Source organism: Thalia democratica, chromosome 8 (assembly GCF_965202585.1).
Source record: "Thalia democratica chromosome 8, ktThaDemo2.hap1.1, whole genome shotgun sequence".
NCBI lineage: Eukaryota > Metazoa > Chordata > Thaliacea > Salpida > Salpidae > Thalia > Thalia democratica.
Genome location: NC_139172.1, coordinates 14,906,286 through 14,978,374, shown reverse-complemented (window position 1 = coordinate 14,978,374; position 72,089 = coordinate 14,906,286). Strand labels below are relative to the sequence as shown.

General features: G+C 24.9%; 3 protein-coding genes across 3 annotated transcripts; 2 read left to right on the top strand and 1 right to left on the bottom strand.

The window, feature by feature from the left end:
• Positions 1-16,796: 16,796 nt before the first annotated feature.
• On the bottom strand, positions 16,797-40,716 carry LOC145842055 (HEAT repeat-containing protein 1-like). Its single transcript, XM_082949417.1, has 41 exons — positions 40,619-40,716; positions 39,581-39,800; positions 38,994-39,150; positions 38,187-38,288; positions 37,433-37,573; positions 35,944-36,140; positions 34,727-34,866; positions 34,522-34,606; positions 33,925-34,108; positions 33,620-33,817; positions 33,263-33,351; positions 32,766-32,986; positions 31,862-32,439; positions 31,170-31,294; positions 30,570-30,703; positions 30,231-30,343; positions 29,622-29,850; positions 28,724-28,854; positions 28,338-28,395; positions 28,105-28,172; positions 27,777-27,944; positions 27,542-27,637; positions 26,910-27,044; positions 26,534-26,610; positions 25,950-26,085; positions 25,301-25,440; positions 24,910-25,023; positions 24,415-24,526; positions 23,667-23,807; positions 23,033-23,091; positions 22,892-22,927; positions 21,912-22,074; positions 21,365-21,441; positions 20,743-20,893; positions 20,148-20,504; positions 19,235-19,339; positions 18,683-18,867; positions 18,096-18,225; positions 17,730-17,885; positions 17,265-17,373; positions 16,797-16,923 (listed from the first exon to the last, which is right to left on the bottom strand). Exons 2-41 carry the CDS (start codon positions 39,640-39,642, stop codon positions 16,838-16,840), a joined length of 5,745 nt encoding a protein of 1,914 aa, XP_082805543.1. The 5' UTR covers positions 39,643-39,800; positions 40,619-40,716; the 3' UTR covers positions 16,797-16,837.
• A 14,277-nt stretch (positions 40,717-54,993) lies between these two features.
• On the top strand, positions 54,994-56,175 carry LOC145842800 (V-type proton ATPase 16 kDa proteolipid subunit c-like). The gene has a single exon (XM_082950282.1). The coding sequence runs from the start codon at positions 55,015-55,017 to the stop codon at positions 55,480-55,482; it is 468 nt and encodes a 155-aa protein (XP_082806408.1). The 5' UTR covers positions 54,994-55,014; the 3' UTR covers positions 55,483-56,175.
• A 3,329-nt stretch (positions 56,176-59,504) lies between these two features.
• LOC145842799 (tumor protein p73-like) lies at positions 59,505-64,499 on the top strand. The gene is made up of 2 exons (XM_082950281.1): positions 59,505-59,560; positions 62,654-64,499. Exon 2 carries the CDS (start codon positions 62,685-62,687, stop codon positions 64,086-64,088), a length of 1,404 nt encoding a protein of 467 aa, XP_082806407.1. The 5' UTR covers positions 59,505-59,560; positions 62,654-62,684; the 3' UTR covers positions 64,089-64,499.
• Positions 64,500-72,089: the final 7,590 nt, after the last annotated feature.

Genomic DNA, 72,089 nt, shown 5'->3' with positions numbered 1-72,089 from the left:
ATTACACTGTATTCGTAGTGTATGACTTGATAACCGAAAGGTTTTTGCGTACAACAGGTCCTTGGATCTAACTTTTTGAGCGCTTATTTTTTTGTATTCAATAAACTTGTTATTTCTTAATTATAACACTTTTTACATCTAGCCAAATTGTATATGCACAAAAATGTAGTTGTCTATAGGTTTGCCTAAAAAAGCAAAAATTATTCGTTATTTCAGCGTTATAAAAGTAAAGACTAAAAAAATATATATGATAAGTTTAATTCAACTTTGATCTCTTTGAAAAGTAGTAAATTAAAATTTTTACTTCAAGACAATGTTATTGTATGGACATTTCTAAACGTATGTAGTCTATTTTGAAACAGGTTAAAATTTATTAAGTTTTTATAACCTCTAAACTAAAGTGATCAACAGTTTTGGATTTTTATAAGAACTTATATAGTATTATTTCGTTAAAATGATTGCAAACAACTACTTGAGATTTATATACAAAGTACTTTCTAATTTTCTCACTGATGCTTACAATTAATTATGATTTATGTACTGTAGCAATCATCTGGTACAATCAAGTTAGGTTAGCTCCATTATTCTGTTAACTCAAGCCATAAATTTTACGAATTTTGAAACTATATAAAATAAATAATAAGTTGTTGATAAAACTTCAAACAACTATTTTTTAAGTGTTAAGGAATATTTCTATAAATCGAGTATTTATTAATACTGATATTACATCTAAAAAAGCAAAATTTATGCTACTCAACACTTTAAACTTTTTCTACTTATCAATAGTTCTCAAAATCGAGAAAACTTGTACGATTTTGATCAGTTAATAATTACTATATGCACACTTCATTGAAAAAAATGCTTTACCAATCTTTATTTTTGTTTTAGATGTCTTGAGTGTTTGATATATTTTAAGCTTATTGGCAACTATAAAAAAATCATTTTTAATATATCACAAACCAAAATAAAACATTTTGTCAAGTATGATTTTTTATTCATTACTATTTTCTACATCCAGTAGATTAAGTTTTTGTAATTTGAAGAAATTAATATTAATTTTTTTCTAAGGGGTTTGTTTGAACACTAAAGAAAATTGAAGAAATTAATTTTTAGACAATTTAAACTGTTCATATAGTTTTATATATTTTTGTTGTAAAATTTCAAAGCAAAACATTTTCACATTTAATACTAAGTTTGAACTAAACTATTGTTATAAAGTTTCGACGTACACTAATGATAAAAAAACATTTTTTTATCTTTAGTCTCAGAATAAAACTTATTTAATTATACAAGTATTTTGTTCACAAAACTTCTATTAAAAGCATTACCAACAAACATGTCCAAATACTTTTAAAATTCTTGCATGGATTATAAATACCTTTTTATTAGAATCACACTTTACTTTGAAGTTCAACTGAGTTTGACTCTTTCAGGCTCATAACTTTACATGTAAACATGTCCTTAAAGTTTTTTAAAGATTCGAGTTATTTAACGGTCTAAACCAGTTTTAACAAGTTCCAACCAGTTTCGCTGTCACGGTTCGATGACTTCTCAAACAACGACACCTCTGAGGGTTTCTTAGCAGCTTGCTCCTCTAGCCCAAAGCAAAAATGCGGTAATTGCCCGGTATTGGCGTCTCGAAGTCTGAGAAAGTTTACTTTGATACGCCAATCTACTTCTCATTGCTTTAGCAGCGAGCATGAATCAGCCTCCAGTTTTTCTCTGTTGCTTATCTTTTAATGAAAGCTTTTCTTCGTTTAAGCGAGGTTTCAATTCCCGTTGTTAATGAAGCAAAACGATTTTGTGTGATGCTTCAGAGCAGCAAACTAACTTTTTAAGCTTATTTCGTGTTTAGTAGTTTAAAAATATGATGTTTTTAAACGCAAAACAGAAACTCATAGATATCTATATGAATTTTTTAACTCAGCAAAAGTTAAAGGAAATGATATACAGTTTTAATGAACAAAATATAAAAAGTAATTGCTATTATTTGCTATAAAACAACTGATATCAAAAAAATTACAAGTTTTGTAAAAAAAATACTTTAACTACATTGATACATAAGTTTGACTAATATACAAAGTATCAAAAATCTTTCTTACCCTAATATATTTTTAAATATAAATAGGCTTTAAATCTAACTTATTTAATTAAGTAGAAACACAGTAGTTTTTAAATTAAATTTAAGTTAAAAATAAAATAAATTAAAATTACATAATGAGAATTTTCAAGTTAACAATAATAATAAAGACTGCAAGTTTTATATCATTTAACTATTTAAAAATAATTAATTGTTTAATAAATTTATACTTAAAAAAAAATTCTTAATACCGTTGCCAAAAAAACATATATGCTGAATTTCTTAATTAAGTGTAACTGATTTGTGTATTATCTGAAAAGCTTAGATTAAATAAAAACAAAACATTTAAGCTTAATTTAAACAAAACATATAAAAAGCTTAATTTAAATAAAAACAAAGCATTTAAGCTGCATTAATTCAAACAAAAACATATACTCAGGCCAATTAGGTAATATAACTTTATTGTATTGAAAGTGAAAAACACCTTAAGTTATTATATCAACTGTACTTCTTAGTGTACTTTTTATATTTTACTTTTCTGTATTCACGATTTTGAACTTAAGTTTTGTGTAAAATTCTAGTGTTTCTATGATTACAGCTTTAAAGTAATTTCTACGCCATCAATTTCAATTGTTTTTAATATAAACTTTTGCCTTTATGACAACTTAGGATCTAAGTACAATAGTTTATTACGGTGTAAATATTATTCTGACTAACTGTCACACTTTTCAAACATTCTACAATTAGAAATAACGAAAATAGATAGCTGTAGTTCTATTTTTAAAACTAATTAAAAAAGTAACAGTTCAACTAGTTTGTTTGATTTTTTATTAATACAATTTAAACTTGAACTATTATTAGAGCTATTTACTTTAGTTATTTGTCTTAACTAAAAAATATTGCTCAATTTACTGAAATGTAAAGAGTTTATTTAAATAAAGACGTGCAAATTAAATATTTTATTTACAACCAGGTTTCGATGGCAAAAAAAAGATTGTTTCAACAGTTTACTATTTTATTATACTTGAAAAGACCGTAACTTTTTTTTGTCACTGAAACCTGGTAGTAAATAAAATATGTAATTTGCACATCATTATTTAGAATTATTTACTACAAAATTAAGTTTGATTACCATTTAAGTTTAAGATGCGCGTTTTTGTTTAAAAAAATAACAAGCTGTTATAAGTAGTAAATGAAAAAAACATTGATAATATAACTTTAACAGAAAAAAAATTAAGTGATTATTTTTGTTTCGTGTATCCTTTTTATCTTTTTGATAGTAAAATATTGATCTTTCTGGAAATTTATTTATTTATGTATTTTTATATTTCATTGTAGTTTAGCTCGATGACCGAAAGGTATTTCTATATATTAGGTCCTTTGACCAAAGTTTTTAAGCATCGAATTCTTTATCGTGTTCGATAAACTTTATTAAACATCTTACAAATCGTAGGCAAATTTAATACTTGCAAAAGTAAGTTTTGTATAAGAATTTTGCATTTAAAATTTTTTTTATATCTAAAAAGTTTGAGTTTTTTAGTTGAATAAAGTTTTTCTTAAACATACTTTTAAATATAAATTACAACCTTTAAAGTGTTTTATTATTTTTACAGCAAACTTAAGTGTTTTTCATAAAGGTATACATTTAAATTAATGTATATACAATGTACAAAGAAAAGTCTTATTATAATTGTTACTAATAGTTAACAACTGATTCCTAAACAAAGTTCAATATCATAAAAATATTATATAAATATGCATTTTATATTTTTGTAAATATTTTTTTAGTTCGATACTTAATTGTAGGTTGTAGACTTAGGACCTAAATTATACTTTAAGAAAACAGTAAAAATCACAAAAGTGGTTACTAAATAATTCAAGGAACAGAGTTCGATGGACAGCTGCGTAAATATTAGTCATTATAACGGCATAAGGCACGCTGCTTCTTACAACATGCTCGGTAAGGATTCGTAATGTTTTAAAAAACACTTCTAAATACAATAGTAACAAGCATAAGTGTTTATTAAACGATTTGAGTAAGTATTTCAAAAGAGGTAAAAAACTATTTTTTTAAAAAACAGCAACTTTAAACTTAGTAATTGTCCAAAAATATCTTCAGCATGTTTTTTAGCATTTTGATACAAAACAACAGAAAATTTGCATAACAATTGCCACCTATGAATTAAATATTTTAATGTGGTTTTTAGTATATCTAAGCATGTGTATTATACTTTTCAACATCTTAGTAAGTTGTAAGCATTGTGGTGCGTAAATACAGTGAATATAACTACGTTTTATAACTACAACAAATAAAGATATGCGTAGTTTTTATTCGTTTTTAAATTTCAGCTGTAAAACAAATTTTAACTATTCCCAAAAGTATACAACGAGCGGTTTAGTACATCTAGATAAATTTTTTACATAAACAATTCGTATATATTAAAATTGAAATAAATTAAGTTAAAATGAAAGTTATAGTTTCAGGGATGACCTAAAATAGACTAGCTTTTATTTAACTTATAAGGTAAATGAAACAGTTTAAAATAACTACAGGATTATTACGTTTTGTCTAGAAGTTCGACAAAGCAGCTTTGTGTGCGAATTGACTACAAAAGTTTTTGAAACATCTGCTACATCACGTGACTATTTACGCTACACTGCTGCCACGAAAGACTTTTGATTCTGTTCTCGTGCTTTGTTTGCTTAAATTTTACGAGCGGAATACACAAAACTGTAGATGTTGATGCTGCTCGAAGCTTTTATAGATGCCTTTTGTATGTGTTTCGCTTTAATTTTTACGTCAAATTTGAGAAAAATGACAACAAATGTTAAGATATAATTTTAAGTATGGTTATAATTTTTACTTATTAGCTGGAACATATTAGTATACTAATAAACTTTTAATAAAAACAATTCAAAAATGATAAAGTATTTACTTGGTGTTTAACAAGTAAACTATTGGATTCTTAGCATCAAACAGATGCTCCCTTATAAAATTATTTTTTTCCAAATCAGGCTTATAAAAAAAATATGAATAACCTTTATAGTGAAAACTTAATTTCCACTCAAAATAATGTTTTTAACTTTGATTGGTTTTTTTATTTAGTAAGAGCGATAAAACAGGTAAAAGTAATCTTGTGAAAGCTGATTGCAACTTAACATTAATTTAATTTTAAGTTCAAATAACTCTGTAAGGATTTTTTAAACTTGAAATAAAGTAAAAATGCCCTTGTTATAGACTGAGGCATTATAAACTCTTCAATAAAAAGTTTTTACATATCATATGTAAAAGCTTTATGTTTTATGGTTTAAATTTCATGTCCTGGACATGACGTTAAAAGGTATCAAAGTGGTGAACGACTCGATAACCGAAAGGTTTTTTCGTGCACCAGGTCCTAGAACTAAATATTTTGAGCGCTCTTTTTTGACGCTCAATAAACTATAAATAATCTTGTCTATTTATTGCATATTTTCTTATATTTTTTAGTTTTTAAAATGTTTCAAAAAATAGTTGATGAGTTTTAATGATCACTGAAATATAATAATGATGTTTTATTACTTGACTAGTTAGCGCGCCTTGTAAATGCGTGCGGTTTAGTACTGCGCTGCGCTGACTATAAACTAATTTTACTGCAGTGCCATTAATTAATGCCTGACTGCTCATGGGACGTAACTAAAAGATATATTTTGTTTGAAACTTTTTACAAGATGGATGAAACTTTGATTGGTAAATTTTTTAACTAAATTACAAGCTTTAGACTTGATCTGTCGACAAAAGACTAATAAAAAATAGATGCAGTTATTCTACATTTGATTTTATACATAAAAAATTTATTAACATACATAGTTTATTTCTTTAAATTCTTGGAGTTTAAAACTGGTATAAAATTAAGTTAAGTTTTAGTGTAAAAAATTTATTTAAATTTGTACTTAATTTAAAGCTAAATGCTTACTTTTTCTTAAAATTTGAGTTTTTTTCTTTTTTGTCATTATTATTATAAAGTTTGGGTAGGGTATTTAGAAATTCCAGTTTTCATTTTCAGCTAATTTTGTTTAAACCTTTAACTAACCTTTTATATATCAAAATAGTTTTAATTAGCGTTTGTTAAGGTAAAGGTATTATTTCATTATTAATAGTTCATTAGTTAGTTTTATCGATATATTTTAATGTCTAAAAATGTGGTACTAAAGTTGCTTATAAATAAATATTATTTTTTGACGAAAAGGTAAAATATTTTAGATAATTAAAATAAAACATAGTTTGTATTTCCAGACATTTTGGAAACTAATAACCATAAAAAATATACTGGAATCCTATTTTAAGTGGGTAGTTGTGTATTTTAGATGTGTACTTAAGAGCACCTAGAACAAAAATCCTAGACGAATATACATTATTTTAAAACTCAGACCAAAAAATCTAGTATAAACCGGTTAAAACTTGTTCAACGGTCGGCAGCTACTTTTTTATTATTTCTAGACTCTTAGATTTCTCTAAAGAGAAACTAAAACGGAGCGAATACATGTTGAACACAAAAGTTATCTCAATATACTGAGAAAATAGTGAGTTGGTCGTGTGTGTGTGCGGCTCATATTAGCGAGAGATGCGAGGAGAGAGAAGAAAAAACAGTTGACTCCGGATAAATACACCAGTGCCTCACCACAAATTTCATATTCAAAAGTAACTTTGATTGAGTTACATCTACATGTTGTAAAAGTTTTGGAAAAATAATATGTGTTACAAAAAAGAAAAATATATAGTTTTAGCTGAAATTTGTCTTAGTATGTTTGACTTTGAGTTTTTATCTAGTAAGAAAAGTTTCTATGCTAAGGTGTAATTTCACTAATTAGTAAGCTTTTATAACTAGCAAAATTTATACCTTTGTTACTGGTTGGTTAAAAACAAATGATGTTTAACTACAATATGAGGTTATTCGGGGTTTCGCCAGTAAAAAATAAGCGAAACATCTAATAACCTCACTATTTTAGTTCAAACTTTGTCTACTACAACTTAAAACTCTTAATAAGAATCTACAAAAACATTATATGAATTTAATGAAATTGGTATTTTTCTCGTGTTACACTTTATTTAGTATATAGTTTTAAACTTCCATTTTGAGGCTTTTTTAAAGGTTTATTTACAATGAATTTGTTAAATTGAAAGTTTGGAGTTAGAACATGTACAAAGCTTTGCTTAAATAAGGTTTCAAACAACAATAAAAAGTAAAACAGCTTAAATCTTAAAATTAAAAATTCTAATCAGCTAACTTTCAATGGGTTACCTTAGATTATATGAATTAAACAACTTATTTCTTTTTTTTTGTTAATTTAAAGCCGTTTTTTTAATAAAAAGTTTTATTTATTGTATGAATACAGAATAAAATAAAGGTATTATAGCAGCTGCGGTAACATTATTTTATAATTAATAAGATAATTAAGTCTTATTATAAACCTTAAATGTTTTTATATGTTTATAGTCACATATTTGTCTTTATTTTTTTAAACACCTAGTCATGAAGTCACTTAAAATCGAAGGTTTTTTTTATAGTCATTTGACTCCCAATTAAAGGTTTGAGCTTTTTTAGTTGCACAACTAAGATAGCTTTATAAAAAGGCTTGTTAACAAGTTGATATATTTGATTAATTAAATAAAACAGTAGCTACGCACAAAACAGAACAAGTAGCTGGAGGATATAGTTGAATTAGCACAATATACTGTTGCGCAACTTGAAAAGTTTGCTCCTGCTGTGAAAAAAAAAGAGAATGGCTGTGTCATGATATTGGTACATCAACTTTTTAAAATCAATTTTTAGACAACATTTTTGCTTGAAATTATTTTACTATAAGTACCATTCGCTTTTTAAATTTTAAGGTTTAGTACTTTGTTGCATTGCTGTTTTTTTTTTTTTTGTGTAATACTAAAAAAAAATTATACACTTCACTCGTTTTATAAGCTTCATAACACCAATTTCTATAAATACATTTTAAAATATTTTTTAAATTATTGTTTTGTATATGAACTGTGGTACAGGTAACTATTTTTTGCTACAGTAAATAAAGCTTATCTTTTTAATGTAGTACTAAAGTTTCTAATTAGGTATGTTAAGCAAATGGTTTACTTAGAACTAAATTTGTTTTATGAAGTAGCACGTTGTCTATTTGTCATAAAGTTTTATCTTAAAGCATCTTTTTTAACTCGAATGCTTACAAAAACGAAATGAAAAGTAATGAGTCATTTAAATAGCGTTTGAAAAACGAAACAGAGCCGGGAGGCACATGTTGAATTGTTTTAGTTTTTAGGTATCTTAAGCACAATGTTAGTTTTTTAAAACAAACTATCTTTATGTGTTTATTGTTTCACTTCTATAAGCTAGTTTCTTATCATTACTTTGTACAGAATTATTGGTTTTATGAAGTCTAAGTTGTATTTCAAACATGTTTAATGTTATTGCAACTCTTAGTTCTTTTCAAGTTTATGATTTTACATAAATTTATTGTTGCATTTTACTCAAAATTAAAAGTTTAAAAGATTTTTAAAAATTACAAATATTAAACAAATTTCTATATTTTAAAATTTTTATCAGAAAGTCTTACCATTAAATTATACTTCAAAAGATTAAAAACATGTATAAGTTTCTAATAATTAAAAACAGATTTTTCCTACTGTAAAATTTATTACCATTCAAAAACTTCAAACTAAACGTTTTGTAAATAAAAATTAAATACGCTCGAGGTTTTATCAAACCTAGCTGGTTTGTTTTTTATTTTATTACAAGGAAACTAAAGTGACTAAACTATTTTTAAAGTTTAATTTATTTTCCAAACTGATACAAAAAGTTGAGCTTATTTATTTTATTTTAGAATTTAACAGTAAAGAAGTGTATTTGAAACCCAGCATTGTCCTAAAGTTTTACTTAAAAAATAATACTTAGCTGAGTATAATGCGTATTGTAACAAATTTTGAAAACACATTAAAACTTGGGCCGTAACTTGCATACGTGTATTGAGAAGCGAGAAAAATGCTTTCGGCTCTATTTTCTCTTGCATCAGCAAACAACGCGTATTCATTTTCGCGCTCAATTGCCGGCTCTTAAGTCAAACGAGTTTGTCGTTTTCCTTTCGGCATGACTAGTGTTGCGAAACCAAACATAGTTTGAATGATTCTTTTTCGAGTCAGTATGAAGGGAGCCTGTAAAAACAGTACTAAACAAGTATTAACGACTAGACGAGACTGCAAAGAATTAGATATATACTTCTTGTAACTATTGGTCAGAGTTAAAATATTTCATTTTTCTCAAAACAAAGTTTTGTTTTATTTTCAAAAGTTATCACATTTATAACTATCACATATAATAATTGAAATGTGCATACTAAATACATATGTATATATGTATTGAAACAATTCAGTTTCTTTATTTCTTGCTATGTTGTTTATTGTCAAAACTTCGACCCAATCATCAAAATTTTGTTAACTTAAGCTAATGAAATCAGTTTTAAATAATATAAAAAAGAAAATTAAGCTTTATTCAAGAAAAAACTAAAGTAGATTACAAAAATATAACAATTATAGATAACAATATAAGATAAAGTGCATAAACATAAAAGTAGTATTCATTATAAAAAATAAAAACAAAATACAAATAATGTGTTATGTATATAAATAAAAGAAAAGCAGTTTTTCAAATGAATTATATTCTATTACTTTATTAAAATAAAAATACTACTGGAACGTTTTTAAAATTCTACCTTTGAATAGTTATTTATATAATAAGACAATTAAAAAATGATAAACATAAGGTTTTAAATTTTAATAAGAATACTATTGTGACTAGTTGACTGTTTAAATCAACATTAATGCAGATATGTTACAACTAAAAAAAATTTATTGTAATTTGTCTTATAAAATAAAGAAAGTTTTAAATAGAATAAAACTGAATAATTTGTTTACACTTTTTTATTATTGAACGACAAAAATAAGTCCCCAAAATATTTGGTCCTAGAACCTGGTGCACGAAAAAACCTTTCAATTATCAAGTCGTACACAACTTGGATACTTTCTCAAATATTGCCAAGGAGAAGTAAATTAAAGATTTTACTAATTTTACTTCAAGTGTAAAGGTTTAAGTTTAAACACTAGAATAATTTTTGGATATTTTACCAAATAAGTACTGAAATATATTACAATTTCAATAAATATTAGTATATTATTAGTAAATATAATTACATTAAATACTCGTTTTAAAAATAAAGATAATAACCTACTAAAAAAGCCTACTAAATAATAACCTACTTGTTTTTATAAAAAAATCTGAATGCTTAGCTAAATAACCATATACATCAGGAGTCGGCAGCCTTTTGTAACTCGCGGGCCAATTTTCTCGGAAAAAGTTGCTCGCGGGCCGCACTTTTTAGAAAAAAGTCGTCGAGGGCCGCAGTTATTTAAAAACAAATACAGTAGTTAGTATAAATTACTACTTTAAACCAAAAGTATAACAAATAAAGCATTAAAATATTACCTTTAACGAGTATTTATTAAATTAAGAGCCTAATAGTAAGTTTTTATTGCAAAACCATTTATTTTTATGTTTTTTAAAAAGTATTTCTTGGCTTAAAAGTAGCTCGCAGGCCGCAGATTTTGGCTTTGAGGGCCGCAGTTTGCCGACCCCTGATATACATGTATGAAAATGCTAAGTATTTTACTAGTATTGTTTATAAAGAATAACAAAATGATTTAAGGATATTAAAACAGTTATTTAGCTTGAAAATGATCTACGAACTTTGAATACGTAACAAAGTGTACTTTTCTACACTTATAGATATATAAGACGATACAAGTTAGCACAAAATTGATTAAAGTTCTAACTATTTTGATTTAGTTTTCAGTTCAGTAAAAATTCATTAAAACATATTATTGTTTAAAAGAATTCAGAAGCCTTTTTATGAGGGACAAGTCAGAATTAAGAAAAAAATGTTGCAGACCACATGATAAGTAAGAAGGTTCTCGCGGGTCATACAGTTGTTTAAGTATTATATTTTAAAATATAAAATGTAAAAGAGTAATTTTGTTGTTAGTGTGTAGCTCGATGACCGAAAAGTCTTTCGAAACAACATGTCATTTACCTAAAACTTTTGAGCTTTAGTTTTTAATCATATTTAATAAGCTTTAGTTAAATAAATAAACATAAAATAGTTAGTACAGTCTACGCTTAACCAAAACAAAAAAAAAGAGCAAATTTGTAAATTATTATTCTGTATTAATTGTATTTAGCTTAAAATTAGCACATTAAAGGCTAGAAAGTTTTACTTGCAAGCGACATTTGGCCTGCAAGTTGCAGTTTTCCCATCCCTGAATTGAAATTTTATTTTTATCAGAAACTAAATTTATTATGAGAATAAAAATTTAAACTGTTGTCTAATTTAATTATATAATTTTAAGTTTTTTACTGACTCTTAAACATGCGTTAAATAGATAAACTTAAACGTCATTTGTAAAATCAGTTTTTAAAGTTCTTTAATTTAATTTACTTAAGTAAAAAATTGCAAAACGTTTTGCATTTATGTAGCATTAATAAACTTTAAGTTTTGTTTTAACTGTTACAACTATTTTTTAGACGGAAAAAAAAAGTTTTTTGTTTGTTAAATTTAGCTAAGTGACATTTTTTGATGTAAATAAGAGCAAATGTTTAAGCATCTTACCAGTTATACAAAAGCTGTAAATTATGTTTTTCATTAATATTGCTAATTATGGAAGTTATATACTTAACTAATTAATTAAATAAAATAACGTCTAGTCTAGATGTATTAAAGGTTTTTTGCGATTCGAAATGCTTTGTATATATTTTTTTTGACGAAGCTGTGAATATTTTTTACTGCTTCTTATGTAAGAACTTCAGATTAAGTAGCTGCAACAATATCACAAATTATACTCAATTTTTTAAAATATTTTTTATCATTAGAATAATGTTTTGATGAAATGTTAATTTTACTAAGTCATAGCATAGATTATTATTTAAAGTAATAAATTTAAAGTCTTATAAAGAGGTTAAACTAAATTTAGAATTATTTTAGTCGTAAGTTGCAGTGTTTCTTTAAATTATATTTGTTTAAAACGTACCTAAACTTTACTAAGACTAATTAAAAAGAATGTATACTTTCGTACTTGAGTCAACCTCATTTAATTTAAACTAAAATTTGTACTATAAGAATTTTGTTGGTGAAATTTTTGACTTATATATAATAAATTTATTAATATGTACAACTTTAATCTTTTTAATTATTCTTTCACACTTTAGCAAATCCCTTAAAACTACATAACTTAAATAGTGCTGCAGCTAAAAAAATCTTAACTTTTCCTATCATATAAATAAAACATAAGAATAATATTTTTTTAAAGTTGTTCCTAGTTCTTTAATTATCCAAAGAATAACACTTAAAGCATAACGAATTTATTCCTTAACAAAGTGTAGAAAAAAACTTAAAAACTTTCAGCATTATTGTTAAGGTACAAAATATAAGTAAATAAAAAACTGAGCAAAAGTTGTTTTTTTTCGAAAAAAAATTGTTAACATAATTCTCAAGAAGCTTTAGATATATGTTTTGAAAATACAGTAGTATGCTGAATGAGTTATATTGAACTTTAATCAAGCTGAAGTAGGGATAGAATTCATTTATGAAACATTTTGTAAAATAACTATTTATTAATTAAATTCAAATGTAGCCTTAGTTTACATCAAAAAAGAGTTCTTTTAGTAAAGTGGTAGAACTTACTTGGTAACACGTCATTTTGCAAACGGCCACAAGCTTAAAATTTCATCATTAAAAACTAAAAAGTGTCAAAATAACATGAAACTCAAATTTTCCGCAAGCATATGCCGACGCTACGGCCCAATCAGTTGCAAATTTAAACAAACAATATCTAAGTGAAAGCTGTTCTTACAAAACTAAACTATTAAAAAGAAAAGTTTATCTAAAAATTGCCAGTAAAAACTTAAAATAAGAATTTATAGTTTTAAATCGTTACTTTTAACTTGTAAATAAGATAACAAAATTTCTAGAAATCAGTTTATTTTTGTGATAGTATGTCCACGTTTTAACAATATATATTTTAGAAAATATCTAAATATTTCAAAAAAATATAATACTTATAGTAATAAGTACACTTTATTTCGATAATATATAACAATTGTTCTATTAACCAAACAATCGCATGATAAGAGAGACCTAACAGAAACTGATGTACACAAAATCTTTTAAAATTCAGTACACATAAAATGCAATCGGAAATACTTTATATGTACTCCCTGGAGTAATTATATCAAAGAAAACATCGGCAAAAGTATGCACAGCTTTTTCCTGGACATTCGTATGCCGTTAGACAAGCTCAATTTAACGTAAAGGTTTGTTTACACCATTTTGATCGAATTGGTATAAGACCTTGACATAAAATTATAAACATTTAGTGAATAAAATATCGCTGTTTTGACTTTTTGATTAATTCTTTATAAGCCTCTATGACACTCGACTAAAAATGTTAATCTAAATCCCTAAATAAATTTTAGCTCGGTACTAATGCTATTTGTTGAAAAGAACTAATTATAATCTTTAAGATATTAAATTATTACAGTTTTGTACTATAGTCTTTTGCTAACACATTTATGTCATCTGATGCTACATTATAATGCTCTGGTATCGCATCATGGTTTTGTGACAACACATTGTGCTGGTCAGATATGGTGTTTAGCTCGGGGCCACTTTTAGAAGCATGTTTATTAATTGGAGTCTTTTCAGACGTTTTCGTTTGCTTAGCATGGTTCTTAAACACCTTATAGACGCTACTTGCTGATAAATACTTAGGGATCTTGTTGTTAGAACTCAAGATTTATATCTGTATATATGAGCTAGTTCTGTAGGTAGTGGTTAAACTGCTTTAACTTAGTCTATAGTATTCTAGATATAAAATATTATACGGAGTACTAGAACTAAAAGTATAATTGTTTACTTATTTAAGATAAACTTCCAAATAGTAATTATTTAACAATAATCAGCTCTTATTTTTTACATTGAAAATTGTTAAATGTAGTGATTAGAAAAACTCACGCTTTGCAAATGCAAGGCTTTTTTGTCGCTTGAATGGACACTTATTAATTAGATGATTTTACACTGTTTTCTTTTCTTGGTAACTCGACCTGATTTCAGTTCAAACGATTCAAATAACTTAAGGCCGTGTTAGTTAAATAACTTTAGATTTTCAATACCTTAGAAGGCGTTGTTTTGGTACTTAAAATAGACTGAGCTATATCGGTAGTTGCTCAAAACCTGACACTAAATTGTTTTGTTATTTAAAACAAACAGAAAGTTATCTCGATAACTCGTTTCAAATCCAGTGCTTAGATTTGAGAAAACAGCAACTTTACGCTTAATAACGTAAGACTGGATGGGTTAAACGACAGAAGTTGTTCAACAATCGAGGATAGTTTGTTTTGGTATATCAAACGGGTCTAATATGCACGTAGGGACACTATTGCACGAAGAGTCAAATATGCACAAAGACGCTTTTGCATGGCGTCAATTTCGTACGAAGGGTAACTTTAGCACGGGTTGAATTTTTTTTGTTTAAATTATTTTTTTTACTATCACGATTACCCCTAACCCTTTGTCGGTTTTTTTTTATTATGAATTGAATTTTTATTTACTTTTCGATTGATAGTTTTTATTACGTTTATATATATTTTTTCTATTACTGTTAACCCTAACCCTCGGTCGGTAACTTTTTTATTTATTTTTACTCTCGTGCAAAAGTGTCCCACCGTGCATACTTGACACTTCGTGCAAAAATGTCTTTGTGCATATTTGACCCGTACCCATATCAAACTGACGGAAAATAGAAATTTTTAAGATTGTTTTATACTTCAACCTATGGAACACAAGTTGCTAAATACTATCCATATAAAGTACGAAACAAGTTTAAAACCATGTACTTAAAAACTAGTTCGTTTTTTTTTTGCTGTAAAATAAATAATGCTTTGACTATGGATAAGTGAAGCTTCTTTCACAAAATAAATCTCAAAGTGCACGCAAATCGTACTTACCTAAAAATTCAAAAATGACCCTTCAAGTCGAAATCGGCTTTAAATATTTTTTATAAGTCTCTCAGACGATAAAACAGCAATACTCACATGAGTCTTATGTTGTCACGTTTGCATTTTAATGCCAAAAGAGAGTTACTCCTGCTGTTTACCCGAGCTTGGCTGATTTTTAGTACTAATTAATTCGTTTTTTTTATTTTAATTTAGTACATTAAAAATTCTATATCGTGATACGCTTATCAAACATGAAGTTTACACTTTTCAACTATTCTGGGCTACAAAATTTAACTTTTCTGAGCATCCTTTTTTCAAACTAATATCGTTTTATACAAACAAAATAGACACTATAAAACAAACCATGAAGTTTTTTAAAATAAAAACTTATGTACAATTTACATCTTATAAAAAGTTTTAAAGAAATTTAGTAACAATAAAACTGAGAAATATTAGTACAACACAGTTCTAACGAAGTTTGCTAACCAAAACTAAATCCTAAAATGTTTTTGTTTGTACTGAGGACAACTTTGCAAAGATTAGTCAGTTCCTTTACAACTAATGCATCTCAGTCTATCTAAATCGTGAATGACACTATAGTTTATTTTATCCTATAGTCTGTAAAGACATTCCTTAAAATTTCAATCATGAGGGGTTTTTATGGAACAATTCAATCCGCAGAAACTTAGCTACATGATGTTGATCTTCTTACACTAGATGTAGTTTTTGAATTCATGATGTTGGTTTTCCTGAGTCAGTTGAGAGATGATGTATATAGTGATTTCATTTAGCTAGCTGAATAAAGATAATTAGCAAAGCAATTTGTTTCTGTTGGAACTAACGATACCTAAGACCATTCAAAAAAAAAACTATTTTATTTATATTTTCTCTAGATTCATTACTGAACGTATTTTTGGTCAGCAAGTTTTTATCGTCGTTGTTAAGTAAGGTCTTCGGCACATCTCCTGTTGTATAACTTTATATATAGCCTATTGGAACGATTATTTTAAGAATGACATTGATTTTATCTTTGTCAGTCCTACAAAAAGTATTTTCAAGTTTTTCTATTTTGAATGAACATTGTCTATAAAAAAAACTGATAGATATTTTTTATATGAGGTAAATATAAAAAACTATGACAAACAAAGTATTTTTTTTATTAAATTAAATTCTGTAATTAGGTTATAATTGTTTCTTTTGATATGCCTATAGAAACTGTACATTATGTATATAGTACAAATTTTCTCAACAACAAAAATTTACTTTAGTTTTGTAAGTGTTTGTGATGTTTTTATGCTTTTCGTTATGCAATTTTTTTTTGTTACATTATGTTTTTAGTCTATTCGACTTAGAAAAAACTCATTGAGAAAATTCACATTTTTTGAATGGATAACTTGGTTTCTGAAAGTGTTGGCAATTCCTTTACTCCATTTAAATATTATATCTGCAACGTGATATGGAAAAATACCTGCACATTATATTTTATGCTGTAATATAAGGGTCTTTAAAATCTGATTTATTTTAAAGTAACCTGTGAATAGATGTTAAGTTTAATAGCTTTTGACAAAAAATAAGGGAAAAAAAACGACAATAGTTTTTTTTAAAAAGAATATATTTATTAAATTTAGCTAAAAAATGCACTAATAAAACATATCTATAAATATGGCCTAATAAAAATTGTCTATTCATCATCCATCTCATCTTTGTACTTTTCTTCCATAATCTTCATTACTTTAGCGGCTTGTTTTTCAACTACCTCGTTTCCATCTGAAAAGTTATCAAGTAAGAAAATGTATCACGATATATTTAAATACAATAAGGAAAAAAAAAATTGTGATAAAAACAATAAATATCAAATATAAAACATAAATCAAAAAGTTATTATATTGTAGTATACTTATGCAAACAGTAAAAAAGTGTAACAAATAAAAAGAATTTAAAAAATGCAATTTCAAAAAAGATTGACATATTAATAGATCTTCTTTAAAAAAAGAAAAGTTTTAAGTTTTTTATTTACTCTAAAATGCATTACAATAAATTATCATTCAATGTAAGCTAGCTTGCAGAGACTGCAAACAACTAAATTAACTTTAGAACTAAAAACAAACCTTCAACGAGTTCTTGGAGTTTGGGGAAAACATCTTGCACTGCGGCGTTGTAATCATCTCCAAGTACTTCTGCCACTTTCAGTATTGCTAATGGCGCTCTTATTCTCACCTGAACAGTTTTGAATGTGAATAGTCAACATGAAAACATAACAATTTTTTTAATGTTTGATAAATTAGGACTTATAATAGTAGTTTAGACACTTGAGTAAAACTTGTGACGGCTCATCTCTAATTACAGTAGATATCTAACATATTAGCTAAATTTAAACTTATTGTATATTAAACACAATGTAAACAATATAAGTATTTGACTATAAAAAGCTAAACAATATGGGAGATTTAGCTTTTTCCATAGAACTCAGTTGAGACTTATTAAAGTCAATATTTATTTATCAATAAAGACGTTGTTAAAATTAATTTGTGTCTTTTTATTTGTTACAAAAAATTTCTACTTTTATTATTTACCATATCGTTATTATGGGAGAATTTTTGCACGATCAGGTCGTTGAGGTTCATCCAGTTGACGTCATCACCGCAGTTGGTCGTCATCTCTGCGATGCAATCGATTACGTCATCGTTGAAGTTGTTACTCAGTTCAGAGTTTGATGACATAACTTCTAGCTGTAAAAAAATCAATATTTAAAAGTATTGTAAAAATACAACAAACTCTATATAATATGTTGATAATGCCTATTTATAATTCAAGTAGTTTACACTTGTATAGTTTTGAATAAAAATTAATGTTATTTTATTTAGGGTTAGTTATTAATTTTCTTTAATAATTTTTAAACCAATTAATGTTTAGCATGATAATATGAAATTACTTAAAACCTGGTTGACGAGTGGTTGAGTAATTTTGTCAGCGTTTGCACGATTAATAAACTTTTTGCCACAGTGGATAAATATCAGTTTAAGAGAGCGAACCAAATAGCTTAAAGCTTGCATTTTAGTAGACTCCTTCCTGTAAATGTAATTAGTGCATGTAAATTTCTGCATTTAAGCTGTTTTAAACTACTCCTGCTAGTTAATACTTTATACAATACACTCTTATAGTGTGCACATAGTAGTATGTAAAAATTTATTTTTAAATGCGAAAAAAGTTTGTGGTATATATTACTTAAATCCTACTTTAAAAGGTTGCTATTAAAAAACTAATAGTAAACAAACATGGAGGTTAAAAACTACACATAAGTTATGTTAAGTTTAACAAAAGAGTTGATCAGACCAATTCGATCATCAGACCACAAGCCTTCGGTATACTGAGACCGGTCGAATTGGTATGATCAACCTTGTGTTAAACTTGAGCTTGTCTCACGGCATAAGAAAGTCCAGGCTTCTACCTTGCAGACTTTCACCAATGTATTAGTTGATCGTAAGTTATATTACAGTAAAAATTATGTTATTGTTTAAACACAAACTTTGGATCAGTTTCACTGCTGTCTTCGAGTGCCACGTTCATCGTTCGCGCCATATGATCCAATAGGGCGGGTTTGCAGTGAGGTTGGTAGAGATGTTCTATTCTGCTCAACAGCAGATGCAGCATCCTGTAGAAGGTGAGAGCGCGGGAAAATACAATGCCGTCGTTGCATGCCCAGTCGTGTAACTGTCGTAAACATAAAACTATGATAATCAAGAACTATTGTTTTAATTTTTCTTATAAGTTTTGAAAGCTTTAGAATAATAAGTAAAAAATTTTAATAAAATATGATCATTAAAAGTATTTAAAACTCGTGTACCATAACGAGGTTGTTAAGTAATAATAATAAATATAAATAAATTTAAGGTAGCTCACTTAAAAATCAAAAATTCACAAACTATTCTGGTAATGATGATATAAACATATCTAGTACTTTTATAAAGTTCTACAAAATATCAAATTTATGTATTTTATTTAATCAAGTACATATTTTAGTAACATTTGTTATCAATCTTTTACCATTATTTATTTAAAAAAGGTAACAAAAAAAAACCTGTTTTATAGCTTGAATGGCATGCACTTCTTTTCTCTTCAGAATAAACTTCAAAAATGAATTCATTATTTCACCTTCAATAACATCTACTTTTTCCAACGACAACTGTTGAAAAAAAAAATTATTGTTATGCTTATGCCTATAAATAAATGTCAAATTTAGAGAAAAATCTATAATTAATTGAAAAAATGTTTCAAACCTAATTTACAAATTTATTAGAAAAAACATTTCTAGTACTTTAGTAAAAATCAATAGGAAAAGTTGAAAGAGAGGGTAAACTGAAGCTTAACACAAAAAAAAATTCTTTTTTAATTACACCAAATACTTTTAATGTGATTATTTGTTAAATACAGCACTTAAATTATTAATAATCAACAAACTCTAAAATTAAACGGTAATTTTTGTATGATTAATGATTGATACAAGTATAACTACAGATCTTCTACTCCTTTTATTAATCTTTTTTTTACAATGTAAAAATCAAAACTTAAACTTATGTGGTAAGTTGAAATACCAAACGGCTTTTATTTAAATTTTGGTATCAAAACAAAGTTTCTTTTTTTATAAAATTTGATGTACTCAAATTTTTACTAAGTTTAACTTGAATAAATGTTTGCTCATATTTTTAGTTATTTTCCCATAAAAAGGGATAACTTTAAATTAATTTTAAGTATAAATTATTTTTAATAATTAAATTACAATTAAAGCTTAAACTTACAATATGAGATATCAAAAAAATCTTAATAGTCTAAACATTGAAATAGTTGATGAAGTAAAAAATTTAAAATTATTTCAAAATAGGTTTATTGAAAAGCATGAATTTTAATTAATGAAATGTTTAAAATTTGTACAATATTTTCAAAAGGTAAAAATTTTAAAATATCATGTTTAATTCAAATAAACAAAAACTAACATTTTTGTTAGTTGACCTCAAGTTAAAGGCGCTTTTATAAAAGGCCAACAGCTTGTCGAAGCTTCTGGCGTCGTCTTGAGCAACTTTGTCCAGCAACATCGAGGACACTTGCACGAGGTAGGTGATGCCCAGCTGCGTGGCGACGTCGTCATGGCAACTCTGCAACGTGGTGAAGCAGTGGGGAAAGTTGTCGACGACGGTGGTCAGCTTGAACTTCATGGCGATGTGGGTGAGGAGCATTTTGATCTTCTTCGTAACCTGCTCGTTTGCTTCTTGCTCCTGCTTCGTTCCTGATGACTGCTTCTCGTTTTCTCTGTCAAACATGGATACTTCCCTCATTGCAGCCAACTTGCATATCTGGAGTTTAATAAAAATTTAAAAAGATTAAATAAAAGTAGAAATTGTTTATATATCTCTTGCTATTTAAATAGTCTGCAAATATGTTTAAAACGATATATAGTACAAGTTACGCTTTTAATATTCATTATACCAATTAACAATAAAAAAACATTTAATTTGCCTTAAACAATCTATCATCTTTTTTACAGGTTTTTTAAATCAATGATTTAATTGTTTTCACTACATTGAAACTAACCCTGGGTAAAAATTCGGTGATCTTACTGCCAACGAAGTGTGGTAGCGTGGTGAACAACTTGTAGGTGGTTTGCAGCAGAATATTGAGGGAGTAAGGGGTGGCTTCCTCTTTCATGTGGTAGTCCATGTAATTGCACAAACTCGGTACAATGCTGTGCACGCATATAAATTAGCATCATATTCAAAAATACCATACACTAACATTGAAACAGTCTTATACTTGATTATTTTAATAAATATTTTTCAAATTTACTTTACTTCATATATATTTAGCCTTATTTTTAGCATTAGCTTAATAAATTTAGACCGCTTAAAAAAGTAAAAATTTAACCATCTAAATAGCTAATTCTTATATTTTAAACACTTTCTATAATTTCAAAGAATATAAATACATATTGCAGCTTTTTAATAAAAATGGTTAACATTAACTTGTATAAAAAATTCAAATAGGTTTTATAGCAATTTTTTACCTTGTAAAATATAAAAAAGTTAAGTATTAAGGTAATAAAAATAGGTGAACAAAATATCATACTTTGATTGAAAATATCCGAATAAAAAAATCGTTGGAATAAAAATAATAAACAATACAAAGGTCTGCATAAATTTAATTGAATCAAACTAACTGTTTAAGATACTTGAGACACCTAGCCATCAGTTTGGTAATAATCTCTCCAATTATAATGAAACAAGACATCATTACCTGTTTGAAACATATTTAATGGAAATAAACGAATCAAACGATGTGTTTTTAAACTGCAAAAACATTTACTTAATTTTATAGATAAACTATTAGGTCAACTTTTTCTCAAGCTTTTTAAAGTATTAACATTTAAAATAACATCTACAAAACTCTATGGATACAAGTAATACTTCATTAGTAAAGTTACATCAAAATCATTAAATATAATCCATAACTTAGTTGATTTTTTTTCAAAATAGTAAAACTCTTTAACTTTTTTAAAATAAAATACCTATAACTGACCATCTTTTTTAGAGTTTTTTATCTCTAAACTTATCAATATTTTAAATTACTGGTTGTTTAAAGTTCTAGATAGTTTTATTTATGTGATCAATTCAAACAGTTACTTAACGTATAAGCTTAACTGTTTCGCAAAACTGCCGTAACTTTTTGGTATGGAAAACTGAAAAATAATATAACACATTTTTAACCTTATCCCTTGATTGGCAACCAGTAGCAATTTGACAAAGTGTAGGAAGCTTTTCTGCAAAACAATCCAACTTTTTCTTGTCATCTACGCATCTAAACACATGTTTAATGGATATTGCGCAATTCAAAATTACCCTTTCAGTTGCTTCTGACTCGACTGGATCCCTATGTTTCAAAAACAACTATATTTAAAAAACAACTAACTTTAATTGACTAAGTTTTAATATACTATATCTGTTGTATATAAAAATTTAAAAGTGTTATAGCTTATTAGTATTTTAAAATAACTTTGATTATAAATTTATTTTATGTTGTATTTTTATTTTTGCATTACTTGAGTTAAAAAAGCTCTAAATATTTTTCTTTAGAATTGGTTAATAAAACAAAAACAATTTTTTTATTATCTACCTACTACCAGCATGTAACCATACCAATAATCTGTAATTTAAACATTTTAAAAATTATTGTAGTAATGATATTTACATATACTTATGTTTATCAGACCAGTATTTTCAAAATTGAAATTAAAAATATTTTAATGCACAATATAAGTCATTAAATATTACTATAACTTCTGTTTTTATTATTTATTTCTATAAATAGTCTTTAATTATAGTACTTACATAGTGGTCTAGTGTATATAATTTAGCCTAAGTTATTAAATCAAGCTTATAAAATATTTATCTAGAAGTTTTGATACTCATATGGTAAAAATTTAATTTTATCTTCATTACAGTAAAATAAACAAAAACTAAAAACTAGAATATAAAATGTCAAATTATATTTTACAACTTCAATCACACTTTAAATAGTGTTTAAAATATAAACTAGCCTGAGTTATAAGTATAATCTAACCTAGCTAGTTAGAATTTTTATAATTTTAAACTCGAGTGAGTGACAAACCAGAAAGCTTAAAGTTTTATAAGAAATTTAATTTATTTTTTAAAAATCAAACTTATTCGAATCATAAATAAAAACTTACTGTTTGCTTACTCCAGAAACGCACATGAATCTTTTTCTGTTAAAAAAAATAATTTATAACTTTTAATTTCAATTTAGGCTAATTGATAAAAAACTAATTGAAAGGTTCTATACATGCAAAATGTACAAACTAAAAACTTACTTAGATTTCATCATGTAGATTTCTACAAACTTTTTGCCTAACTCAACAAGAGCATCTTCCTGTTAAACAAAATAGTTTATCACTTAAAGTTAAAACTTTAAATCCTTATCAGTGAAATTTTAAACTTTATATATTTATCTTATAAAAATTTCTTATTTTAAATTAAACCATTAATTTTGTACAGAAAAAAATTGGATAAAACAACAAAATAATTGTTTTTATGTCACAATAAATGAAATTCAAAACTTGTATAAACTTATTATACTGTTATAGTCAATTTTTTAAAGCTTTTTTTTCTTCTAGGTTCTAATCATACTATTAAACAATGTTTCTCAAAAGCTAATGTGCACATGTACATATTAAACACTGCTTTATGTATAAGCAAAATCTTAACGTCAAATAATTTTATTCTTTTAAAATATATTTTTTTACTATCTAACAAAAAAAATTATTTATAATATAAAAGACAAACCTGCAAATAGACAATGAACATAACTATATTTTATTTTTGTAAATTTATTACACAAGTTACTATTTTATATGGTTCAACTGTAAGTTACTCCGTTATATACTTAGTCGTTTTTTAAATTAATAAATAAAATTATAAGCTAAGTGTACAAAAGAAACAACCTACCTCTGTATCAGAAATTGTTGATTCCTTCATTCTTTTGTTAAATAATGTTACTGAATTGTTCAGGTAACACAAGTTGCTTTGTTCTTCTAAAAGATTCGAAACCAGGTCCAAAAATTTCCTTGTTGACAAGAAACTAACCATCTGTTTTTGTCAATTAATTTTAAATCAATTTTTACATGTTTAAAGTAGTAAAATATTAATCTAAATGTTTTTTTCATACGACGATTTAATGTATTTAACTTATACTAAGTATCATGTTTTATCTGCAAATTTGTTTACTTAGTTTTGTCACCTATAATTAGTTCTATAATAATAATTTAAAGAAAAAAGTTGGTACTTAAAGTTGTTCTAATAATTAAACGTATACGGAAAATATTATATAAGACTAAAAAGAAGGAATAAACAGCCAGACTAAACGCAGATATGATCTAAATATGTTGATAATTTTCATTACTTTTGTTTATCCTGATTTTCAAAGACATTAAATTACTTTAATCATTATGTTATTAGTTTAACGTACATGAAGCACTTAGACAAGTAAATGATTAAACTTGTGCCTTTTTTAAACTTTTTTAAAAATATTTATAAAAATTAAACTGATGTAAATATACTACACAAAGTTGTAGATTTTATTACTTAAGTGAAGAAATACTTTTTAGATTTATGGTTTTACAATATGGTTTTACAATCCTTTGGTTTTAAAAACTTTTAGTGAAAAAAAATAATTAAATATTTTATAACAAATCACCTGAGCTAGCAAATCAGTAATTCTTTGGGTCATATGTTTGTGATACTTATCACTTTTCACGTTATCATCGTTGGACAGAACACTCATATAAGTCATACAGGATTTCATCATTCTGTTTGATATTCAATGTTTAAACTTTCAAAGTAGTTTTTAAATAAGTATATAAGACATGATAAAAGCATACTAGGCTTGTTTTTGAAAATATATGATAGAAAATAACATTAAACTAGATATAACATCTACTTTTAGTTTTTTTTTTTTTCATTTCCCAAATACATGCATCTTTTTAGTTGCATAATAACAAAAAAAAAATAATACATCGAGAAAACAAAAAATTGACTTAAAATTATAGAACAATTGTTTTGTTTATTAATATAATTATATATTTTGTATTTCTATCCTATGAAGATACTATAAAATTATATTTTAATCTTTTAATTGATTTAAAAATACAAACTATTTTTTGTTTAAAAATATTTAAGCAGACAATCTTACTGGTTAAAAACTGCTGAGAAACCACTATCTTCCTTTTCTTCTATTTTATTCTGAACTAATTTTCTATCGGCGAACAGTAACTTTGAGACAAAGGTCAGCGTTTGTATAACAAACCTAAGTTCAAAATTATGCAAAGATTGGCTAATAAAATCAAGTCAAGTTTTGTTTCGATATAAATGTTATTACAAATGTGCTAAAAATTTTCTTATTTTTAAGAACTTATAAAAAAATTAAATGTATCGATATACTATGATATTTAGAGTATAAAATTAAAATTTATAATTATATAAAATCTAAATTCATATTGACACAACTTTTATAAACTGTAATAAAACTGAATTACTATTTTAAGCCTCACAAGGAAACAAAAAAGACATTGTATCTTACAAACCTGCGTTTGTGTTCATCGGAATCAGAAGACAATTTAAATTTTAGTTTATTTTCATTTATTGGTGTGGATAAACTCATCACATACTTTACCAATTTATTAGCTGTATTCAACTGTGTTTCTATTTCAAATAAACTGCAAACCTAAATTTAATGTTGAGAAATTAATTTATACTCGTAATTAAAAGGTATTTTTAAGAAATTAAAGTATATAATCTGAAAAGTAATCCAATTAAACTTTTGTATAATAAAGTCTAATTATAAATATATCAGTAAAACATTTAGTTTTAAAATACCAGTAAAACATTTAGTTTTTAATTCATGCTAATATCTCTTTTAACTTGTAAATAGTAAGATTTTCTATATACTATTATTTTTCACATTTTAAGAAAATACAGTATAACAAAAAGCTTTGATTGTACCATCGAATTAGAAAAACTTGAATAAATAAAAGTTGTTAAAAAAAATTCATTAACGAAGAGTAAAACTTGCTTAAAGTCACTGGTATAGATAACCTAACCTTTATTCATAAGTAAATTGTAATATCCTTGTTTTAAATTTTCGATGAATAAGCGTTTGTTCAAACTTAAAATGCTTATTAGAGTATAAGTAATTCCTTAACTTGTCCGCGCAACAAACTTCAACAAACAAACCTGACACCAGTCGGATTCAGTCGACTTGTTCTTTTCATTGTTACTCAGTAACGAATGATCAATGAAAATAAGCATGATGTGAGCCAGATACTTCTCCTCTCCAACGGTCTTCAGCAGTTCTTTGAATACCAACGACCTGCAAACCAAGCTTGGTTTTAATAACTTTACAAACATGCAGATACTTCGCTTAGTTTACAACCAAATAATAAAGACTGTTTTTTGACATTCAAATCTTAAATAAATTATTATTTAAAACATTTGTTATTTATTTTTAACTCACTGTTATTTTGCTAAATAAAACTAGATGAACCATATTTATGTTGACTATTGTAAATTAAAATAACGAAATTTCTATAAGAAAAATAATATTTATTACTAACATTACTACAAAAAAAAACATTATTGAAATGATACTTTTTAGCAAAAAAGGCACTCAAACTTAATGAAAATCCATTAATACAAATCAAACTTTAAACTTTTTAATAAACATCTAACAGCAAGATATGTGTTAGTCGGTTAGCAATCACATTTTTAAATTGACAGTTAAGAACTAATGTAAAAATATTAAAAATAAATTAACATACCTTCTGTGAGCATAAATGTCCATGTAACTATCAACAAAAGTGCGAAGAATGCTAATTTCTTGTGAAATATTTTGACCCTGAAAATTTCAAATAAATAAAGTAATATAAAGTATTCTTTCACACGACAGTTGTTAAAACCAACGAGAGTATGTGGTTGGTTATTAAATTGTAACAAATTAAACAACCAAAACTCCTTAAAAAGATAATCTAAGTATCTTAATAAAACTCATTAAGATACTAAAAAAAAGCCTTTTTCTTAGTTTAAATTTTTTCTTACTAGGGTTTTAAAAACAAATTATAAGAAAAAATTAATTTCTCGTTGAAAAACATTATATTAGTCAGATAACAACAAAAAATCTAAGAATTTTAAACTAACACTTCTGCTAAACAAAGTTGGCAATATTGTTTGTATAGTTTTCGTAATAAGCTCGTAAGTGTAGCAGTCGTCTTTCTGGAACATGGAATCTTTCATGAAAGTGAAAATTTCCATAACAGTGTCTACTACCATTTTCTGTTATTTAAAAACAATGGTTGTGTCATAAATTTAGATTAAAACATGAAATTTCAATTAAAATTAAAGTACTATGACATGGTCGTCTCATTTTAAAGAAAAAAATCTGAATCTATAAAGAAAAAAAAGTTTAGTTAATTATCAACTATAGATTTACTTAATTTACAAGAGGGTAGATATATGCTTGCTACAATGCATTAAAATAAAATGTATACACTTATAATCTACTTAAAACTTGTGTACTGACAGTATCAACTTTTATACAGTATATTTTAATCTAAGATTTTTTTTCTTCTCTAAAATTTTGGTAGAAGCAACCATCAGTTATAGTTTTAATAATAATAAATAACTATATGATTAATAAAGTAAATTTGTAATAGTTTGTTTGTTTGTGTTTTCAAAAAAATGTATAAAGCATTTACATTTAAAATAGTGCAGATATTACGATAGAACAAAAAAAAAAATTAAAACTGCTGTAAATAATTTTCAAAAATTACTGGGTACATAGGAGCAATACAAGCGAGAACTGATAGTGATTGCTGGCAGATTTGGACAACATGGCTTGAGCGTGTCATCCTAACTAACAGTTGCACCTGTTTAAGTAGTTATTTAGTAAATATAAAAGTAAAATATTTCATCTTGAAAATTTATCATTTAAAAACTTAAGTTAAAGTTAGACTGTATCAGCAACTAAATGCTTTAAAAGCAAAAATTTCCAACAAAACCACTTACGTTGACATAAGTTTTTATTTTTTCCTTTATTTCGTCCTTGTTGGCATTTTTCTCCAACCTTTTAAACAGGTTAAGAAGCGTGGTAACTGAGTACTGCGTTACAAAATGCCAATCGTCGTTTTTCTTCTCTACTTGCTCCAGCAACTTGAACAGAGGTCCAATCAATTTCTGTTTGTTTTGCAAAATTCGAGACCAATACACAAAGTTTGTTATGAAAAAACATATGTTTACTATCATGTAATCATAACTTTATAAGAAATTCTTTAATATATATATTTTTATAGATATTGAAAAAAAATTACAAATATAAGAATAAAACATAACATACATAAGATTCATCTATTTTCTTTTTGTTCTTAAGAATATCTAACAAGTCTGCGAGTCTCTTTATTTCACCTAAAAAATGTTAATGTTTTTTGTACTTAAAAGATAACTAGTTTTAGTTCGTATCAAGTTTTACTAGTTGTATTGTTCGGAACTAAACTTTTTAAAACAAATTATTCTCAAACGTTTTAGAATAATTTGATAGTTTTTCTTAACATAATCATTTATAGTTCTAACCTTTTTTCATGAGCAACTCAATTTCTTTCACCAAATAGTCTGCCTCGATTGTAATGTCCTTTGTGGTTATATAAAGATAATTAGTTGACGCATAAAATAAAAAAAATAAAAAACTATTTACTAAATTAAAGTTAAACTTTTCGACAAAATTTTAGATATGTAAAATTAACCAATTGTAAAATCAATAAACAACAATGGTATAATAATATATTTATACGGAAATATTTAAGTACAATTTTAAAAATTAACTAAGGTACACTTAAGAAAAGCATGAGACTTCTTGTAAACTCTAGAATTTCATTGTTTTATTCTATTATGTATATTTGTTGCTACTATATAGAAAAATTAAAAACAAAAATTTGAATAATATGTTATAAACTTCATACCTTCAACGCTTTCCTAGCAGCTTGGAGAACGTCCAAGTTTTTGCTTTGTGACGCAACGACTATGACTTTTTTCACAATAGCATACTGAAGCTCACCAGGCAATGGGGCAAAAAACTTACTATTTAATTTGTCTGCAATAAAAAAAAAGTTATACCTGAATTCGTAGGAAGAGATAAGTAAGGAAGACGAGTGTTAATAAAATATTTAAATATAATAGAGTAAAATACACAAACGGTAATTTTTTGTCAGGAGTGTACATGAGTCATCACTCTAGTTACCAATATATAAAACTATTAGCACAGAGTATTTGTAACTAAAAAGATTAACTACTTTGCAAACTCTTTTTCAATTACACATATATATATAAATAAAACTAAAAGACTAAACACTAAAGTGATAATACTATATGAGCTTTTCAAATTGTTAAAAGTAAAAAGTCATGAGTTATAAACTATGTTATGCTTAATCTTATAGAACACCATTTTAAAGCAAAATTAAAATAAAACAAATTATATATTTAAATTAAAGAGTATATTAGTATATAATCATACATAAGTAATGATCTTTGAAAATCTGACCTACTAAGTTTTGTTAATGGCAAGTACAACAAGTTAAATCATTTTAAAAACATAACAATCATTGCATTTAATTTTGTAATGTTAGTTATAAAATAGATTAAAATTATTTAGTACTTTACTTCTTTAAAATTTAGACAACAGTAATTATTTGTAACATTTCAACAGTTTTGGGCTAAGAAAATACAATTAGAAATGTGTTTAACAGTTTAGCTGTTTTTGAATAATTTAGAAAACAAAAATTATTATTTGCAAAGACCTAAAATGTTGTTGATGATATTATGACTAGTTCTATAAAGTATATTGCAAAATATTTTTTTTACCTAAAGCGGCTATTTGAATATTTTCCCTCTCTTCATCATTTTCATCGACCTGACAATAACTCAGACACTGCAGGTAGAAATCAAATGTTTTCTGTTTGGAAAGCGAACGCGGATCGATCTGACGACAACAGAGTATGACATAGTCAACCTGGTGTTGGGACAGCGTTGGTGATTTAATAAATTCACAGCTGTGAGGCAGAAGACTCTCTAGTATTAAGCTGTGGTGAGTCTGTAAATTAAAAAATATATAAGTACGTTACTAAAAAAAATTACCAACTACATTTTAAAAACTTCTAATAACGTCTTTCTTTTGATTACGCACTTTCAACAGGAAATGCGTACATTGAAAATACTGTACTAAAATAAAGTTTTTTTTTTCAAAATAAGAAACAAACTGTTTAAAAAACTTATTTATATCATTATAAAAAATTAATTAATTAGTTTACGCTATTCATCTAAACTACTCTATTTTATTTGTTAGTTACTTTATTGTTATTCATGAATACATTTCTGAAATTAGCTAATATAAAACTATAAATCCTATGCATAAATCCTACTATTTTTGGACTCGGTAGATCACAACTATAAATACTATGCATAACCACTAACACTTTGGTAAACTTTTGTGAGGTATATTGAAGTAAATTCATCAAAATTTTTATGTTCAATCAGCTTTTGCAAAATAAAAGTTTCATCTTGATGTTTTGCTGTTCTTCGCTTTTCTGATAAAATACAAAAACTATTGATTAAAGCCACTTGTGATTAAGTTAAGTAACTATCAACATTATAAAAGTTATTATCAAACGCTAAAAATACCTTACACATGTTATTTTTAAATACAGTACTAAATATCTTAATATATACAGTTTTACTCTATTTTTATAACTCAAAACTGATTCCAAAGACCTACAGTTTTATTATCCTTTTACATATAGTTGTAAAACTAACTTCGTTTAGCGTTTTCATCAGAATTTTTCAAATTAAAATAGTTATTAATCAATAAAGAACATTGATGTTCGTTTTGTACAATTTCTTCGGTTTTCTGAAGAATGAATTTTACGAAATCTGAAGTCTTCTCACAGCTAAAACATAAAGTATTTATAGGATTTAGAAAAAAAAAGTACAAGCTAAAAATATAATTTTCATATTTCAAAGATACTTCAATAATTTTGTCTTATTCCTTTATTTTTACTTACTATTTTACTCGTACAAACTAAAATATAAAAAATGTAAACTTTTACTGATATGTAAGCACTTAAATAGAGTCCAAAAATTTATAGAGGAAGTAAATCATAAGAGTTAAATAAAAAAAATTACATTGTACAATGTTTAACGGCGGTATTTAATTTTAATTAGTTTAAATATTTAAACTCTATTAGATTTTTCCTTTTTCAAGTTATTTTAAAAGTTTTTGATGTTTTTAAAGTAAAAAAAGTATTTTAAAGTTATAATTTATTATTTTCTATAACCATGCATCAATAGCTGATTGTTTATTAAACAAGTTCAATTATCAACGAACTACAATAAACAAAAAGCTATAAAACTTACTTTTCAGCTAAACTGTAATAAACTTGGAGGCAGTCTACAGCTGCTTGTCTAGTTTGTCCAAAACTTGATGTCATAGCAACCAAGATGAAACGCAGGAGGCAAATCTTAGTACTTTCATCGAAACCCTTCAAAAGTTTTGTAGAAATTGTAATAATTAAAATATGATTTAAAAAATGTTTATATATTTTTTTTTATTATGTCTGAAAATCTAAGACTAGAAAATATAAACTTCATATTACTAACTTTTTTTTTTGAAACACACCTTTATTTTATATAAATTAAAAATTTATATTTATTTGAAATAAATTACTATAGTTGTTCAGCTATATGCAATAAAAATTCTGCAAAAAATTTAAGAGTCTCTAATTAAAATATATTGAATTGAATCATAAAACAATGCCAATAATACTAATTAAATAACTATTTTAGAAAATATGGTTATATACAAAAATACAATTAAGCTAAAAGTTATATTGAGTTTATTACTTAACAATTGTTTCACGCTAAAGCGATGATCACAAGTAAACTAAACTAGTTTGTTTACTTCTTTACTTGTAATTATCGCTTTCGCGTGAAACAATTGTTAAGTAATAAACTCAATACAACTCTTGGCTTGATTGAATAAAGACTCCTTAAGTGTGGAGCTCTCTAGAAATTTATTATTTAAACCTCTATATAAATACAAAAACTACTTTTTGCTGATTTAAATCAGAATCCATAAGGTTTTGTAAAATGCATATAGCTGAAAGTTGCGTATATTCCAATTTTACATCAATTTTGCACATTTCGTTCATTTTATAAACTGAATTGCCAGACCAACAAGCAGAAAGGAAATTTGCTGTTTCTTCAAAATTTTCAAATAACTTCTTGTGGCTTGTCATAAATGAGTTTTCTATTGCTCGGCGAGTTTTCAAGGAAAACTTCATTGATAATGCGAAGTTGTAAAATATGAATACGAATTCACGTAACATCAATTTCTCTTCCATCGCTACAGACGAACTATCAATTTTTTCAGAAAACCTCTCCACAAGATTAACCAAACGCGCATCTTTGGTCTCGCTAAACAAATCGCAGATTTGTAAGAAAACCTTAAGTGGAGATTGTTGGCAGTTTGTAGCCGCAACAATAAAGCATTTCACGGTATCAGAAACCTGGTTCTCTGTAAACTTGCTGTATAATTGAACTACTGAATCAAGTTCCTCAGTAAACTTTTTATCCTGAGAAGCTTCAAAAAGAGCATGTCCAACCAAAGGAATAATGTTGCCATTGCCTGTATTAAAAAATATGTTATACTTTCTATAGACTTACTCTAAACATAGTCAAGAAAATAAAAGATAATATAAGATAGTTAAGATAAATATTTCAACCAATTAATCAGTGTAACATTTTGTTTTAAATCGATTTTAACAACTTAAACTATAATTTAACTCCGAAAAACTTATGTTGTATTTGTAATTAACTTTTGCGGAATGAGAATTTAAAAAAGCTTAAAATTTAATTATTCAAGTATAAAAAAATTTATATAAAGTACTATTTAAACAACTTTATTATCGTTTGAACAAATTTATACAATAACTTTGAAAATAGATAACAAACTTTTCAAGCAGTTCTTAGCAAGAATTTTTACAATACTCTTTAGTTCATTATCAAGTTTGAGCTGGCTCAGAAATTTGCTAGCTTTGTCCTTTTCTCCTGCATTGAAATAATAATGAAGAGCTGCAATAAGCGGCAAACTGCTGTTTTTTTGGGATTTTTTTTGCAAGTGATTGATCGTAGAAATCATTTCCTCAACTGCTACATCCCAACTTTCATTACCACTGCAATATCATAAAACGCATTTTTTAAAAACTAGAGATCAAATGCATCTTGAATATGTATTTATTTGTTTACAGTAAAAACTTGGTTTTTAAAACAGAAACATTTCATTGATAAAACTTGAAAATACATAATCTATTTATTTTGCCCACCAATTAAAAGTTAATTGCAATTAGATCAAAAAATATTAACTGCAGCGTTTTTAAACTAAAATTTAATCTTAATTGTTATAATAAAAGTGCCAATATAGATTTTTATTAGTTGATATACTATTTTACCTGTTAATTAGGATTTTTTCCAAAATGGTCCTGCTTATTTCATTAGAAATTGAATTAATCATTTTCTTTTCATAGTGTTGGTTCAAAATCTAAATCATAAAATTAAATATTAACATTTTTAACTAAAATAATAGTTGAATAACTTTAAAATTTCCTTTTATAAGTATGGTAAATGAATACTTGACACATTCACCAACCTATACTGTATCAAATATTTAAGTTATCTAGAATCCAAGTTAAGATACATGAAACAATATTGATGCTAGCTTACAAAAAGAATGAAAAAATTTAAAACTTTGAAAAATTGATATTTCACTACATACAAAATGACTATAAATAATCGTTCAAACTACTAACCTCGCAAGCTTTTACGCACAACGACGCAGGAGCTTCAGAGCGGAAAACATGTTGAAATATGAGAAGGCCTTGCATGGAGTTGGATAGAAAACCTTCATCCTGCTTCAGCGTGACATTCAACCTGTCGAGAGCGCGAATGTTGAGCGAAGGCTGTTTGTGCAACAATCCGCACTCGAGTGACATTTCACCATCAATCGTCTGAATGTTGTATTTAAATCAACATTAGCCTTAAATCAAACAAAAAAGACAACTTTTTATTAATTTTTAATAGAAACTTGAAAAAAATTTTAAAAAAATTTACAAACCAGAAGGTGGTAAGTGTCATGCATGAACTTGTTAATGAAATCGTTGATGGGAGCATCTTTGAGACGAATTTCATTAAACTGCTTAGTCACACCTTCCTGCATGCTGGTGATGATGTTACAAATGACTTTGTTGTTTTCTTTGTGATATTGCTGTGGTTGTTCCATCATCATGCTCAATGTTTTTCTACATTTTAAAAGTAATTCAGTAAAGTTTTTTTTTTTAATTAAAATCCAATGACTAAAAAAAGTATTATTACTAAACTATAACAACCATATAATACAATTTTAGCTTTTTTCAATACAATATATAACATCCAAAATTTAAATTCAATCTTTATGAGTTGAATTTGATTAAGACGAAAAAAACTTGTTAATTAAGCTCTGATTTATTTATGAAATATCGAGCATCTAAAACCAAGTTAAACTAAAACAACATTTGATTTAAAATTTATTTCAGTTTGAAAAAATTAAGACAATTTAATGTAAACAATGCGTAAGATTAAAACTAGAACCAGTTAAAATTTAATTATGCAATCAAATCGAGTATATTATGTTGGTAAATATGGTACTTTTTTTAACTTAAAACTTTTAACATACTTGACAATATCATTTAAAGAATCAGCAGAAACATTTTCTTTCGGAAATTTTTCCAAGATACAGAACAACGAATCAAGCACCCCATCTAAAAATATAAAGTTTTATATACTGTGTTAAGAAAAAAATCAATTCTATTTAAAACTAAATTTTTGTAGTTTTTTCCAAGCAAAAAAAAAAATTCTTTTCATAAACTTTAAACATTAACCATGCTTGTAGTTTTCTAAGCAGCAATTGGCAACAGTCTTGAAAATCTTGTCAACAATTGTAGAATTTTTGCCTAACTGTTTGACCAATTGGAAAAATTTGGACGCTTTTTCTTCATCAGAAAGGATAAACATTGTGCATCTATATTTCAATAAAAAATTTAAATTATTATTTCAAACATTTTTATAATTTTAAATAAAAATATTTTGCAGTACAAACGCGTTCCTTTTTATAACTAACAAAAAATATATTGAATGACCTTAGTACACTTTCGAATTAGACTTAAAATAAAATTCATATAAAGAACATTGTTAAGGGCATAGAGGAGTCCACCTTGACTTTTACAAGTTGATCTTATTTTATAGTTTTACCTGAGCTATCAGACATTTTTGAACACTTAAAAAAAAATAAAAGTAGTTTTTGAGATACATGTGATCAAAGTCGGTGACCTCGATAGGTTCCTAATGAAAGCCGCAAACCAAAAACGCAAAAAAAACTATTCATTAAAAATCTATCATCTCCTTCATTTTTTAACCAAACTTCTTTAAATTTTCAGAAAGTCCATTATTAAATTTAAAAATGATTAAATGCAGCATTTTTTTTTAATTTTGAAAAATAAAAATTTCATTAATAAAACCACCTATTTTTTTGTTTTAATATATATATATTATTTAATTTATTTAAAATCGCAACATTCAAAGTCTTTTAAAACTATAAAAGAAACGTTTCTTGAAAGCTTGAGGTCTCTAGCACAAAAATGAATGAAAAGATATATTTTTTAAATTTCTGAGAAACTCGACCCAAAAAAATTTGCGGTTCACACGTTTGTATTGGAAACTGTTTACAAAAATTGCAATATTTCAAAAGTTAGATAGGATTTTTTAATTCTATAAAAACTAGCTAGTAGTTTGTACTTAAAGCTTTCATATAGGAGCCAGTGTTATTTTTAGTAAAAAATGTTGGACCTCCCCCTATGCCTTTAAACTGTTTAAACAAATATTACAGTTAATATTTCTCCAATTTTTCTAAGTTACTACATAAAAAGTTTTTGTTGTAATATCAAAAAACCATTTCGTTGATTTTAGTAATAACTTTACTTACATCTAAAAGTATACATTTAACCTCTAAAATTTTGTTAAATATATTAATTAAAAGGACTCACAGTTAGCTGAGCTAGATACGTTTTAATACAAATTATGGTAAAAAAAATTAACTTACTCAAGCGGTAGTTTTTGAGCATTGATCTGACAAGTTAATAAATGAACTATTGTGAACAACCCTTCGGTAATGTTAATTTTTGAAATAGTTACAAATAGCTCGTTGATGAATTCACTTTCCAATTGAACTTTGGTCACAAGGGCTGCAAGAACAACCATGCTTGAGCAGTTGAACTTCTTCGAATCACTTTTTAAACCCTGTAGGTTTAGAAGTATCATCTAAATTATTATGTTCCTTCTATTTACAGGGTTGCCAAATGTTTATGGCAAATTTTTTCCAGGTTTTCAAATTTTTCTATGGGTTTTTAAAAGTACATATTTTTGGGTCTATTATTAAGTTAAGTTTGAGGTAAGAAACTGTGTTAGATAGTATAAAAACATAGAGAAGATACTCTAAAGCTATTTTAAATGTGTTTTTTAATAAAAAAATAGATGATCACAAAAAAAATTATCTATATGATAGAATTTTTGATTTAAATCGAAATTTTACTACTTAAAATAACAAAATTGTTAAAAGTCATAGGTTTTTCCAGTTTTCCTTCAAAATTTCTTAAATTTCAGGATTTACCAGGTTTTTTAGCTTAAATTGTCAAATTCCAGGTTTTTCCAGGTTTCAAAATTTTTAAGAAACTCTGTATTTATAAGGGTATCCTATCTTAATATTTTTATTATTGTTTTAATGTTAGTAAGTTTCAAAATAGATGTATACAAACGTAAATATCAAAATATTGCAAGTTCTTTATAAATTATGGCTATTTTTAGATTTATAAATAAAATTATCTTTTTAATAAAATACCAAAAACTTATTTCAAAAATTATGAAACTGTTATTACCAGCATAGCGATCGATTTTTTAAATTAAAACAGACTGTTTGCTGTTACACCACAATTGATGTAACTTATCAATTTAGTCAGTTTATATAACTTGTTTTTTTCAGGAAGGTGTCAAATATGCATGAAGGGTCACTTTTGCACGGGTTGAAAATTTTTATGTTTTATGTTTTCTATTATTATATTATTATTACTGTTACCCCTAAACCTTACCCTTAGTTAACTTTTTTTTTCTTCTTACATTTTTTTTTTGTTTTTTTAACTATCACTATTACCCCTAACCCTTAGTCAGTATTTTTTTTATTAATATCTTTTTTATCTCGTGCAAAAATGACCTTTCGTGCAAAAGTGTCTTCGTGTATATTTGACCCACCCTCTTTTTTTTCAACTTTTGTGCTATGCTAATGAAATTAAATTTTTGAAAGTAAAGTATCACAGTAAAAAACTATGCTGTTCAATATGATACCTAAATTAAACATTTTAAACCAATTGTAAAGTTTATAACTTAAAAATAAGAAGTATTTACATGCAAAACATCAATATAAAACTTAAAGTATAACTTTTCTTTCTAATTTTTCTACTATATTTTTTATACAACGCAATAATAAGCAGAACCTAAGTTTTCAACAACAACAACAAATACTGATTGAATAAACTTACTAATTTAATAATACTGAGTATTTTACGTAAGATGTCTTCAGCAATGCCCTTCTGCTGGCTACTAATGAAACCAACAATTGTAGTGACAAAAACATTGGTCGTAATCTGCATTTGATCTTTACAGCCTTTCTCCACACGAACCTAATGACAGTTTTATCATATAATTCAAAATACTACATTTTTTTAAGTTTTATTTTCTAAATCTATTTTTTAACATATCTTAAAAATTATATTCAGAGTTGCATAAGGTTTTTGTAAAAAAATTTCATGTTTTTAAAATTAAAAATATTTCAGTCTATTTTAAATAGAAATTATATTTGAGGTCTTAAATGGTATACAAGTATTGTTAAGAAACTGTAATACTACTTTAAATGTATTTTACAAAATATCTAATTAATACACATAAAACTGTATATGAATGATTTTTTTTTATATCATCTAAATTTCGTTATTTTACATGTAAAAATTGTATTAAAATCCAGGTTTTTTCCCAAAATTCCTCAATTTTCTTATTTTTTTGACTAAATTTTTGAAATTAGATAAATCCAGGTCTTACCAGTGTTTTGGCAATCCTGTATTTAACATTTTAATTAAACTTTATCTCATCAGTTTTTTAGTACTAATAGAACTTAAAAATAATCTAATATAATTAAAAAGATCTGAAAGTCTGTATATATAGAAAACTCAGACTAAATTTTCAAACATTAAATCGAAAATATCAACAATATAACATGGTTATAAACAAATTTTTTACTTTTTGAGAATTCTCAACAGTGTTGCAAATAAAATTTACAAAACTTTTGTCCTTTTTGCATCTTTCCACCAGATCTCGCATTGAAAGTGGTTCACTTTCTTTCTGATAATTAAGAATATTTGTAATAAACTGTATCAAATTTACTTAATTCTTATTTATTTAACATTATGACTAGGTTATAGTAAAAAAACACATTAAATTTAACACTAAATATGAAAAAAAAATCTTTAATATTAATTATTTCCAAAATCTTCTAATTAAATTTTTTTACAACCATTTTAAATAACAAAATAGTATTTATTATCATTGGTTAAACAATAACAAATTTTTAAATAATTTTAACATATAAATTTAATATTGATAAATAGTTAATAAACTCAAAAAATTATTCAAACTAGATTGTAACAAATAAATAAATGTAATTGACGTGATTATTCTACTGTGTTATTATACATGTTTATATTCTTTTAAAGCCATCAGTATAGTTTAAAGCTTAATTCAAAATCAAGTATTATATTCTGAAACACAATTAGGTTGAGTTATAAGACTAAGACTCAATGGTTTACTATTTATATAAATACTGTTATATTAAACAACATAATATAACAGTTGAATTTGAAGCATTGAATAAAGCTAAAATTTAAAAAACCAAATGTATTGAATTTTTAGCTAATATAATTTATTAACTATTGAATGAGTTTTTACTCCTATAAAAAATTCTATTTTTTTTATTTATTTTAGTACTCTTTCAGAGTCTACAAATTATAGTAAATAAATACTAACTTTTAATACATAAATAAAACTTACTTGAACACTTTGATGTAGCCAGTTCCACTTGTTATGCGCATGTTCAATTTTTTTATCAAATGCTATTATATGAACAAACTTGACCATCAACTTAGTATTATGGTATGGCATCACACATTGCAATAAACTATCTTTGTTCTTGCTAGCTATGTTAAACCTATTTAAAATGAAAAAAACTAAATTCACATGTGTTGATTAATTTTTGTTTAAACCATGTTTATAATGAACTGTATACAAATGCAATAATGTTCAATATTTTCATTATTTTTGTGACATACAGTTTTATTAACAAATTCTATATATAAAAATATGTGATGGTTAAATTTGAAACTAATTTAGTTTTAATCAAATTTTATATTTTATAATTAGTAAAAACTTTATAATACAGGCATTTTAATCAAGTTTACAAATATCAATAAACATTCTAAAAATATTTAATATTTGCTTAAAAAAATGTTTAACCAAAAATAAAACAATGAAATGTATAGAAAAATTTTTTGTTAAATATAAGTACTCAAACTAAATATATATTTAAAATATATTATTAAAAATTCAAACTATTTAACTTTGACTCAATACCAACTAACCTTACAAGAAGCCATTCAATGCAATTTTGAGCACATCTAAGAAACAGATAAGGAGATACCATAACCAAAAAATCATCAATGAGAGCATCAAGTTTTTCATTGATTTTTTTATCCAGCAAGTTTCTATTAGTTTCCTTTGACTTTTCAGAAAAAAGTACTTTTTTGAAAAGTTTAGAAAACAGTGGTTCTCTTTTACTAAGCTCTTCAAAGCCTGTTTCACCTGTTAAATTTGTTTGTGTAACGAAAAAAAAATTAAAAAATATTTTTACAGCTTTAATTTACATCAAAGTTTGATTGATTTTTTTATTTTTTTCTAAATTTTATACAAACTTAAAAATTTTTTAGACCAAATTTTTGATCAGTTGTATCAGGCAGTATAAAGTGAAATATGACCTTGTGGAAATATATAAAATTTTAAACAAATATGAATATAGAAACTTACATTAAACGTTGGATACTCAAGTAAATTTAAAAAACTTTTAGGTTAATATTTATAAAAAGCTTTTTAAAAAAATACTTAAGAAATAAATGAAAAATCTTTTTTTAAACAAAATCTAAAATTTTTAAACCACTAAAACTAAAATAAGCATCAAGTTAAGGTTTCCTAAGGTTTTATTATTTGAAAACAATATAGTAGTCTTTTAACTTCTTCATGTTAACCTAACATAACTAAAGTAATTTAATTATATATCAGTTAAATATTTTTAAAAACCATAAGTCTTAACATTTAATTTCAAATTTTTTCTATTTGTTAAATATCTATCAATAAATTGATTCTGCACTACTCTAAATATACAAAACTACTAAAATACCTTTTACAAAAAATTTACAAGTTTCAAGTCATTTACCCTATCAAAAGTAACAAAAAAACTATTTAAACCTAAAATCTAAATTTAAATTGTTTACATATAGGAAAAGTAGTTTTATCTAGAGTGTTTAATTTAAAAATAAATAGTCATTTTAAAACCAGCTTTTCTAGGTTTCACAAACATTTTTTTTAAATTAAAACATGAAATATAAACTCATAATTAAAATTACCTAATGCAAAGAAAAAGTTTCGATCCTTTTCAGCAGCTTCAGAAAACTTAAAAATTAGAGATGGCTGTTTAGTGTCATCTAATCTGTTGATTTGACTATCTAACCCTAAGTTTTGCAGTTGACTTTGTAGTGAGGTCATTTTATAAACTCTGAAAAAATAACAGTAAATAGTTTGATAGCCTAATACTTAGTTATCAATATTATATTGAAATATTATGACTTTTAAAAACTTAAATATTGATTTTTGTAACTTAATTAGTTTAGATTACTCTTTTTGTTTGAAACTAGGTTGACAAACTATGCCATACATAAAACTTGAAATAAGAAATAGGTTGTAGTTGTAAATCTAGATTATTCATATTGTATAGTCTGTTATTTTGTCACAAATATTTTAAATACTTTAATTCAAACTCATTAATACAATATCTATTACTTAAGGGCATTGGGAAAGTATGAACTTTTTTATAGTTAACATATGTTCTTCTTATATGAAAGACTAAAGATTATATTAAAAATTAAAAATAACCATAAGTATGTGTATTTTTTTATACAATAAAAAAGAATTTAAATAACTGTGACCACCATAGTTTTAATAATTACATAAATACAGCCCAAAGTTTTAATAAAGACATAAATAAGGCCCATCATTTTTTTTATGAAATTTTGTTGAAAACTTAAAAATTCACTATCAATTTACCTTTAATTAACTGGAAAACTCAGATTTTCAGGACACATTCTTTAAATAGTTTAAAAGAGATGAAATGATTTTTTTTTAATTGCAGAAAAAAACTAAAAATTATTGTTGTTTAAAAATAGGTTCAATATTTTATACTACAAAGGCCATTGGGGTCAAGATATTTTCACTACTAGTACTATAGCTTATAATAGGAAGTCAAAAATATAAACTTTAAGCCTTTATTTCTTGGTTATAAAAATTACTTATAACTTTTAAAATTCTACCATTCTTGTAAAAAATTTAAAATTCAAAAATAAAGTTAAATATCTTATTTTATAGCTCTTAATAATTTAAAGGTGATTAAAAGTATTTCTTTGTTTCAACTATAGACTTTTTAGTTTTAGAATGTTCACATTATTGATTTTTTTTTTTTTTAATTATTTTGAAAATTTTTGTTCATTTGAAGTATTTTTCTTAAAAACAGAAACATTCTAGAATTTAAATAAGAGAGTAGTTAGTAAAAATTAATTAGTGAAATTTTAAAAGATCAGTCTTAAAAATATACTAGTTACAATAAAAATTGGATGTTGTTTCCCAAACTTAAAAACATCAAATAAAAAATTAAATATAGTCTAACTAAATTGATATGAATTCACGGTTTTATTACATCATTGGTTGGCAAACTGTAGCCTGTTGGCTGCCTTCATATTTAGTAGTGTTTTTTTTTTTTTTGCTTTGAAATTTGTATATTGCATTTTAAAACTAATATATTTAAACATCATAAATAGTTTTTCAAAGCATATCAAAATTGTTCAAATTAGAGCCGCCAACCTCTGTACTAATTTAAGGTTATTAAGAACTTGAACTTGTAAATTGTATCATTGGTCATTGTCATTTAATCAAATTATAGATATTTTATTTTAGCCATAATAGCAATCAAGTATTTAAAACTTATACAAACTGTACAGTAAAAATTTGCTAATAGTGTATATTATAGTCAATCATTACAAATTTTACAGCTGTGATGAGTAGACAGGGTTGCCACTCTTTAAATCAAAAACTGTCCTTAATAACTAAAAACTGCCCTGATTAAGAGTTTTTAAACTCTTGGAAAAATGCTTTTCCTGTGGCACAAAATAATTATACATCATATTCATTTTTCTTCATAATAATAAAAAATTAGGTTGTATGTATATGCTTCTGCATTAGATGTTAAGTAAACTTATGAGAAATACAGTTTTCAAAGACTCAACATTAAAAATTTAAATCAAATGATATTATAAAACAAAACTTGTGGATAGTTTTATGTAATTGTTTTAGATAACTTTATATACAACAGAAAATATGTTGATAATTTTTTTAACACTTTAATTAAGTCACTCAAATAAACTCAAACTATGATAAATATTTATTTCGGATTTAAAACAAAAACTACAATGTTATTTTAAAGATAAGTCAAGAGCTAGCTGAAAGGTTAAAAAAATTAAGTAGGCATTTCAGAATCAATAAAATAATTTTCTTGAACAAAATTGGTTGTATAAAATAACAAAATATTAAAAGTGGAATAACTAAATCCCATTTTAAACCTAGAAAAAAAAGTCTTGAGATTTTTATATAATCTTAAAACTATCCTGAGATTTTTACAATAAACCAAAACTGTCCTGAGTCATCTTGAGAATTTCTAAAATTTCAAAATATCCTGAGTTATCCTGAGTACCCTTAATGTGTGGCAACTTTGAGTAGATCAGAATTTAAAAAAAAGGTGAAGATTGATTACCTTTTCATTATAGTAAGTGTTTCAAGTATTTATCTTTTTAATAAATGTACTGAAATTACAGGGTTCATATGCAAAATTTTGCCATTTAAGACTATTATGTCACAATTTAAACTTAAACTTTCCTATCAGCTGCCAATTCTGATAGGTTCTGATTGGCTAAAACATAATTAACTTTTTCTCTTATTTTTTGATATATGCTTAGGTAAAGTTGATTAGAGGTAAGGGTTTAGATTAGATAATTGTTTATTTTAAATGAAAATGAATAGTGGATGTATATTTGTAATGTACTGCTGTATTTACTTGAACTCAGTCTAATTACATCTTTTAAATACATAATGTGTTTAATAAATCAGATTTAACCATACTTGATGTTTACTGTAAATTGTAGGTTTTTATTTGTTTTAAACTTAAAATTCAGGTTTTCTTGGGTAAAATGGCTGCTCTGCATAGCAAAACATTAAGATTAATTTAAATTTCATTATTAACTCTAATACAATATTTTTCAAAGCTCTTTAGTTATAAACTAAATACAGTAGACTACCGCTTAAGTATGCACTTTTTTTGGTATGCATCACGCCTTAAGTACGCACTTATCAAGAAAGGTAGAATAGCCAACCTGCTGAGTTAGCTTAAGACTTTCACAAATTTTTAACTAGGGTGAGTATTCCTGAGTAGTCTAAGTGGCCAATTGTGACAGTCCTGTTGTTAAAAGTTAATAAACTAAATACTTATGTAGTGGTTGCAGAAAAGTGAAAAGAATAATGATATTTGAGCTGTAATGCTATTAAATTAATAAATCTAGATGACAAAGCTTAAAAAACCTACAAATACAACATAGTTAAGTCATAACTTAATTTAAATGTACAAACATTGATGTTTTCAAAATGTTTGGTAAACACAATGTAGTTTGGTACTTTACTTCTAACAAAACAAAATATGGCTTAATATTCTTTTTTAAACCATTGAATGACATTGACTTTCTATATTAATAGTATGTATTAATTATGTACAAACTTTTTATAGACAAAATAAATTATTTTAAATCTAATAAAAAGTTTTGCAGATTAGAATTATGTATTAAATGTTATTCAAAATAAAAAGACTTGTTTATTTGGTTTAATTATTTGGTGGCTAGTTGTAAGAAAGAAAACAAAGAACTAAACCTCATATTATACTATGTCTTCAAAAAGTACGCACTACTCGTGCTAAGTATGCACTTTTTGGTCGGGTTCAATTTGCGTACTTAAGCAGTAGTGTACTGTATAGTTTAAAATATATTAATTATACTTAAATAAAACATAATTTAAAAGTGAAGAGTCCAACTAGGATTTGAATTTTATAAATATATCAAATCTTATTTTGAAGAATCCCAAAACACAACTAATTGATGCTAATATGAGTTTAAAACAATAAGCTCAAAAGACACAGCTGATATATGCTAATATTAAAACTTGGTCATATTTCTGAGAACAAAATAAATTTTCTGTTAATATTTAAAAACTAACTAAAAATTACAAAAAGGTGTGCAGAAATCTGCTTTGATAAGGTGCAAAATTATTTATATCTGAAAGTTCATTAACTTGTATTCTCACAAACAGGGTTGCCAGAAATAATTAATTCTATTCACTGAATACTAAATAAATGCTTTTTTGTTCAGATTAAAATGCTAAAACAATTTTAGGTGGCAAACTCATTAAAATAATAGTAACTAGTATCAATCACAAAATTACTAATTAAAGCTGAATTAATAAAATTTACACAAAGATGTCTTGACACAGAAAATACTTTAGTGATCTTGTGGAATCTAAAGTTTTAATAAAAATAAATCGAATTTTAAAAAATTTAAAAAAAATTAATATTTTTCATAAACTAAAAACTTAACAACAATAAATAGATATAACTTAAAATAAACAAAAATCATATCACATTTATTGAGAGATGAAGTAAAACTTATTAAATGAAAATTAGTTTTAATTGAGAAATGAAAACTTTTAGTATATTAACAAATAGTTATTTTTAAATAAATACTTTATTTGATAAATATAGAATAGTGGTAATTTTTATTTTTCAAACTTTGTAGTCACTTATTTGTAGTTTTGTAATTTTGGTTGTAAATTTGAAACAAATTAGAATTTTTGCACAGATTGTTTTCTATACAAGTTTTTAAGTTGAGTCATAATGTTTTTTTAAGACCTTTATGTGAGCTCAGTGAAAATTGAATAAGCTAATTTATTTTTAATTAATACATATTATATATCTATAAATGTATGTTGAAATTACATTAGGTTGGATAATACTTTCTTTAACTTGAATTGATTAGCATATTTTTAAAATAAAGAATACATAAACAACTAAAAAAACATCTGGATCAATTTATAAAAACTATTTTATATGGTCTACTTTATGCATACATACTTAGCTCAATGCTTAGTGGACTAAAGTGGTCAATTATTCTTATACTTTTATGGTAAAAAGAAAATCAAGTCAAATTGAGCATAGAAGTGGATTTCTTGTTTTCTGTGTTTTCTGCTTTAAGTAATTAAGTAAGTGTCAAATACAATATTATTTTAAATTTTTGAATTAAATTTTAGTACATTGCTTCCTAGCCAATTCGGACATGTTAAGCAAGCTTTTTTTGTAATTATGGCCATATTTGATTTTGGCCGGATAACAACAAACATCGGCTTTCTTTAAATATTATACCAGTTTTTTATTATGCAATGCATTTAAAAAAAAACTAAATTATCTGTTAAATTTTATTAGTTTAGACTTTTGAACAAACCTATAAATTTACACATATTTAAAAAAATCTTTTTTATTAAGTTTCAAATAAGTTTAACGAAAACAAACCACTACATAAACAAATTAATATGTATTTTTATGTTTTAAAGTAAGACATTTATTTTTGATTAATTTAATAAATTCACTTTATAACGGAAACTGACTGGATTAACAAGGGATCGAATAAGCGAAAACCAGATAAGCAAAGGATGTACTGATTTATTTATTTAAATTTATCTTAAGACGTTCACAATTTAAAAATTCTAAAAAAAAAGCAAAATTAAAGCTTGTATCTTTTTAGTTTTGTGTCAAAATAAAAAATCAACGATTTTTTTTTGTAATTTAAACTTTGATTTAAGAATAGCGTTGTAATGTAATCGTTAAATACTTCTATAAATACTTTTAATATATAGTTTTACAAAAAAAATCTAAAGAAGGCTTTTTTTCAGTTGTGTAATATTTCGAGTCAAACTGTTTATAAGTATTTTATCGTAAATATAAGTAAGTGTTTATAACCCTAAAAATAAAATTGAATTTAAAAAAAGAAAAGCCTACCATAAAATTTTGAACCTTAAAAGTTTTTTTGAACTTTTTGCTATCAAGCTTAGTATTAAATACATTGGTTTAGTTATTAGCTAATTGACCGATTATTTAAAAAAACTAGTTTAATAATTAAAAATAAATACATTGATTAAATAAGATATAGAGTTGTATTATTTGTTGTTGGTGAACTTTTTCGGTTTTTTAATATATGAAAGGTCTATTTAAAGTTTATTAAAACTGTTTAAACCTATACTTCTTAATTCTATATTTTATTCCCTGTATTTCTAATTAATAAATATTGTTGTGAATGGTGAGTTTTGATATTTGTGAAATAAAGAAACGGAGGGTTAGAATCCTTCTTATTTTTAGTAAACTTGAGATTTTATGCATCATCAGTTTATACAACCAATTGTTATTTATGTTTTATTTATATAAAATATAAACAGTATACATTACACAATTATATATGACAGTAATTACAATACTAATTAGACATTTGAACTTTTTAATAGAAAGCATTTTACATAAAGTTAATACCACAAAAACAGCTAGTGTCCTAGACAAGACATTAAAAGGTATTGGTGTGTACGACTTGATAATTAAAAGGTTTTTAATGCACAAGGTTGTAGGACCAAATATTTTGAGCTATATTTTTATTGTTCAATAAACTAAAGTAAAGAACTTTGATTACTTGAAGAAACTTTCATGGATCAGGATAAAAAAAAATAGAACTCTGACTAAAAATTTAGCTTCAAATCAGAGGTCGGCAGGTGAAAAAAAAGATTTAATTTGCTTTAAAAACATATTTGTTACTAAATTTTTTTAAGAAAAAGATTATGTAATAAATTATCTTTCGAAGATAACAATAAAATTTTTAAACTTGTTTTTGAATCAAAATTTTATTAAATAAGATTTTTATTAATTTACAAAACTTTAAATGCAGCATGTGGGCTGCAGCTTGCTAACCGTAGCAATATTGGATTAACTTCTTCATATTTTAGTCAGGTTTATCTTAAAAATATCAACTTTGAAATAAGTAAAAACTTGAGTTAATAACTACTTTCTTTAAGGTTAGTTTTTTTCTGCTTTTATTATGCCATAAATGTAACAAAATATAAAAAGGTTCACCAAATGATCTATCAACCTTTAAATTTTAGATATATCATTATACGTTAATTTGCATCATAATTTATGGCATTATAATCATTGCATTATAGTCTGCAGTTTGCCAAACCTTTAACTAGAAAGTAAAACATATTTTATATATTTTAGGCAGGTTTATGTTAGAAATATGCCTAAAATATATTTTCTTAAATAATATGCCAAAAATTTTTACTAAATGAACTAAAAACCTTTAGTTTTAAAGTATATCATTAAACATGTATTTGCATTATAGTTTGTAAAAATATTCAATTTAATTATATCTAATGCATGATTTGGGTGGGTGTCACTTTTGCACAAGCATCACTTTTGCACAATAAGTCACTTTTGCATGCTGGAACACTTTTACACAGCAACTCTTTTGCACAAGCGTCACTTTAACACTAGGGGACACTTTGCATGGCATCTTTTTTGCACGAGTGGACACTTTTGCAAGGCGTCACTTTTTCACGGAGGGTTACTTTTGCACAAAGACACTGTTCAATTTTTTTTACTTTCACTACTACCCCTAATCCTTACCTTTTAAACTGTATTTTTTTTAATATATTGTTTTTTATCTGTTTTTTACTATTGTGCAAAATTATAACTTGTACAAAATTGACCCTTGCTGTAAAATTGTCTTTGTGCAATTTTGTTCTCATGCAATTTAGACCTGTTCCCTTTGATTATATATAAGTTTTCTATTGGGAATAAAGGTATTGTACCCTTATGTATGTCAGGGTAGCCATTTTACTTGAAAACTTAAAAAAGAATAAAAATTGTAAAACCTTGACTTAAAAAAAATCTTTTTCTGTTAGATAATGATTTTTATTATATAAGAAATATATATTATTTATACAAAAAAAAGTGTCCAGATTTTTTTTACAAAACACATTTAAAGTAGAATTACAGTATATTTTCACTAATTTTTTAGGTTGCCACACACTCAGGATGTAACCCTTGTGGCCTGAATTAAGCAATTACTTTTAGTAGAATTAAGAATTTTTAACAGCCAAACTTTTAAAGCGTTTTACAATTTTCAAGATCTACATTTTTCTGCTCCATGGTTATAAAAATGTTCAAAAAAGTAAATATTAAATACAAGAAAGTTAAATCTAGGTAAGAAATTATAACCAGTTTTACATTAACTCATAGTTTAATCTTTGCACGGTTCCCATTTCCATATAAATCTATATAAATTAGCAATATTCTAAAAAATCCCTTTAAATCCAAATTGAAAAATATGTGAAAATCCATATAAAATACGTATTTTTGCTTTGTTATTGAAATTTTAAACTTTAAGCAGCAACACCGCATGGTGAAAAAACACAAAAAAAAATTAAATATATCTTTAATCAAATCTTTGCAATCTCAGTACTAAAATATAACTCTATTGCGCAACCTAGCCGTTATTCTTTTTCTATTTATATATTAAATACAATTTATCTTAAGTTTACTTATTTAAGTAAAATTAGAGCTCAAAATCCCACAAACTTTTGTAAATTTCTTAATAAGACTGTACTTATAAACACTTGATGACATATTTTACTTTCTGTACCTTAAAATATGTTCTTAACAGTTAAATACATTGTTTTTTCTTTATAATTTCCCTATAAATTTTCTATATTTCATTGATTTCCCTATATTTTTTTTTTGAAATTTTAGTGAGAACCTTGTCTTTGTAATTTAAATTAATAACAGCAATACAGAAACAAACAATTTATAAACAAATGTATTCAAATAATGACCGTTTGAGTTTATTTAAAAATAGGAATTTTTATACTTTCCAAAATGCAGGTTAGCAATATGAAGAAGCTCATGATAAAACAACTATCAATAAAACAATTTAGAAGCCAATACATGACAAAAATAGCCAAGAATTAAAATAGCAAATTAACAAAAAAAAGGCAAATTTGTCAGAAGGATACTAAGAATAGCTCCTTGGAAATTAAAAAAATCTCAGGATAACTGAGACTAGTTCAGGGTTGCCACACACTCAGGGAACTCAGGGAATCTCAGGGAATTTTCAAACTGTAGAAAATCTCAGGGAAACTCAGGGAATCTCAGGGAAACTCAGGGAATTTTGGCATTTTTCTTTTAACTCAGGGAAACTCAGGGAAGTTTTGATTTTTTCTCTAAATTTCAGGGAAGTTTTTGAAAATCTCAGGGAAACTTTTTTCTAGATCTAGAATGAGGTTTAGTTAATCCAGTTTCAATATTTTATTCAAAAGTAGTAATTTTTATTATTTAAGTGGTTATTTAGAATTTTTTTAGCCTTGCGGCTAGTTCTTCAATATTCTTAGTATTAACATTGTAGTTTTTTTAAGTTTTAAATTTATATTTACTTAAGTAAAATCAAACAGTTTAGAGAAATGAAAGTTGTTGTTAACTATTCATTGAAAAGTTCTAATAAACTTTTTAGTTTTAGTTACTTATGTAGTTTAAAAAACACTATGTTGTACTATTAGTTCTTATTTTTTAAATAATAAAGTTATTTGTTATTTGTTTACAACTACTTGTTTTCAGAAAAAAAAATTAAATTAATACAGATTAGTGTTGTATTACTTTTGTTAAAAAATAAACTTGAAAATAAAATTAAAACTATTGATTTAGAAATTGCATACTTAAAAAAACAGTATTAAGATTTTTTTATTAGGTAATGTGAAATTGTTTTAAAATCAAAATTATGTTTTCAGTTATTTAAAATAGACTGTGTATGAACATCTAAAAGACATAAAAAGAATTTTAGTTTTAGATTATTTTGTATTAGTTGTTAGGTATTAAGTTTTACTTTGATATGAGATATTTCTTTAGCTATTTCTTTAAACTTTCTTTTTGCAGGTTTTTTTTACAATAATGTTAAGCTTTTAAGTTTTATTTACTGCATTCAGAACAGTTGCTAGGAAAGACATACAAGTCATAATGAAGTTATTATGTATGCATTTAAGTGAGTTCTTCATGTGAAATTATTATTATAGTATAATTAAATTTAGTCAATTAAAATGTCAAACAAATTAAACTTTATTCTTTTATGTAGAAAGTTAACTAACAAGTTTACACAAAGTTGTGCAAAAATTTAGTTTTTAATTTTTAATTGGTTTAAACCTTTTAAGATTGAGTTTTTGAAAACAGTTTTTTTCATATATTTAATGCAGAAGCATACACATACAACCTTCCTTTTATTATTAAAGAAGAAAAATGAGAATGAGGTATTAATAATTTGTATTATAAGAGAAAAAATTTTTTTAAGATTTGAAAAATACTCAGGGAAACTCAGGGAAATTTATAGTTACTCAGGGAAATTTTTGGTCACTCAGGGAAGATTTTTTGGCTCAAAGAGTGGCAACCCTGCTAGTTTTAAAAAAATTATTATTACTCAGGCCAGTTTTTTTCTAGATTTTGAATAAGAAACAGAGAGTTTCAGTATTTTGTTAGTTACTAACCAATTTTGTTGAAGAAGAAGATTTTTATTGATTTTAGAAGATTATTTTATTTAGATTTGGAAAACTGAGATGTCTCAGAAATCAATTTTTGACTCATAAAATGGCAACTCTGTTTAATATTGTAGAAAACATTTTTACCTCTAACTTATGTATCTACTAAAAGAAGACAAAAAATGTTGTTCATTAAAAAAACATGAAGATAAAAAAAAAACTAGCACATACCCTAATATGTGCCAGCTAGAGGTATTTGACCATTCAACTTTCAACTAAGATAGTTTTAAATTACTAAGTTGCCAAAAAACCAAGAGTTTAATAATTTAGGTAAAAAACCTGGAAAAACCTCTAATTTTACTATATTTATATGTTAAATAATAAAATTTAATTAAAATACAAAAAATCTGTAATAAAAAAAACTATCATTGAAATATTTTTTCGTTGAAAAACAAATTTAAAATAGCATTACAGTATCTTTTAAATGTTTTTTTTTCCATTAGTTTTTATCTTCAAGTTAACTTACTAGAAGTGGATAAAATATTCTGCTTTCAAAAACTTAAAAGAAATTCAGAATACCTTCAAAAAAATTTTCAAAAATCCTGCTTACAGTACTGTACTTTTAAATATAAAATTATTGTATATATCCTTGAATTCAAACTAAAACTTATAACTTTTGCTCTTAAAATGAACCAAATAAAATACATTCATAAAATATTTAAGTTAGATATAGATAAGTAAAAAACATTACCTACAATTAAAGTTTTATGTTTTGTTGAGTGTTATTCTATTATTATAAATATTTAAGGTAGCATTACAGAATCTTTTCAGTTATTTTGTACTATTGAAATATATTTTTAGCTTATTTTAGTTTCTTTCTAAAAAAAAGAAGAAAACTAGTATTAGAAAACTTTAAAGGAAATTACAAGACTACAAGTAAACCTTAGAAAATCAGTTGCCATCCAGCTGCACATTAATTTATTTCTTCAATTGGAAAAGAAATATAGTTTAGTGAAATACCTCTTGTAGTAATCGGGTTAAAACAAATATTGTTAGTAAATTTTTAGTTTAGTAGAAAGAAATTTTGATAAAATCCATCCAATAAAAAATAATTAGAGTCATAATATGTAAGTAAGCAAATTATTTAGGAAAAATTTAAAGATAATAGTTAAGGCTCATAACCAGAAGTCTTATACAATAAAACTCAATGTCAATATAAGTGCAATTGCGCTAATAGCTGCAAGTATTATTTAAAAGAATGTAAATTTCAATCATTATTTAAAAAGTGACACTTAGTTCTGGCCTTGAGATAAAGTTTTGCATTAATCTATGCTCAATTCAGTTCAGATATGCCCATCATAAAAATATTTTAAAGGTAGAACTGAGCTTATAAAGTATGTCAGTGCAAAAACATTGACCATAAAATAATTACAGTAACCTCTCGCTTATTTACGCACATTGTGTCCACAGAAAAAGTGCGTAAAGATAAGAGAGATCGTAAAGATACGAGAGGTACCAAATATAGTTACTATAATGGCTGTTTTTTGATATTGCTTCTAGTTAAAGGCAGACTGGGGACTTTACCACTTTTAACAATTTGTTTACTTTATTTATAAAAATGAAAACAAAAGATAAAACTATACATCTTTAAAAAAAAAAAGATTTTAATTTATATAAAATAACAATACTTGTAGATAAATTTTAATAATTTTGATAACAAGTAGATTTTATCTTAATCTTTATTTATATGTGACTTATTTGATACTTAACATTTATATTCTATTGTACTTAGCAAATTCAATTTATAAATAAGCATTTGTTTACAATTAAGAAATGGTGTGATGTCTGTAAAAAATCTGTTTCTATAGTCTTCTACAAAAATATGCTTTTGGTGCTGTGATGGATTTCTTCTTTTGAACAAAAATATATAAAATATAAGAAAATTTTTTAATAAAAATTATTCATGTTACTACAAATTTTTTTAATTTGACATTAGCCCACATAAGTATAAACTTTAATTTAATCTCTTATTGTTAACAAAATTTCTGATATACTGAGGTAAAACTAAATGTTCATCAACTAGTCAAGGAACAATATTATATAATATATAAGATATAGAGAGGTGAGTTAGCATTTAAAGACATATTTTAAATTGAAAATATACAATAAACTTAATTTGCGCAGTATTTAAAAAAAATTAAACTTTTTATTTTAAGAATACTAAAATGCGTAACTAAACGAGAGTGCGTAACGTCACGAGTGCGTAAAGATGTGAGAGGTTACTGTAGTAGTAATAAAAATGTACAGCTTATTGCTTAATTAGTTAAAACAGTAGTAATTAGCCATGTAGAATGAAACTTGTGCTGTTGTGTATGCTTTAAGCTTAAAAGGCTGCACAAACAAAAGCATTGAATTTATTTCTTATTGTGAAAATATTAAAACAAAAGTTTTTAACGTAATAACTACATTTATTATGTTTCAGCAATAAAATAATTGTCTAAAAAGTAACTCAGACTTGTTGAATATTTATAGATTTTGTTTTTTACTTTGTAATGCAAAATTTATTTTTCAAATAAAAATTTTTTCCTTAAAGTTCAAAACCTTGTGATAATGTTTTTAGATTTTTTAACTTATGTTATATACACTTTAAGTAAAAATAAAAAAACTTTCTGCCTTGCATCTAGCTCTAATAGAATATTAAATAGATGTCTCACATAAACTTTTTAAAATGTTAAGTATTAAAGCATATATTTACAGTACTACTTTTGTGGTTTAGAAGTAAGCTGAAGCATTAATTTTCAATATATATATTTTCTATTAAAAACGTTTAAATATTTTTATTAGGGTTGCCAAAAAACCTAGAATTTGAAAATTTAGGCTAAAAAACCTGAAACTAAATTTGAATTTGAGAAAATCTATTATATAAATATTTTTTTTTTTGCTACCACTAGTTTTTATTATTAAAAAACACATGGCAAGTAGCCTTAAACAGTTTTTTGATGCTGTTTTTACAGTTTTTAACAAATAAATTTATTTAATTAATTTACTTAACAATTAATTAATTAATTCACTTAATTATTACTTAATTTACTTAATTTAATATTAAATATACATTTAAAAACTTTTACTTTTGAAAACCTGGAAGAAATTCACAAAATCATTCAATAAATTTTTCAAAATAATTTTTGCAACCCTATTTTATATTATTTTATTTTAGATATCAGACTCTTTTGCAGTTTTACAAAATAACTAATTTAAAGAAGTGTAGGGGACTAATGTTATAAAGTATAACCTAATTATGTAGCATAAATAAAGAGCAATTTTTAATTATAAAGTATTTTCAAAATAAACCTATTTAAAATCTACTTTACTGTTTGTTTTTATAGCTAGGTTGTGAAAAACAACCTAAAAAATTCTTTAAGTAGTAAAAAGAAAAAACATGATGCAAAAAGTTTTCAAAATAACTCAATAAAAAACAAAAACCTAAAAAAAAATTTTAAACAAAAAAAGATAAGTTGAGAGTATGAGACAAAAGTTGTAGGAAGATATAGATATAAGTTATTATTCTTTACATATTTTAGTTGTCCCTTATACAAAAAACACCATTGAAACTTTCATATTTTTAACCCCAATCTTGAAAACAACTTACTTGAAGTTTTATTATATTGGAAAGCAACTCTGGTAGTTAAGATAAAAATCTACTAAGTTAGACTAATTAAAAAAAAAATAAAGTAAACCACCTGGTCAATCTTAGCAAGTTAGGAGGCTACAATGAAAGCACTTAACTAATAAAAGAGCCATAAGGGGATACATAAATACATTCCACAAGAAATTTTAAACTTACATTAGGTATTCCTGGGTTTGTAATGAGTGGGTGCGATAATTTCATAATTTTCTGAAAAAATAAATTTATGAAAGTGAGTTTGGGAAACCCTGATGTATACCTTAAATTGTTAGTATCTGAGTAAATACTGTTTATTCTTTATTACAGTTAAGTTTAACATAGTTTTGTTTCAACAGGTGTTTAATATACAAATCAAATAAAATGTCAGACAGTGCCGGACCAGCTTATGCCTCCTTCTTCAGCTGCATGGGGGCAGCTTCTGCTATGATTTTCAGTGCTTTTGGAGCTGCTTATGGTACAGCTAAATCTGGTACTGGAATTGCTGCAATGAGTGTGATGAGACCTGATTTAATCATGAAGTCGGTTGTTCCTGTAGTTATGGCTGGTATTATTGCTATATATGGTGTTGTCATAGCTGTATTGATTTCGCAAAACATTAGTGAACATATGTCACTATATCAAGCATTTCTTCATTTAGGCGCTGGATTAAGTGTTGGTCTATCTGGACTAGCTGCGGGATTTGCTATTGGTATTGTTGGTGACACTGGAGTAAGAGGTACTGCACAACAACCAAAGCTCTTTGTTGGAATGATTTTAATTTTAATTTTTGCAGAAGTACTTGGGTTGTATGGTTTGATCACTGCCCTAGTGCTTGTTGTGAAAAAATAAAGAAAAAAGGTCAATTATTTGTGATCATATCTAAAATTTCATAAATGATCTGAAACTAAAAACTTCCATGGTTGTACAACACTTAATCTTAACAAAACTATATTTAGCTTCATTTTTATTTTAATTTATTGTATGTAATGCCTTGCATACAATTATTGAAGAAAAGTTACTTCTATAAATTCTACAGTTGAACTTATTACCAAAAAAAAGTTTTCTTGAAATAAATAGCTATGCTGTCTGTTTTTGTTTTTTATTACTAATATAGCTATTATATCTGTGCGTCTTGACATGTATAATTTTTTTATACTTTTGATCATGGTTAAAGTTATATAGTAAACTTAAAAGGAAATGTTTTAAATAAAGTTTAACTAATAAATACATACATTTATACTTTTTCATTTTTTTCTTAATATAATAAATTTTGCTTATAAAATTAGAGTTATAAAGGTAAAAAATAGTTGTTAAAAAGTAATCTGTTACAAAGTTCTACAACTGTAAAGACCAAACAAATATTTAGCAGTGTGTTTTTATTTTTACCCCCTGTCACTTGTGTAATTTTTTTAAAATTTTTAGTTTAAGTTTTTACTTGAGCAAAGAAATGATATCATGAAAAATCTTCATTTATCAAATTCTTAACTTAAATTCACTTTTTTATTCAACTAAAATTTATTTACATGTGGTATATTATTCTAGGATTTAAACATTATTAAAATCAAAGCTTTCTATTGAAGAAGTTGAAAACAAAAACGTAGAAAAACAAATTGGTAGGTGAGTTTTATAATTTGATTGTTTTATATAATTACTTTTTGATATGATACATTTTTTAGTAAATAGAGGAGTAATTTTTTTTACTAAAATTAGCATTGCTTATATTTAAAACCCCAAAATAAATATTTAGAAAAAATTTTTTTTGACACAATTAGTTTTACAACATTTTTAAACATAAATTATGAAATAAAAAATTTTCACAGTTGATTAATAAATGCAATCTACGTTTTGTTGCAATTGACTTAAAATATTTAAAAAATGTTCATTTTAGTATTATGAAGAACTAGTAGAAAATAGATTTATGAAATAAAATAAAAGCTATAAAAAAATTTTTTTTTGTAATTATGAAAAAAGGAATTAAAAAATCTGTAACTCTTTATAGTTTATTAAAGGTCAGAGAGAGAAAGTTCAAAACTATTTGCTTAAAATTGTAGGAGAAGGTATATTTTTAGTGAAATAATCTATTTTTAACTTTTATTTTGCGCCTTCCACATGGAAAGCCTATCGAATTCTCATTCTTTGATTGCTTATATCTTAAAAGTTACTTCAAATTAATAAAATATTAAAAAACAACTTTTAATCTAGTTACTAATGTAATCATTTTTATAGTTTATTTTAAATAAAATATGCAAGCATATAATATAAATACAATCCTGCTCTTGTGAATAAAAGATAAAGTATATGTATTTCTAAGTCTTAAAGAGCATATTAAAAAACTACAAGTGAGTCACTGAAAAAAAAAAGATGTGCTCAGTAAACCACTGATCAAAGTTTTTTTTTAAATAAAGAAAAATTTTTAAAGCTTAGTTGTCTTAATATTTGCTTGATGTATTAGATGTTATTTAATTAAAATATTTATTTAATAAGTTTAAACCTAAAATATTTTTCTGTATACTCTAAAATGTATAAAAACTAATCACAATAAACACTGGCTTAAAGATTATTGTGCCCCAGGTGCAAAAATTTTTAAAAAGTATTCTATTAAACTTGTTGTTTTATTTGTGAGACTGATTCAGGCTAGTGTGTAAAACTCAGAAAAGTTTTTTTTCCTTTAAAGTGTGGCAACCATGTCAAAATCGTTTAAACTTTTTTTAAAACTTAATACCTAAATGTTTCAGCTGTAAGACAGTTTTGAAATAATTAAGAATCAATAAATATATTTTATGTTTTACTTAAACAAGTTGTTACATTATAGAAGCAAAGTACTTTATTTGGTAAATATTATCAGCTTTTTTCTCATTAATAAGTCTTAACAATAATAAGATTGCCTAATTGATTATTTCAAGAAAACAACTCCTTGATTTAATAATTTTTTCTGAAATAATCCTCAGCTTTGAATACTACTAATAAATATTAGTAACATTTGCATAAAAAAAGTTTTGAATAAAGAAACATTTTTACATAATACTCAAAGCTTTCAAAAAATAAGATTTAATATTCTGAAATTATATATAAGGCTTAAGGGCATTTCGGGTAAAACACTTAAAAAATTTTTTTTTTTTACACAAATTATGACGCTATCACTTACTCTTTCCTGCTTGTTAAAATTCTATTAACTTTTGAGATATAAGCAGTCAAAGTTAGTTCTAAAGGTTTCTTATTGAGGCACTAACTAAAAAGTCAAAAACAGACTTTTTCACTAAAAAGTCAAACACAGACTTTTTCACTAAAATTTATCTCTTCCTTAATTTTTTGAGCAATCATTTTTAAACTTTCTCACAATAATCTTTAATAAATTTATAATTAGTTGTAGAAAACAGGTTTTTAATTTTTATGTATTTTTTATATAAAAAAGCAATTGTACTTGAATTTTTTTTTTCATAACTTTTTTCTTTTTTTTTTTAAAGTCTGCTTCCTACAAGTTGTTTGTAATATCAAAAAGAAATATTTCCTGAAAATTTGAAGGAAAATACTTGAAAAATGAAGGAGGAGAAAGATTTTTAGTGACTTTATCAAAGTCCCTAATTTTTTTTTTGCTTCCATACAATTGTACTTGATTTTTTTTAAACAGATTAAATCTCAGTCAGTTCATTTTTTTTGTTGTATAAAATGTATCTTTTAGTTTACTCCAAAGCTTTCAATAAAGAGCTAATGTTAATTTTTGTAAAAGAAGTGTTTAACACGCTGTACTCTTAAAGAGTTTTAAATCGTGAAAATTAATTAATACCAAATTTTATCTTGAAGATTTTACATTTATCATATTAAAAAAATCATCACTCATTTAAAAAACCAAAAAAAAAGTGTGAGTACCAGATTTTTTACAGTATGATAAAATTTAGAGTAGTATAAACAAAATATAAAAGTATTAATTCTACAACCACTATAAATTCTCACAGAACAGTTTAAAAAATTTATATTTAAACAATTTAAATATGCTAAGTGTCTAGTATTTAAGCATGTACTTAATGATTACAGCATTGTTTGCTCTAGTCCACTATTTAAGGGCATAGGGGGGTCCGACATTTTTTTTTACTAAAAATAACATTGGATGTTATATGAAAACTTGATGTACAAACTACAACCCAGTTTTTATAGAATAAACTTTTGAAATATTGTATTTTTTATAAAAAGTTTCCGATACAAACATATGGAACAAACATATGGATCGCAAATTTTTTGAGGTTAATTTTCTCGGAAATTTAAAAAATCACTAAAAATCTATCTTCTCCTTCATTTTTTGAGCTAGAGACCTCAAACTTTTAGGAAATGTTCCTTTTATAGTTTAAAATACTTAAATGTTAGAATTTAAAAAATATTGAAAAATAAAAATTAAAAAAAAAACAAAAAAATAGATAGTTTTTTATAAATAAAAAAAGATATTTAAAAAAATTTAAAAAAATCGTGCATTCAATCTTTTTAAAATTTAATAATGGACTTTCTGTGAAAATTTGAAGAAGATTGCTTAAAAAATAAAATAATAATAAAAGGAGTAGATAGATTTTTAGTAAAATATTTTTTTTTTGCGTTTTTAGTTTGTGCCTTCCATTTGGAACCTATTGAGGTCACCAACTTTGATCGCTCTTTTAGCTACTTTGAATTTTTTCAAGTGGTTAAAAATGTCTGATAGCTCAGATAAAACTTTATAAAATAAGATCAACTTGTAAAAATCAAGATGGACCCCACTATAATCTTTATGCAAGTTAATGTTACTGTTTTTTTGTAAAACTTTTTCATAATTATTTTCTGGTTCTTAGTTTGTTTCTCAGCCTAAATTTTTGTGTAAAACTGATTTCATATAATTGTTATTAGAACAATTGAGCTTGGAAATTGTCATAGCTAATCTTATCTTATATACTGGATGGCTTGTCAGGTGAATTGTTTGTGATTTGTATAGTATGATGTACTTATTTGTAAACCATACTTTTGTTTACTGTTTTGCAGAATTTGTATATTGAAATTTACCAGACAATATTCTCTGTACCAGGGATTGGCAAACTGCTTAAAACTAAATATAAAAAAATCAAAAATAATATTTTTTATGTAGAAAACTTAAAATTAACTTAGAATTTCGTTTTAATAACGAATATTAAAAAGTGCTCTATTAATGCTTCTTTTATTACAACATTGTTTTTTTTCATTACATAAAATGTGTTACAACAGCTATGGCCCACAGACGGCCTCTTTCTTTACAGTACAGCTTTCAAGCAACTTTTTTAGGAAAAATTGGCCTTAGAAAATAAAAAAAAATGAATAAAGGTAAATATCAATTAAGATAAAATCAAAAAGTCCTTTTTTCCTTTTTAGTCTGCACCTTCCATATGGAAAATATTGAATTACCGACTTAAATTTAATCTATTATGTCTCTAAAATAAGCTGTAAAAAGTATCTGTTAAAATGAAAGAACTATAATTAATCTACCGTAGTAGTATTGCTTCATATGAAAATGGTTTTTTATTTCTAGTATAAGTATTTATTCATTTTATTGTGACCAATAATCAACTATTATAGTTATATTGATATATTTTAGATTTTTTGAAATAGAATATTAGTACAATACCTGAACAATAAGATAAACTAAACTTTATTATCATAATACTCACAATAATACTTTATTTGCATCGGTTACAAACGTTTTTACAGTATTTGGAAGATTTGAACAGTTAACTATAATCTATATAAATATAACAAACTTATATTTTGTATAATGCACATAAAATGTTGTATTTAAATGAGTTGTTGTGAAATAGGCTGTTAATAATTGTTTGCTGATTTTTAAGTATGTTATAAAATGATAATTAGTTTAATAATAAGTTAAGTAATATAATTATATTAAAAATTTGACTAGCTATTTAGAATATTTTTAGATACACAAAACAAAGCAATTTAGTGATTAAAATAAACAGAAAAGCATTGTTTTGATGATTTTAATAATTATTAAAAATAAATGAAAAGTTTTATAATAATTTATACTTAAGTTTAAGTATCATCAATACAAGTAGTTCTTATAAAATATTTTTTGATTATAATTATGAAAAATATTTTATGAGGTTATGTAAAAATAGTTTTTCATAAAAATTTTCTTACATATCATGAATCATATTGACCTATGATATCTTTCTAGCATTCAGTTTTATATTTATCAGCGTGTGTAAAAAAGTTGCATATGTTTATGTACATCAGAAATTAAATGTACTTCTTATATTTTTATTAACATCAGTTGTTAATTAATCTTTTACTGCTAAAAAATGTAAAAAAGAATTTACACGTTTGTTGGAGTCCTGTAATGAAGTCATTTAACAAAAATTGTTGATAGTTTTTTATGAAAGTAACAAGGTTGTTACAGAAATAGTATAAAAATAATATTTTTTTGTTTTTATGAAAAGTCATTTGTTTTTGTTTTTTTTTTGTGAAATCTGTAGTATGGTGAAAAACATTTTCTAACATGTTTTAAAAGGTATAAAAATTATAAAAAATAGAACAATTAAAGGAATAGGAGGGTAAAGGCATTTTTACGAGTAGTAATATTAGCAATTATATTAAAGCAATAAGCATAAACTTAGTCAGAGGTACAAAAAAATTATTAAACATTGTAATATTGTCATTCTTGTTAAAAATTTTTGCTACAAACCTATGAATCACAAATTTTTAACTTTCAATTTACTTGTTATAAAAAAATACAAAAAAATTATCTTGTTCTTTTTTTAGACTAATTACCTCAAATTTTAGGAATTTTTCCTTGCGTTATAAGAAAAAAAATCATACTGTAGAGATTTTGAAAAAATACTTATGACCAAAATAAGAAAAAACATCTAAATTGTTTTTATTTTTTTTAAATTAAGATTACTCAAAATAAAAAAAGATTGATTTTTATAATATTTTACTTTTATTATTTCTTTACAAAAAAAGTTATACTCAAAAAAAAAGGATTGTTTATTATTAAGTTAAGATGCAGCTGAATAAGTTAAAGAAAGATTGATTAAAAAAACTTGCTTAAAAGCAGAAGAAGAAAATTTATTTTTAATATAGTGTTTTTAACTTTTTAACTTCGCCGTTTCATAAAGACCTCTTTGAACTCTCTGACTTTATTCCCTCATATATCAAAAACTAATTTCATATAAGAAACTGTAAAATAAACTGTTAGCTACGTTAAATATCTTTATAATAAGATCAAATTGTAAATAAGTGCCTTAACCCCATATGCTCTTTAAAAAAAGCTGATGTAAAAACTAAAAAAAAAATAAATCCTTTGGCCTTATGCTATTAATAAAAAATAACATGTTTAATCATTTTACTCTAAGAAAAATGATAAGATCAAAATAAGTGATTAATTTTTAAATTAATAGTTTTGTAAATTAATGGTATCAGTATTTTTTATACCCAGAAAATCTAATATAGATTGAATACAATGTATTTTCAATGTAATTATAAATTAAAGTTTAAGTTAAAGGAAGTTTATAAAAGTAGAAAGTATTTCATTTATAATGATTAATTCTTTTATTAATAAAAGTCTGTAAAAAAACTTATTGCAAAAAATAAAAGTTGTCTAGCTAATTGAAAAAAAAATGTTTGATCTCTAAAAGTTATTTATGAAGACAACTTAAGTAGTTTCTTAAGATCAATGTATAATAGCAAACAAAACTTTATTTTATTTAGTAAATTCAACAAATGTCATGACGTTGTTTTCTGTATTGCCTAAATTTAATTGAAATATACTAATGATAAGACTAAAAATTTTAAAATTAAGTTGCATTATAGTTTAAACCTCAACTGTTTAAAATTTTATTAAAACTTTTCAACATATGTATTAATTTATGTTGGTTTTAGTTTTTTAACATTTTGATAATTAATAGAATATTTCATAAGTTTAGTTCACATCTTTAGATAAATATATGTTTGCAAAACTATTTTTTTCAAAGAAATATGAAAAATAAATCAATTTTAAAATTGCTTTTAAATTTTATAGGTACCTTTTATTCAATAGAAAAAATAAAAAAATGGGAATATCATCAGCAAACGAATGTGGTGATTTTATGGACAATAGCTACATTTCGGGTAAAAATTTCAGTTTTGCTGAAGAGCCAATAATTAGTACAGAATCTTATAAAAAGGATTCAATACAAGAAATAAAATCTTCCAACTCAATTTCATTTTGTGAAAAGCATCAAAACGATGCTTCTTTATGTGATTGTTTGCCTCCTGTGCTTGATGATATGGCGCAAGACTGCTTTAATATGGTTGGCATAAGCGAAAGCAGCAATGTTACTCTTAATCAGCTATTAAGCATGAGTACAGATAGTAATCGGGAATTTTCGTCCACAACATACACAACACAAGCACACCAGAAAAGCTATGATTATTATCCAAGTGATAAAAATTTTTGTATAGATCAAAAAAATGACATACACCAAGCATCATTCCATACTATGACACCAAGTTCAAATATAAAATTTTCACCCTATGCAGCAGATACATCAAAAGTTAATTTCTTTGAACCACAGACTCACGAAGAAGAAATTTACTCCGACTTGTTACCATCTTGTACAACTAAATTAGAACACACTTGTCAATTAAATACGCCAACTTTTGGCTACTTATCAAGTGCGGATGCTGTAAAATCTACAGAATTTTGTAACTGTCCTGGTAGATTTGACTTTTCTTTGAAAAAGTTTATAAATGATCCAAATAAGCCTATAACAAAATCAATACCCTTTACTTATTCACCAACTCTAGATAAAATATTCTACAAAGAGGGAGTTGAAGTACCGATTGTGTTTAAATTTAGTAAAGATATTCCACCTTCATCTAAAGTTTTTATCACAATCATGTTTAAAAAACAAGAGTATAAGCACCAACCAGTCCACAGGTGTGCTGTTCATGTTGATCAAAAATCAATTCACCCCGAAAGGTTTATGACGCTCAAAAGAGATGACAACCCCTCAAACTACGACTGCTTCCACGAAGGTCACGATTCAGTAAACTTCGAAGTCGGTACAACTGGTAGGGATGGGCAGCTAGTTGTGATGGGGGAGTTCCATTGTCTCAACTCTTGTGTTAGTGGCTATCGCCGAAGAGATCTAGTAATGCTGTGTCAGCTTTACTACCACGGTGAAATTGTAGGCACTTCTTTTTGCGACATACACGTTTCTACATCACCTGGTAGAGACAGAAAAACCAAAGAAGAAAAGGCTTTGAATTTAAGCAGCCAAAAAAAGAAAACTTGTGCATCAGATTGTTGCAAAGAGGAGAAGCAGTATTTTCCTATGGCTATTGGTAAGGGAGAAAACAATAAGAAGCAATATAAGGTTGAAATTAAAAGAAAACATCTCCAAACTGTTATTAATTTTGTTCATGGAATGGCTGGTGTTGAAGTTGATAAAATTAAAAAGATTGAGAAGTAATTTGCCTAACCGAAAGTATTAAATTAGTTGTAAATGGTAACAATTTTTAAGAACTTCAAGCGAGCATTTTTATCCACCAAGACTTAAAATTAAATTGATGCAAACTCTGATCAAGAATATGTGTTAGTTTTGGGTATGATAATTTTTTGTTGCCTGTAAAATAATGAAAAGTTTTCTTAAGCTATATAAATTTCACTTTGTTTTTGTAAATACATTCATGTTAGAAAATTCTTTACTTTTTGAAAGGTTTCAAATTAATGTTTTTCAACAATTCTGTAAAATATTTTTTATTAGAAAATTCTGAATTATGGTAAATTTACGTTTTTATAATGTGTTTTTGATACTTTTTTAAAATAAAACAAAAAATGACATTTGTCATTGGATGTGTTGAAAATATTGTAAATAAAAAGAAATTAAATAGATTTAGTAAAAGCTACTATTGTTTGAAAATTAACAATTAAGTAATAAAAAAATAATTAAAACGCATTTTTGTGAAGTATAATATTACTAACTTAATCTCAAATGTCTCAAATATCTTCATATGAAAAATGTTTGTTAAACTGTGTTTAAAGATTCCTGTAGAAAAGTTAATACAAAGTAACATAAAAATATTTATATAGATGAAAATAAAATAAAATTTATTAGTTTTTAATTATAAAGTAAAATTGAGAAAGGTAATGTATGACAATGAATGTATAATTTATTAATAAATAAAAGTTTGTTGTTTTTAAGTTGAAAATTTAAGTTTGTCTAAACTTTAATATTGCGGTTTCAATTATTAACAAATTCTATAATATATTAACTTACCTTTAAGCAAGTCTTAAACAAATAAGGACCCTTACTTATAAAAACGTTTTAAGCGCTTTTATGCTGACTCCCATATTTGTACTATTTGATATTGAAATGTTGATAACTAAACAACAAATACTGTTTACCAATTAAGCCTGCTTCACATTAATTTCAAAAAAATGCTTTAAACACTATGTAATTTATAACTATTTTATAAAGCACAGAAACTAACATAACATCCGAATTAATGTTTGAATTACCACAACTTCATAGATTAAATATTTTTCATGTAAAACAGGTATATTAAATATAAGGTTAATCGTATTTAAAACGTGCTCAGTAGAATGTTTATGTATGTTCTGTTCACCGTGTTTCCTTTTTATTTTATCCTGTAGTTTAGCTCTCAAAGTTTAAATGGTAAAAGTATAAATTTGTTGTATTTTGACATTCTATAGATTGTCCATTACTAATAAAAATTACTTTGGGTATTAAAAGTTTGCAATATTTATCCAAAGTTTAATGACTTTTATTTTGCCAATCATCAAAAAATATAACTGTTCAGTTCAAAAAGTTACAATAGGATTGAAAATAAGTTTTAAAAATATCTGTAAAAATAACCTTGTTAATGTTTCTTACAAACAAACAAAAGTTTTAGTTTACTTTGAAAAGCTAAATGTTTTATTTTTAACAACCTTTTACTTTTTTTAAATGTAATCTGTGCAGAACTTGAAGTATTGCTTAACTTTAAAAAGGTTAAATGGTTTTGCTAAAATCATTAATTTCATAAATATCTGTAAAGCCTATTTAACGAATGACGTGTAATTTTTATCAGTAGATATAAAACTACTTCGATAAAACACTCCTTTTGTGGTGTTAAGTTGTATGAAATAGGTTGACACAAATTATAATCAACGATACAAGCACTTCAGTTAAAAAAAGCATTGCGTATTTAATGATTTTACCATAAAAATTTGCTTTTAAAGTATAAGATGTTTACAACATGGTTAAAATAACATTTTAAAATTTTTATTAAATAAACACCGTGTTTTAATTTACTTAGTTAAAACAAATTTCATGAATTAAACTTTCAAATATAAAAAGTAAAATTAAAAGTAGCTTTTAATTTGTACAAAAAGCATTCTAAAATATTTTTAATAGCTAAAAATACATAATAGTTTACATTACAACATGCTTTTATTTCTGTTTTGCTCAAATTGGTGACTCCATAATGCTTTTAGTTTATGTAAAAAACAATAACTTACTTCAAACATAATGTTATAAACTATTTAGTTTATCAGAATTTTAGTTTTGGGCTTTATTAGTCTAATAAAAAAAATAGCTCAAGCTGTACTTCTCTTATGGTATATACTTAAAAATAAAGATTTTTTAATGATTAGACAGCTTTGTTAGTATTAGCTTAATTACTATTCACAAAAATGACTTAGTTATTATTTAAATCCGTGCTTTTCAAAATAAGAAAAATTTTCTTTTGAAGTTTAAAAAAGTTTTAAGAAAAATTGAAAAAAATATTTTTTAATTTTAGTAATGATGTTATGATATTGATAAAAACGTTTAACGTTTAAAATTATAATCAATTTTAACAAAGTTTTTAAGACTTATTTTAATTGTTATATGAGGTTTTGTTCTCAAATTTTTTAAAAGTTACAAATTTATGAGTATATGATGTTAAAAATACCTATTGGATTCAAAGCTGAATATATATTTTACTTTAACTAAACTTTTTAAAGCCAATACCTATACAACATAAAAATTTTATACAACTATAAAACTAAAATTTATTAATCCATTTTAAAACTATTTATGTTTTATTGTTAGTTATAAAAGTAAATTGTGTCTTAGAATAAGTTTAATAAAAAATAATTAGGATCGATTGTTGGGGGTTTATTGTCACTTCAAGTATCTTGTGCTCGGAAATAGACCGATACATACCCAGGTTGGAGTTACAGCAGTTGCTGTCCTATCAAATATTTTTATAAGTAGAAATTTTTATGACTAAAATTAATCCTTTTAATGTGCAGTTTGTTTTGTTGTGCAAACTATAAGTAAAGCACTATAAATTAAAACATTGCAATACAACATGATCTTTTTACTAAAATGTTAGTTTCAAATAACAATTTAATATTAAAAAACTTTAAAAAAACTAAAACTGTTTTAATTACGGAGTTAAACTTATTTCAAAGACAGTAACAAAATTGTTTTTTTTTAATGTTCTTTTTATAAGATATGATAAATATACAAGCTATTCGTGAAATAGTTTATAACTTTTTAGCTTAATTTAACCTAATTCTTTAGAAAATATTATGATTTCGAAAGTTAACTTTTACTATCTGAATAAACAGACAATTTTTGCCGTAGAAGTATGGAAATCTAGTGTAAATTAAACAGTGCAAGAGTTAAAACTTTTTCCAACTAGATTAAATTCCAATAAGATACATAAAATATCTGAAAAAATCATGATTGTTATTAATAGAAATATAATTTACATCTTTTTTTAAGATACCTACTTATTTATTTTTCTAGTTAATACAATTTTGAGTTGTTTTTAAACATTTGATTTTGTATTTTTTTTAAAAGTAAGTAGTTCAAAAGAATTATATATGCTTTCAAAAACGGTATATTCATAATAAGTAATAACAATACTACTTTATTTAACTCTAAACAAACATTTATCAAAATTGGCCAAGTGGGGTACATAGAAATACATTTACTCTACACACGCTCAAAAAGTTTTTTACAAGGACCTGGTGTACGAAAAACCTTTTGGTTATTGAGTCGTAAACCACTTGGATACACTTTAACGTCGTGTCCAGGACAAACTTTTAAATAACTAAAGCTTTTACTTGTATTCAACATTTTTAGTTTTTATAAGCTTTTGTTTTGTTACAACTTACTATACACGTACACTACTTTTAAATCAATAACAATTGAATTAATATAATACTAATTTAACAAGTGCTAATTAAGTGTATACCAAACTGTTTAGTGGGCACATTGCAGAGTTAATACTTATCAAATGCTTATTGTTGACAGCTTTAGATAATTAAAGAATCAGTAATATGACTTTTTAACTTGCTTAGTACATACTATATCATTACATTAAAAAATTGAATAGTTAATTGAGTGATAAGTATTGTTTTTAAACTTATTCAGATGTCATACAAAAAAGTAATTAAGTTCATTATTCTTAAAATACATAGTTTTAAGTTTTTAAACTTTAATAGTTGTAAAAAATTACTTTTCAAAACTAGAATTGAGATAAAAAAGTCTAACAAAAAATTTTAACTTTTTTATATGTATGTTTAGACTTTAGAAACTATTTTTTACAATAAAACTGTTTTGATAAATAATAAAACAAGCTTCAAAAAAAGACCAAAAACGTTATTATATGCTTAAAAAACTTTTATTAAATTTAATAATAAAAATCTTACACATATTTTAAACAACTTCTTTGCAGCTTAAATTAGTTTCTAAGCGTTTTAACTTTAACATCTCACATTAGTGCTATTCATTTCAGTAGTTTTAAAGTAAATTTATAATAAGTTTAAAAGTTATAAACGTATATTCAAAATTTTAGTTAGGTGAAGTTCATAAACTTAGTGTTAAACAAATCATAAAACAAAAACAAAAAAATTCAAATATTTATTTTCATTGAATCTGCAAACATATGTTACTGAGTGAAAATAACAACTTCAACTTTTTGTAATTTACTGATATTGTGTAATTAAAAACAATAGTGTTAGTATAGTTTATTAAGCACGATAAAGTATCAACAATCAAACATTTCGGTTAAAGGACATGGTGTATAGAAGAGTTTTAAAGTTATCGGTAGAAAAACTTTTCGTTTAAGAAACAAAATTTAACTAAACTTAATAAATAATAAACTGTAAGCAAGAAATCGCATTTAAACTTCATTAGTATTTTTACTATAAAGTAATAGAAAATTAAATATAACAATATTGTAACTAAAGTCGCTAAGTTAATATTTCTGTTTTAATAAAGTATAATACTTCATCGGTTTAATTAGCAAAGTTATACTAAAACCTATTTTTAATTTTGTTTATTTAAAAAAAAATAAATGAATAGTGGTTTTTAATATTTAGGAAAAGTAATATGTTTTTTTTTCTAAAGTAAAAATTATACACCTAATTAATTTTTAGACTAGATCTGAACTGCAGTCAGTTGGTACATCAATAAGGTACGCATCTTGAACCTAGGTAAAAGTGCTAACATCTACTTTTTTGATAAAAATACTATATAATAAACTTTTCTTAAATTTAGAAATCTAAAAATGTGTTGTACAGTAACATGTCAACTAAGTACGCACTTTAAACACAGCGCAAAAGTGCGTACGCTTCCGGCAGTGCGTACTTAGAAAATTTTGGTCGTGAATTACCTACATTAAGCCTTACTCAAACATGGTAAAAGCCACTGAGGTTTACAGAGGACTTTTAATTAAAAATCTTAACTACAAAAAACTCTGACCAAAAAAACAAAATAAATGTTGAAAGTATATTAGAAGTCTTGAGTACTTATTTAATATATTTTTTGAGTATATGTATTGATATATATGTTTATATTCAACCAAAAAACTTTTTTTTATACTTTAAAATTTATGTAGTACATATAATTAATTACTTATTTTAAATTAATAAAGATGATACTTTTTTAAATTGTGTGATTAAGTTTTTTTTTTTTAATTGTATGGTCAAATGAAGAAAAGAATACTACGGCAGATGAGGGTAAGCTAAAGGATGTTTCTATAAATAGCTAAAGTTTACAGGCTACCAATATTCTTGATAACGTTTTCACAAAGTCTGTCATTCTATAAGGAGAGCTGTCTTAAGCAGAAACGCAAGTAGCTGCTGGTAACAACTATGGAAAGCTACAATTAGCTTTAAAATATTTTTAAAACATTTTAAAAAGAACTAGCGATTAACAAAAAGTGTCAAAAACCTAAACGACAAGCTACACTAACATACATGTTTTCAAAAGCATCTAGCTCTAAATAAATCTCAATTACAATGTTCTCTATTTTCATTAATATTACTTTTTAGCTTATATTTCAATAATAACGTATGTAAATGTCAATTTCACTGTTCATTGTTTTTGTTTATTTAAATTTTGTTATAAATTTTTATACCCTTTTTACATTTATACTTCAATCATCGGGTATGAAAATATTAGTTTATCTATTCATTATTTTATTTAAATTAGTAAATTTTAATATGTTTGTTATAAGTATTAAATTTGATATACATTTTGTAAACTTATTTTATGTTTCCTTTTTATAAGCTTTACTAAGTATAAAAAATTCATTCGTATATTCTTCACATGACAAAAAATCATCAAGATATGTAAAAAAGCGAATATTTTTTCATAACTTAAGCTGAACTTTTAGTTAACAATCCAAAATTTTCACAAAGTCACAGTCCCAAAAAAAACTTTAGTTACTAAAGTACTTTAGTTACTAAATTAGTATAATAAAAATTTAAGTAATGCTTTTTTGCTTAAACTTTAAGAAATGTATATTTATTAAAGGTAACCTTAGTCGTTCATACACACATAATTCATCTATACCGTGTCAATTCTACTCATTTTTTAGGGTAGTTTTACGTTTATAACGTGTGTCTACTTCCTTAATTGTGTCTTTGACTAACTTTACCGATTTATTTTGTGTTATTAGTACTTTAGTAATTATTTTTATAATACATAAGTTAGTACTTGTTTTTTTTTACTTTGAATAAGATAAAAAATATTCACTCTTAGTTAAGCTGTTAACTTATGAGTAAGGCGAGAATAGTGAATAGTTTACTTAATTCAGACTTTTATATGCCATTTTTTTATATCTATAGTCAGTAGTTTCGTTAACGATATACCTTCGTTAGCTTTTTAACAATCGTTATCAAACTTTCTCAGTCTTACTATACTTAATTTTTTAAAAACAAGTTTTAAGTCTATATCAGGGGCATCGCGTAGGGTGAAGCATTGTAACAGATGCTTCAATTAAAAAAGTTTAAAGTTCTATTTTAAAGTTATAAAACTCTGAAAATTATTATTTCAAGAATAAGCTTTTGTTTACAAATGATTACTGCAATTGTATTACTTTTATCGTACTAAGTAAATTTAAATACCAAATTAAGATGATTTAAAACTCTTGTAAATTTTCTGCAACCCCTAACAAAAGTACTACGCGTCGGTACTGGTCTAGATATTAATTTAAATTGAAGTAAAAAAACTTTTCATTCAGAAATTTTAAAATTCTAATCTTAAAAAAATAATCTTCCTAAATTTTAAGGTCCATAATTTATATGCCTAAATTTTAATATAATTAATTCTGATAAAATTTAAGTTCTAAAAGTTTCCTAAAGTTTTGTTTTAAAAAAAATGTCTTTTAAAATTAGGTAATAGTGTAATAGTTTTAACTTAATTAAAAAAAAGTATACCTAAAAACTAAATTTAAGATCTTAAACTCTATAAAGCGTTTTTTATGGTTTGTGTTTAAAGATTTTTTTACAAAACTAACTATAATTTTTTGATTTTTTTTGAAACCTTCCGTATAACTTAAATCTTATCTTAAGTTTTGGTTAAACTCGCCTTCAATGTAAAATATAACTTTAATAAGATAAATATATATATCAATAAATACTTACTCAGAAAGTACTAAAATTTTATATTTTTATTGTTCTAGTAATTAATAATCTTGTTGCAAAAAAATGTTTAAAATACTATTTATTGTGTAGAAGTTAGTTTGTAAGTTTATTAGTATGAACTCATTTGTAATGCATTTTTCTAACGATTGTTATTGTACTGCTTTATTTATTTAATTAATTTTCTAAAACGTTTTAGTTTTTGGATAATCATTACATTATTAGACCTTAAGTACAGCTTTTAGTGATAATTAAAGTCGAATGAAAAACATACTGTAAATCATAGCAGTTTGTTTAGTTTGCAGATATGTTAATATTAATGGCAGTTTGTTTTAAAGTGTATTACTTCTGAAAATATCAGTACTAAAACATTTTATTCAGTTACGTCTTGGACTACTTGCTGTATGTTTTTTATCAAGAAATTTTTTCATGTACTTCTTATCACAAGTTCAAAAAGACACGGTTGTCAAAACATGTACATCCGGCCACTCAAATCTTAACTTGTGCATTGCAACAATTTTGCAGAAGTTTTCTAAAGTATTGT

Bases quoted from the DNA above. Each gene is read 5' to 3' on its own strand.
- LOC145842055 (XM_082949417.1), bottom strand. From the start codon at position 39,642: ATGGTATCTCCTTATCTGTTTCTTAGATGTGCTCAAAATTGCATTGAA. The intron at 26,086-26,533 runs GTATGTTAATTT...CTTGGTTTGCAG, and splicing joins GACATTTATGCTCACAGAAG to GTCGTTGGTATTCAAAGAAC. The intron at 19,340-20,147 runs GTTAGTTTTTGT...TTTTTTCAACAG, and splicing joins TGAGGTCAACTAACAAAAAT to TTGTCGTTGGAAAAAGTAGA.
- LOC145842800 (XM_082950282.1), top strand. From the start codon at position 55,015: ATGTCAGACAGTGCCGGACCAGCTTATGCCTCCTTCTTCAGCTGCATG.
- LOC145842799 (XM_082950281.1), top strand. From the start codon at position 62,685: ATGGGAATATCATCAGCAAACGAATGTGGTGATTTTATGGACAATAGC.